This window comes from Mus musculus, chromosome 2 (genome assembly GCF_000001635.26).
Source record: "Mus musculus strain C57BL/6J chromosome 2, GRCm38.p6 C57BL/6J".
Classification (NCBI taxonomy): Eukaryota; Metazoa; Chordata; class Mammalia; order Rodentia; family Muridae; genus Mus; species Mus musculus.
Window position 1 is genome coordinate 74824775 of NC_000068.7, and position 72089 is coordinate 74896863.

The 72089-nt window shown below is 37.7% G+C and overlaps 1 protein-coding gene and 2 pseudogenes across 1 annotated transcript; 2 read left to right on the top strand and 1 right to left on the bottom strand.

Annotated features, from left to right (window-relative positions):
- Positions 1–1037: 1037 nt before the first annotated feature.
- On the top strand, positions 1038–51974 carry Mtx2 (metaxin 2). The gene is made up of 10 exons (NM_016804.4): positions 1038–1269; positions 22464–22511; positions 23525–23571; positions 34631–34703; positions 42097–42173; positions 43546–43638; positions 44109–44147; positions 44530–44655; positions 45634–45710; positions 51529–51974. The coding sequence occupies exons 1-10, from the start codon at positions 1230–1232 to the stop codon at positions 51698–51700; spliced, it is 792 nt and encodes a 263-aa protein (NP_058084.3). The 5' UTR covers positions 1038–1229; the 3' UTR covers positions 51701–51974.
- Gm14425 (predicted gene 14425) lies at positions 30932–31531 on the top strand (annotated as a pseudogene).
- Positions 61551–62303, bottom strand: Gm14427 (predicted gene 14427; annotated as a pseudogene).

Here is a 72089-nt window from a genome sequence, read left to right on the forward strand (position 1 = left end):
TATATGAACAGAAATTTAGACAATAAACTGTAATGGAGGGTCAGAGATCTGTGGACAAGAAACAAAATCGCCAGGCGTGGTGGTGCACACCTTTAATCCCAGCACTCGGGAGGCAGAGGCAGGCCAGGTACAGTAGTTTACTCTAGGGTTGGGTGGGAGGTGGGCAGGGACAGACCAAGTTCCGAGTGTTGTTGGCCAGCCTAATCCTTGTGCTCCAGATTCTCAGTGAGAGACCCTATCTCAAAATAGAGGATGGAGAGCAACTGAAGAGGTACTGAGACACTGACCACTGTACAAGCTGATGCATGTGTGTGTATGGGCTATGCTACCGAGCCTGAAGACTTGAGTTGGATCCCTGGAACCCACATGGTTGGAGAGAACTAAGTACCAAAAGTTGTCTTGGGTCTATACACTGACACACACACACAACAACATCGTCTCACCTCTCCGAGCCATGTTCTCATCAGCGAAAGGGGGCTTTGGCTCACCAAATGATTTCTGAAATCAAGTGTAACTTTATGCTTCTAATTTTCTAATTCTGTAATATTTATGATTTTTGGTCAATTGTAACCTATAGTTAAAAAAAAAAAAGATTAGACTAAGAGGAAAGATTCAAGGGATCTAGCGCCCTTCCTTTTACTCTTGTTCCTTCTACACTCAGAAACAAGTAATTGAAGTGCTTTATTCTCCAAGCTTCATTTTGGGTGCTTGGAGTTGAAAGATTAAATTATGTCTCAGCTCACAAGCTGTGTAAGCCTCCTTCTGGCTAGCGCATTTGAACAAATAACCAACACTAATATCAGTCTATGGACCCCGAATCCTACAGTTAGTGGAATTGAGAGAATTCCTGAGTTTCTGGGCTCCAGTAGAACCAGACCAGGCACTTGAACCTCTTGAAGCTGTTTCTGTCTTGTTGAACTGCTGAAAGGTTGCAATCAAATCCAAAAGACTCTAGCCAGAGAGCCTGCTCTCTTAGGGCTCTCGCAGGTCCGGAGCGCGCGGGGCGGAGCAGCCGGAAGTGCCGGCGCGCGTTGTCAGCGACGCCGGAAGTGCTTGGTCGGCCTGGCGGTAACCTTGCGGGCCGAGCCACCGCTGCCGAGGTGAGCTCTGCTCGTCTTAGCGTTGGCCCAGCGAAGCTCGTCAGCTGCCGGGGGAAGGCCGCCGAGGTCGCGCGGGAGGGCGCCGAGCGCCGCGGAGCTCAGGCGCGCGCGCAGGACCTCGCAGCCGACATGTCTCTGGTGGCGGAAGCGTTCGTCTCCCAGATCGCAGGTAGCCCGTGTGGGCGCCGACGGGGCGGCGTGGGTGGCGGCGGGGATCCGCGTGGGGAGGCGGAGGGCTGGAGTTTCCCTGTAGCCGTGGGTCGAGGGTGCTGAGTCTACAGCCCGGGTGGAGGCGGCAGCGGCCATGGAGGCTTGGCCTCACTTTCTGGATGAGGAAACTGAGGACACATGGCCAAGGTCACCCTGCAGGGACAGAGTCCTGACCTCACTCCCTCCGCGGCGCTTTGTTCCCCGACTCCGCGGTTTAGGTGGCGGAGGCCCGGGGCTGGGGATCGAGGTGGGGGCGTGGCCACGGGTTGGGTCCTCGCCTCCCCCAAGGTTTCCGTGGGAATAGGGCAGCCTCTCTGCTCTTGGGTTCTCAAGTTTAAGGTGACTGTCACTCTTGAGCTGCCCTTCTTTACCTGTTGTTGATGGGTCACCCGAGTTGTTCTCCAAGCCATTTGCAAAGTCTGTGGGATTCTTTGAATTATTCTTAATGGGCATGAAGTTTAAAGAAAGTAAACATCTTTTGACACACACACACACACACACACACACACATTCGTATTGAAGTTTTTATTTTGGCGAAAGTGGCTATGATAGAAAAAAAGAGTCAAGTTAATGGGATGAATGTTAATTCCAGCAGTGTTTTCAACGTTCGAATGAGGAGATAGTCACTAAGATAAACAGTCGTATTTGGGGTAAAGTAGTACATTGGAAATGAAAGTATAATGTGTTATCAACTTTTCGAAACGCTTTCCATTGTATTGAATTTGTGTGAACTTAGATTTCCTTTAAAATAGCATTTTATAGGAGAGAGGATAGAAGAGAGATTGTAAGCTTCATGAAAGCAGGGAATTTTGTTTCCCATTGTATCCTAGGACCTGTCTGTCAGTTCTCTTTAAATACCCATGACTTGAGTAAATAACACAGATTTCAAGTAATGTTTCTCTCTGACTTTATCAGTGAGGTTGAAAAAGTCAGGCCTCTGACTTGAGGTCAGTGGTTTATTTTAGACTGATACTATGTCATAAATCATTTCACAGTATATGTTTGTATTCTGAATGTATATATCCAATGTGTGATTTCTTTTCAACAAGAAAACAAGAAATGGTATTTGATAAACTTTTGATAAGTTCAGAATTCTACCTCAGTTAGTGAAGTTTACAAATCCCCAGGAAGTTTGTATTTGTCTTAAGGTGCTTGTAGTGGTCTGTTATGGTAGTAGGACATATTTAAAGCTAGATAGTTCAGTAAATAGAAAGTAGTATAGGAACAGCTCCTAAGTCAAAATATAGCATGAATTAATTCTCGATGTATTAAAGATTTAAATGTAGCACAAACGAACTTACAATAAAATAATAGGGAAAAAAACAAGGGCAAATACAGGGTATTATTTTTGTAAGATTGGATAGCAGGAGTTTCTAAGCAAAACATGGAGTATACATTCCATAATCGAAATGGTTGTATAAGAATATAGAAAGTTTTTGATGTTAAAAGACACCATGGGACCTGGAGGGCATCATCCTGAGTGAGGTAACACAATCACAAAAGAACTCAAATGATATGTACTCACTGATAAGTGGATATTAGCCCAGAAACTTAGTATACCGGAGATATAAGATACAATTTGCAAAACACATGAAACTGAAGAAGAACAAAGACCAAAGTGTGGATACTTTGCCCCTTCTCAGAATTGGAAACAATCACCCATGGAAGGAGTTACAGAGACAAAATTTGGAGCTGAGACAAAAGGATGGACCAGCTAGAGACTGCCATATCCAGGGATCCATCCCATAATTAGCCTCCAAACGATGACACCATTGCATACACTAGCAAGCGTTTGCTAAAAGGACCCTGATATAGCTGTCTCTTGTGAGACTAGGCCGGGGCCTAGCAAACACATAAGTGGATGCTCACAGTCAGCTATTGGATGGATCACAGGGCCCCCAATGGAGGAGCTAGAGAAAGTATCCAAGGAGCTAAAGAGATCTGCAACCCTGTAGGTGCAACAACATTATGAACTAACCAGTACCCCGGAGCTCTTGACTCTAGCTGCATATGTATCAAAAGATGGCCTAGTCGGCCATCACTGGAAAGAGAGGCCCATTGGACTTGCAAACTTTATATGCCCCAGTACAGGGGAACGCCAGGGCCAAAAAGTGGGAATGGGTGGGTAGGGGAGTTGGGGGTGGGGAGGGTATGGGGGACTTTTGGGATAGCATTGGAAATGTAATTGAGGAAAATATGTAATAAAAAAATATTAAAAAAAAAGACACCATGAAGAGCTGGGTGTGGGGCTCTTGCTTGTAGTCACAAGCACTTGGGAGGCTGAGACAAGAGACTATTACAGGCTTGAGGGTAGCCAGCCTGGCTGGGCTTTATAGGGAGAACATGTTTGAAGCAAAACAAACAACAACAATAAAATCTCCACCATAAATATAAATAAATCTCCACTATATATATGTATATATATAATAAGAAAAACATTTAATTATAACAAAAACTCCCAAAAGAAAGGCAAAAAATTCTGAATAAGTATTTCATAAAAGGAGAAATACAACTAGAGAATGACCAGGTGAAAAGTTGCCCTCCACGAGTAACTGATAATTTTTCAATTTAGGCAAAAGTGAATATGATAATCTCTAGTATTGTCAGGGGCATATAGAGTAGAGAAATCTTACTTTCTCACTTTTAGTGAGTGTAAATTAGGCTCCCTTTAGGAGCCTAACCTAGCAATATTTCCAAAGATATTATATTCTAATCCAGAAATCATCTGTATGTGGATTTATTTGATAGACATTTGAGGACCAATTCCTCAAAGAACTATACAATAATCTTCATTATAGCATTATTTCTACTAGTAAAAAACATAAGGATGTCTCAGATGTATATCAGATTATGATATACCAATCAAACAGTTTCAACAGTACCTAAAATAAATGAGTTGTTAGAGAGTATTCCATTGTTAGCACTAATCATAATAGCCAAGATATGGAAGCAAACCAGGTGTCTGTCAGCAGACGAATGGATCAAAGAGATGGGCATATATACAAAAGAATACTAGATATTCTTAACAGGAAGGTAATTATTTCATTCATGGTGACATGAATCATTTAAACTCAAGGAATGAATGAGTGTGTGTGTGTGTGTGTGTGTGTGTGTGTGTTTTCTGTTTGTTTCCTCTCACGGTGACTACAAGTGGTAGTAATGTTGTCTTTCTTAGATTTCTATTGCTGTGACCAAAAGAAGGAAGGGTGTATTTCAGTTTATAGTTGAATCATAGTCTATCATGAAGGGAAGCCTGGGCAGGCAACTATGGAGGAGGAGGACCACTGTTTACTGACTTGTTCCCTGTAGCTTTCTTATCCTGCTTTCTTATACAACCAACCCAGGACCACCTGCCTAGGGGTAGGCACACCACCCACAGTGAACTGGACTCTCAGGTATCAGTCATTAATAAAGGAAGTGCCCCACAGACTTGCCCACAGACCAGTCTGATGGAAGAATTTTTTCAATGACTTCACACTTCCAAAATATGTCTACGTTTGTGAAAACTTGACAGAAACCTACCAGCACAAATGTATATTTCAAAATAGCCAAAAGGAAAGATTTCTAATGTTACTACAAGAAAGTTGATGCATTGATTATGGATATGTTAAGTAGCTTGATTTAATCCTTATATACTCTGTACCTGTGTTAAAAATATTATGTTTGTCATTTGAAAAGGCAAATTTATTTCTGACATGCTGATGAACACTTGTAATAGTAGCAGTAGGGAGGCAGAGGCAGGAGGATTGCCAGTTCAGGTATAGTCTGGGCCATATAGAGAGATCCTGGCTTGGTGGTGGGAAGAATAATAATAAAATAGAATGATAAAAGCAATGTGTATACTTGGGTGTTTAAAGGTATTGACGGTAAAGAGATGTGATATGTGTTAGCTTTCAAGCTAGAATTATATTAAGTAAAAAGTTGTAGTATTATATATGTCGTGTATGAACTTATTAAATAAGTTCTGTTCGGACAGAACATATATGCTTACCTAAGCAAAGAAAAACTTTCAGAACAATTCAACTAATTCTCCTTAGGAGTTTCAAGAAAATAGGAGAGGATGACAGATGACGATAGAAAATGGAGGAGTCATGTTTCCGGTTTATCTGGATTACTATAGTGAGCCTGTTTTACTTTTGTAATTTAAGTGACTAAATTTTCAAATTAAAAGATTGTACTTAGTCAAGAACTGAAGAGAAGGTATTCTGGGTTTAACCTTGACCTTCAAGTGATTTATAAATGTAACTTAGATCCAACAGCTATCCACAGTATTTTGTTTCTGGTCATAATTTAGTATTCTTAGAAGGAAGAGGTTAACTTGTAAGATAGAGATACATGTTTACATAGTTCTGTTTTAATAATAATTATGAATTTTTCTTTTTTTATAATTGAGGACTCTGAGTTTTAATATATATGATAGTTTGGCTATTCTCCCTTCCAGTGGTCATGAGCTAGCATACATTTTGATATTTCTTTTGGAAATATTTAAGGCATCTTACTGTTTATCTGGTACCTGTGATATTTCTTTGTGCGTGTGCGTGTGTGTGTGTGATATTTCTGCAGTCCCTTCCCTGGGAGTCTGATTTGTAAAGGACATGTTCATGTAAGCTGCTTTAGTGTGGGTCTGCAATGCTCCCCAAAGACCCATGTTATTCAAAGTTTTGATCCCCTCTGTGGCATTGGGAACTTGTGGCATTGGTAGAAACTTTAAGAGGTGCTGATTGTGAGACCTTTGTCTCTTTTGCTGAGTCTTCACCATGAAGTGAACAGTTTGTTCTGATATACCTGCTTCACCACAGGTCCAAGGCAGTTCCCTCCTGTGAACCAAAACCTCCCAAACTGAGGCATAAACATACTTTTCTTCTTTGTAAGTTGATTATGTCAGGTGTTTTGTTAGAGTAATGGTAAGCTAACTACTAACGCTTTCTTTGAATTGCTCAGTATAAGTGATCCCCTATTGTCTCTTTACTAGCAGTGTATCTTCTACTCACAGTTTCCCATTCTGATTCCTTAGTGTAACCAACTTTCTGTGTCCACAACTCTTAACTTTTTAAAAGTATGTTTTTTTTAATGCTTACTTGGCTTATCCATCTGTGAACTAGCTAATTTTGGGGCTTCCAGTCTCTCTTGCTCTCTTCTAAAATAATCTTTATACTACAGGTCTCAGTGGGATTGTTGTCTTTGTAAATGTTTATTTTCTTAAAATATTTGGTGTGACTTCTCTAGTTTCAACATCTTCCTTGGTCTCCCAAAGTCAATAGGGCTAAGTGACTTAAAAGCCTCTCTGTAAGTCCAAGTCTGTTACGTTAGTTTCCTCTCGTCACTCCCTTCCCTGAACCTCTAGACTTTCTGTTTGTAGTGTCCATCTTTGGTACATGCTGTTGTCTACGTGAAGTGGCCACGCCAATAACTCCTGTTTCTTCTTAAGACTCAACACCATTTAAATGTGTGTGTCTAGGACATTTTTTCCTTGTCAAATGAGATTTTTTTAAAATAATAATAATAGTAATGATTCATGGTCATTATAGAAAAATGAAAATAATACAGAGAACTATAAGGAGTAAAGTGAAAAATCACCTGACAGCCTGCTGCCAAAATTAAGACTTTAAAATCCCATCTTATATTCAAAACTTTGCTGAGCAAATCTATCATTTCTTTCTCCTAAATTAAAAATACAGGCATAGATAATACAAGAGGGTGCATTTCTTTTGTCATATGATATAATGGGATCTCTTCTCATGTCTATGATGAAATTATTTGCTGTCATATTTGAATGGCTATGTAGTATTTCATTGTAATAAAGAAACCATAATTTACTTGTGAAAAACTAAAAACCGATGGATTTTTAGGATTTTTTTGTTTGTTTGTTTTGTTTGGCTTTTTAGAGACAGGGTCTCAATAAAGGCCATTTGGCCTGAATCTTGCAGTGTAGGCCAGTTTTATCTGTTTCTGTCTCCAAGTGCTGTGGTTTTAAGGATATTTTATCAATCAGTATAAATGAAAGATTGGAGACAGTAGGTGCTCTGTACACCAGAATAGCCACACCAGCTCCTACTCTCATTATAAGCAGATAGAAGCTTTGAGAAGCAGGCTGTTAGGAGCAAGGGATCTAGGAGGGAGAGGAAGCATGTTGGACTAGGTTCTCTTTGTAATGTGTGACCTCAGGGAGGACTTGGTCCCTCTTTTAAAAAGCTTTTACATTTTTAAGCCACGCTATCCTTTTAAAAGTCATGTAGTTATGAATGTTAACTGTATCAATTTTCCTTCACAGCAGCACCCACATTAGTTTTAGAGTAACCAGAGGAGTTGTTTTTGCTGCATCACAATGGCTCTTGATCTTGTTTTGCTTTTCTATACTTATTGTGTAATATTTCTGGCAGCCTATATTAGCTAGAGAGTAAAAAGAGAATTTGGCAAGTCAGTTTGCTCACGTTGATGTGTGCCAAAGCCATTGAAGGTATATATGATTTTTCTCTTTGCATTTGTGGGATAAATTTCCTAAAGTAGAAGAGGAATTTGAATTACTCTTTTACCCAAGTAACATGGAAAGAATAATAAATTAGGACTTTGAATGAACAATTTGGTTTTCTAGATTATTACAGGCTAGATTTGGAATTTTAAAAGGATAAAACATGGTCTTGGATATTGATTCACCTAAAAACTTTTTAAAAATGTATTTTATTTTATTAAGGGCATTGTTTTACTTGCATGTATATCTGGGTGATGGTGTTGGATCCCGTGGGACTGGAGTTACAGATGGTTATGAGCTGTCATTTAAGTGCTGGGAATTGAACCCATGTTTTCTGGAAAAATTCCTAACCAGTGAGCCAGTGCTCCTAACTGCTGAGCCATCTCTCCAGCCCTTTAAACATTTTATAAACAATCTCTGAATTTTAAATTTTCATTTTTTTTTCAATTGACGAGTGTTCCTAACACATAAGTTTCTGGTTTGTTTATTTATATTTGAGCATGAATATTTCCCTAAATGTAAGTATCTTGAAAATAAGTGGATTAAAACAAGCATGTTTTAGCTCACCAGTGATGCTAGCTTGACTAGCCAGCTTGCTCTGGGGGTCCCTTTCTGTGCTTCCTATGTGATGGGAGCCAGGATACTTAATGTCCTAACTTTACTTTTTCAACAGTCCTAGAAGACATTTACTGTTTCCCCTTCACTGTTAGATGAAGTGTAGCACAGGGGTAAGCCTTTTACCTGTCACGTGGGTGACCCTGGGTTTGATCCCAAACATCAGACATGGACATGAATACACACACAAAATCAGGCATATTTTAAAAACGTTTTTATATTATAAGAAAGTATGCTTTGTTCTGTTTCCCCTCATCTTAGTACAGAACATTACAACAAGAAAGGTTCTAGAGCCTGAGATAAATGGAAAAATAGAGGCTAAAATAATCTTACAATATTGGTGGGAGTGTAATGTGGCACAGTGGAAGAACATTTTCATGTACAAGGCCTGAGTTTGATGTTCAGTACCACCAGAAAGTGTTTTTATTTTTTAAATTGTTTAAAAGTTTGGTATGAAGGGGCAGTGATACTACTGTTGACAAGACCATATTGAGCTCTTAAAGTATTTAATGATGAAAACCACAACAGATAATTGAAGAAATGCATTAATGTTTTAAATGTGCTGAGAACAATACATTCAGTTGTTTTGCTTTTTAAAATAAAATATTTTCTTAGTTGTTTTTATTCAGTGTTCTGAGGATTTCCCAGTAACATTGAGGAAGGCACCAAAGAATTACTGTGAAGTTATTGAACTAGCCATCATATTTCAGATAATCTTTTTTTTCATTATCAGTCATATGGATAGTATTATATTATGGAACTTACCATGTTGGTAGATGTGAAGTTGATATTGAAGGGGCAGGTGGTGAAGGCAAACAGACAAAATAAGGTTATACTTTAGATGAGAGACAATGTATTGTTGATTGACAGAAGCATGGCCTTTTATTTGATCCTACTGTATTCATGAATATATTGCAAACCAGATTCTTAAAGGCAATGCTTTACTCCTTTTGAAAACTTTAATATGCTGCTAAGAGTCTTTGAAGGACATGTTTATTGAAAATTGTCTGCAGTTGAGGTAATGTCAATTTTAATTTTCTTGTAAGTTCTATTACAGTTTGATACTCTTAAATAACTCCTCTTTCTAAGATGTGTTTGGAATGGGACCCAGTGCCTTGTGTATGTTAGACAAATACAATACCACTATTCCAGCTATACTCACAGCTCATAATTTTGAATGATTTAGCTTAAAAGGCTGTGATGATGGGCACCCTCTTAAATTTGTCAGTATTATCTCTGTGGATGCTTTTGAGTTATTAATGTTAACTTAAGCTTTCCATATTTGAGTGAAAATTGAAAGAAAATATCATCAAACTTCTTAACATTTCTCAAACATTTAAAAAATATCTTGAGAAGTAGTTATTAGATAGAAGATACGAAATAGATAAGAGATTGAAAATTCAGACTTTTCATTTTTTTTAAAGACAGAAGTTATAATGTTCAGTAAATTTAGCTAAACTCATTTATATGGGGAAGAGACGTGTTCGCCTTGCCAGTAAGAAAAATTCATGCTTTAATTTTTAATTGCTTTGTAAATGACCCTCTATTCTTGAACTCTTTTCTTATTTTTGTATAGTCTATAAATGAATCATGGTTTTGAACTTTTTTACATCAGTAATAAAAATGAAATTTGATGGGTTAGTAATGAAGGCTCTTTTCATAAAAAGTCATTTTATCATGACAATTTGCATTAACAGTAACTATGTTAGCAAAATAGAAGCCATAAAAAGCATTTCATTGTGTGTTTTTGTGCTAATTGTATATTTTTATCACTAAGAACTTTTCTAAGCCACAGAAACTTCTTTATAACTCAATCTGCCCTTGAATTAAAAAAAGAAAGGTTTTGGTGTGTATTTATCCTATTGAATACAACATTCTTAGATATAATAGAATATCTTTTCACATATATTTTATTATCTGGTCAACCTAAGCATTGGCAAAACTTCATATAAATAAATTTTATCATCTGTTTATCATTAAAAGGCCGTTGTTACTGACTGCTGAGTAATAATTTGGCCATTTGTTAGCTACCTTTGCTTATTAGTCTTTATGTTAAATGAAAATGTTTTGAGGCTGGGAACATAGCCCAGTAGAATACTTATCTAGCATGCTTTTGTGGCATGCCTGAGGCCCAGGGTTCAGTCCTCAGAACCCCAAAACCCCAAAATAAGCAAACATCTTGACATATAAGTAATGCTTCTGATTTGCATGTTTCATTAAAGAGCTATTATGTTGTCATTGTTCTTACTATTACTATTATCAGTTAGAGACACTAATTTGGCTAGTGATGAGAACTAGTTATAATATGTTAGCTATTTAACTGGTATTTAGGTGTTTTTGTTCTTCAGTTGGAATAATGAGTTATTCTTTATAGAGTTCCCTCTGTATTAGTGTTCCTACAGAGAAGGAAAGTCAGTAGGGCACAGGTATAGATAGACATGAATATGTGAGAGGAAATTTATTTGGGCAATTAGCTTATTTGATTATGAAGGATGAGATGTTTCACACAGGCCCTCTATAACTTGGAGACAGTGGGATGACTGTAGTGGGCTCAGTCCAAATCTGAAGTTCTGAAAACCAGAGAAGCTGATGTTTCAGCCCAAAACTGAAGGGCTTAGAGAACCCACAAAATGACTGATATGAAGTCTCAAGAGTCCAAGGATTGTAGTTCCAATGTCCCGGGGTGGAAGTTGGGGAGGGAAGGGAAGGAAGCAAGCAGAAGGTGGAAGAGGGAGGAAGGGACCATGAATCTTTTCCAGTTTTTTCCTTGTGGTAGGGCGAATGCTTATTTCATCTTATATTTTATAGTCCACCATCAGAGGAAGTCAAGGAAAAAATTCAAGGTAGGCAGTAACTAATCATGGAGGAATGTTCTTATCAGCTTGTGATCTCAACCCACAGGAATAAGGGTCCTTCACGTTCAGGTGTTGAAAGGGAGGACTAGAGATGAGAAGATAGAGAAGACAAGAAGCTGGAATAAGGAGGTCTTGCTAAGCTGGTAGCTTATGCTTATGCAAGTTTATTAAGTGCAGTGTCTTAGATACCTTTTATAGGGGAGAAATGGGCTGAAGTCAGCAGAAAGCTAAATAAACAGTGTTGGCAAAGAGAACAGGGTACTCAGGCACAGCTCTGCCTTAGGACTGATAACCACAGCCCTTCAGTAGGGAAAGCTAGATTCTTGCCTTTGTCAAGTCTGCCAGTGGGCAAGGACATAGAGCTGAAGTTCCATTTGTACTTTCATCAGAGCCTCTAAGAAAGCCTTGGAATGATCTGGCTCCCAACAGGGTTGTTTCCCATGGCTTTCATGCTCAGAGATTGTACTACCCACAGTGGGCTTGGCCTTTCTGTGAAATTTTTATTTCCTTTGGTCCCTTAGCTGTTTGCGGGGGCCGGGGGGGGGGGCACGGCAGCGAAATACTTAATTACCAGTCTCTTTTGAAAACAAACTCGCAGACACACTCACAAATCACACCTTAATAGTTCTCTCAGTAGCCCTTGATCCAAACAAGTTGACACCTAAAATGAAATCATTATACTCCCCAAAAAGATGTCTCCATCTTGCCATGTGCTTGTGTTTTAGAAATCATGGACTACAGATTAAAGACAAATCTTTGTATTTCAATTTACTGTTTTAGATTATCTTTTGTGGCATAGCTAATTGACTTTATTGATCTGTAGATAAAATGTTAAATGAAATGAATCAATTGGATTTTGTTTTTCTTTTTGAATAATGTAGCAACTGCTGTGCAGATCAGCTCTGTCTCTATCTCCCTCTCCCTCTCTTTCTCCCTCTCCGTGTGTGTGTGTGTGTGTGTGTGTGTGTGTGTGTGTGTGTTCTAGACCTCTGTTGTCTTTACTGATGTTCACCTTATTAAGTGAGTCAGGGCTTCTCTCAGTGCAAACAGAAGCTCACTAATAGTGGCTATGGCTAATCTGGACTTGCTCCAGGGATCCCTGTCTCTGCTTTCCATGTGATGGGAATGAGGATACTTAATATCCTAACGTTATTCTTTCAACCATCTTAGAAGACTTAGAGACTATTTCCTCTTTTACAGTAAGATAATGAGGCAAGAGAAGGTTAAGCAACTTGTCCAAGGTTATTCAGATGATAAATTGTAGAATTGGGAGAATCTAAGTGACTTTGAGACCTAAACTTTTCCTCTATACCACCTGTTTTCACTTACTGTGCTGTAAATGGTTGGTATCCCTTGTTTCCTTTCCTTCCACCCTACCCAGTTAATAAAATTAGATTCTGGAGTACAATGACAATTTTATATTCATTTTATATTCATCTTTGCCTTATTAAAGCCATTTAGGTTTTTAATAACTTCTTTGTTCATTTAAATGGGGGGAGGAATCTGAGAATTACCACACATCACTAAAGCATCTTCTAATACATAGCCATATCCACAAGTACATGCTTGAGTAGGTAGAGTAAGGTGGTCAAAAATCTCAATTAATCTACATAGGTCCTTAATATAATATTACCTTATCAGAGCTAAATGAATGAAAGAGATGAAAAGAGTTTAATCTTAAGTGTCACCTGTGTCTCTTGGACATTCTTTATATATATATATATATATATACATACATACATACACACACACACACACACACACACACACACACACACACACATACACACATACATACCCTGGTAAATTTACTTTCTGAAATGCTATGTGCGGTTTATGTATTTACACATTCACACATCATACATCACAAGCAACAAAGGCTCTGATACCAATCAATAAGTTTCTTCCTAAGGACTTAAGATAAGTTGTAACCAACACTGTAACTCTAAGAAACTTTCAGAGTCACAAATCAATCTGTCTGTCTGTCTGTCTGTCTGTCTCTCTCTCTCTCTCTCTCTCTCTCTCTCTCTCAATCCTGACTGACCTTGAACTTGTTATGTAGCCATGGGTGAATTTGAACTTCTGATTCCACTGCTTTTACCTTCTGAGTGCTGGGATTATAGGCATGTGCCATAGCACCTGGCTTATAGGGTACTCCCAGTTTTTTGTGCATGCCTGGCAAGCTCTATAATAATTGAGGTACATTCCAAGCCTCACAGAACCCTTATTTGAATCTGTTAGTCTTTAATCTTTGTATATGCACTTCCTTGCAGTGCATTCTAAATTGCCTTATCCTATGCTACACAATGTACCTACTTGTGTTTTAGGTGTATGAAAATGACAACATGGCTCCTGCATTTCTCCTTTTTAAAAATACGAGTCATTTTCTGGCATGAAATGATCTCTCAAACTGTTGAGGTGGGAGGTTTTTAAAAATTATTTTTATTTTAATTATGTTTCTATGGGGGTATATGCATGTAAGTGCAAGTGCCTTTGGAGGCCAGAAGAGGTCATTGGATTCCCTGGAGCTGGAGTTATAGGTGAATGTATGCTGCTCAACGTGGGTGAGTGCTGGAATCTGAACTTGGGTCCTCTACAAGAGCAGTCTGTGCTTTTAACCGCCGAACCATCTCATCTCCCCATCCCTGGAAGACTGATTTTAATCTCCTGTTTTGGGAAGAGTCACTTCTTAACACATTTGCTGTAAAGGCTTTAAAACACCCTGTCTTCAACTGTACTTTGGGGACATTATTTAGTCATCTTGTGATTTTTAGCTGGGATGTGTTGTTGGCTTTTTCTATAGTTTGCAGGTTGAATTAATGTTGAATTTAATACCTAGTACAGCATTTTAAAAATTCTCATTTTGATAGTCATATATTTTAAGTCTAATTATCCTAAAAACCTATTTAACTATATTTGCTTAAAAGATGATGGGTTTTAAACTTAGTGTATTTGTTGACATCATTGAGATAATCAGTTCTGTGTCTAATTTATTTCTTGTTTTCTTTGTGTTAAGTAGTAACTTGATTGTTTAAGATCAGCCAATTACTTGTTTGAACATTTTATTATATTGCTAGTATTTGCATTTACAACTTTGGCAGAAAGTCATTCGATTTTGGGGGTAGACTGACTGCACTCCTGTCTTTTTCCTTTTCTCTAACACTGCCTCAGTAGTGTTGCTAGGCTGGAGAAATCACATCTGTGAGCTTTTAGAATAGTTGCCTAAGGATACTGAGTTTGACTTCATTAGTGCACAAATGATAGGTTTGTGTAGAGTTTATTATAGCATTAATCAATTTGATGGATTGGAAAAATGACAGAATTGAAGTGGCATGTAATATTAGTGCCTATTATTCTACAAATTATGTCTTCACCTATGTTCATATGCCAGAGGAGTCATGTTGTACATTAGAAATGCAGAATTTTAAAACATGAGAAACCAACAACAGAGGGGACCTTTTTTCATGGCCTGTCTCTTGTCGTCTTCTATTAGATCAAGAAATGGGCATTGGAATCTAAACTTTTTTTATTAGAGCATCACTTTCGTCGTGTGAAATACCCTGAGTGAATGGGATGGAAGGATCATCTGCCACCAGAATGACTTAGCACTTAGCTTGACATTGAAGACACTACAAGTAATGTGTAAATAAGAGACCTAATAATACTTCTGGGGATTTATCTGCTACCAGTCATTTCAATAGTGTTCTAATGGACAACTTATAAAGAATATTGATTTCTTTTTAGGATTATATTTATTTATAAAGCTTAAGGATAGCTTAAATACAATTAAAATAATGTTGAGCAAATATTTATATTTTGATTGTTACCTTATCATGTATAATGTTGGCTTTTAATCACTGTTAGAGCCGTTGTTGTATGGCTCTAACAAACTTAAGAGTTGTTTATTTAACTTAATTTTTTAAACTTAACAATTTTGGTTTATTAAGACAGTGTCTATATGCCACCTTTGCTTGCCTGGTACTTTTGATCCCCTTCTGCTTTAGCCTAACAAGTGATGTAATAATAGGATATGCCACCTGTCTTGTTCCTTTTTAATTTTGTTTTGTCTTCCTCAACATAAATATACATAAAATGGTAGAGAAGATCTATTTTAAAAGTTTAAGAAATACCCACTTGCATAAAAATAACCCTTCTTTATTCCCTAAAGACTAAAACCTAGAGACATCCTTTTTTGCTCTTGGTAAAGGAAGACACTAAGTAAGAAATAATCAGGGCATTGACTAGGGCACAATAGAAAGTTGGTAAAGGACTGGCTAACTTTTCAGTAGCACTAATTGGGATATGCTCATAGAGTGCTCTGAGACTTAGTCTAGTTCTTTTCTCTCCTTCTCTCTCCTTCCTTGTGGTTTCTGCCTCAGACCCCAAGCCCAGGAACCGAAACTTTGCTTCTCTCTCTTCTGCTCAGTTATAGGCTGTAGGCATCTTTATTCTCTAATCAGGGATAACTTGGGGTAAGGTTACATAGACTTGGGTCCTGTGTAAATTCTCTTGTCCCTGGGGGTAATTAGGACTTGGGGGCCAGTATTTAGCATTACAATATATAGCAAAACAACAAACTTCAACATAGATTAGTTTGATATGGTAATTAGACAACAAATTAAAACTTGATAAATTCAAATGTAATATTCTGGTGTGTATTATTAAAACTTCTGTGATTTATTTGAAGCAATTGAGTGTCCAAGATTTAACAAATAACTTTTCAGGACTATAGGAATAAAATTCTATCGAAGAATTTATTCCTTCGGAAATTAGAGATAGAATATTGACATAACAGTATGATAGTGTAGAAAATAATGTATGACATAAGGCGAATACAAACTATGTGGACAGTACATATAAAAGAGAAATTGTATTAATTATAAGAGCCTTCTTGATGGAAGTGACATTGTTTCTGAAGATGTCTGATTGAATATTTGCCAGTAAAAAGAATATTGCAGGGAAACAATTTGAGCAAATTCATAAAAGTAAGAGAGTCTGAAGTATTCAGGAAAAAGTTGACATATTCTCGTTGGCCAGAAAGAAAGGTCTTAGTCTTAGTGTTATGTGGTTAGGGACCCAGAGACCCTATTACTCTACTAATTTATGTTTGTTTTTCCCTCAGCCTTTTTTTTTGTCAAAAACTGATTTTATCCAAGAAAGAAAAGGATTCTTTCTTGTTTAGGAGCACATGAATACCTGGGTTCCATGGTGAACTTGCAATAAGTAACTAATTAGAATAACATTCTGCCATGTGGGCTAGAGCGTATATCTTGTACTATACAAGATAATCCTTTGACGTACAGAAGAAAGTACCTGTAAATTAGCCATGCATTTCTTATGCAACTATAAACCCTAAAACTTAACATTTCTATTTGATATTTTACATTTAACTATATAGTTTTCATCAGTGTCCTTGTTACTGAGATGAATTCCTATGAAAAAGACAAAGCAGAAAGTATTTGTTTGTGGCTTCAGAGGTTCCCACGCCTGGTAAGCCATCCCGACTGCTGTGGGACTGAAAAGGAAGGCAGTCATTATGGAGAACTCAAGGCAGAGTGAGGTCACTTGCTGGTGGCCACATAGTAGGGTAACATGGCCTTCAAAGGTATATCCCCAGTGATGTACTACCTCTAATCAGGTCCTACCTCCTAAAGTTTATAGGTTTTCCCATAGTAGTTTCTGCTGGCCACCAAACCTTTTAACACAGGAGCTTATGCGGGGCATTTAATGTTCAAATCATAACAATCAGATATTAATGCTAAGGCCTAAACTCTATTCATGCTGTCTCACTGTTAATGCTTTCTGCATCCTGTGACTTTAACCCAGGGTTCATCATTTACAATCTACATCCTCATTAATGCAGTATTTCAGTATGCAGGCCCAAATAGAGTTAGCAGTCATGGTTGTTGATTCCTTTATTAGATAAATCAGACACACAAAAAGTTTACACTACGAGTGAAAGTAGGAAGAGTTAAACAAGTTCAAGTTGAAGATGTCAATAGGTTTCTTTCTTTTTAAATGTTTCTCCACCTGGTGTAGTTGCCTTATCTTCTTTGCAGCACTCAGCATAAAGTGATGCAGGGTAATAATAAAACCCAACATTTACCTAGCCAGCATTTTCTGTGTGCTAGGTTCTAACAATGATATGAATTCTGGACTCACAGTTTATTTTCTGCTTGGAGACATAACTAAACACTCAGATTATAAAAATATTGACTGTGATAAGTGGTATAATGGGTGTCTGTGAAAGAAAGTGTTTGAGTAATTTAGAGGGATCAATAAAGACTTCCTAGGGATAGCGCAACAGTACCATTTGTAGGATACAGTGCAAAATGGAAATTTGAAGCTCTTGCCTACAACTGTAAAGATTCTAGGACTCGGGCAGGGCGGCAGAACACTTTCATAGGTCTCTAGGCCTAGATTTTTCAAAACCTGCTTTAATTAGGGTTCTTGTTTTGTTTTGTTTTGTTTTGTTTGTTTTGTTTTTTCGAGACAGGTTTTCTCTGTGTAGCCCTGGCTGTCCTGGAGCTCACTTTGTAGACCAGGCTGGCCTCGAACTCAGAAATCCGCCTGCCTCTGCCTCCCGAGTGCTGGGATTACCTCCCTTTTAGCCCACTGACCAGAGGTAGCAGAGAAAGAAGGTTAATAGGAAAAGGGGGTTGTGGACCTGTTTAGAAGTAGTTCTTTGGGGCGATTCCATCTTCATTGTCAGGATATCAGCAGTCCAGTCCAATAGCAAACACCAAACATGAATCAATCCAGCAGAAACTGCAAGTTCCACTGAATTGGTAGGAGTCAGTAGAAGTGGCAAGAATCAATCTGAATATTATGAGAAATTCTTTAATGTGTTCTGTCAACGAAGTGAAGATCAGTGAAGACCAGTGAAGTGTTACAAGGTGTAGCAGTGCAAGAGCATCCCCTCACTGTCTGTAGGGTTGTATTTATATTCTTTCTAAACATCACATGCCCTCTTAAACATCCGCTCCAGCAAAATATCATTTACCCTCACATATGTCTGCTTCAGCAAAACATCCTCTCACAAGACAGCTTCCAGAAAAACATCATGGGACACAACTGAGTTTCCTAAGAAATCAGAAATTTCCTCTTCACAGGTCCTTCCTGATTGCTGGCTCTGTTCAGCTGCACAGATTATATGTCTATAAACCAGAGTCTACTTGAGCAAGTGACATTTGAGCTGAGATGTGATGACACAAGATGGGGAAAAGGTCATTCTAAGTAGAGGAAACGAGTTTTGGGGCAGGAGAAATTGTGGTGCATTCAGAAACTGGATGGAGGGTCGTTATGGATGGAACTCAGAGTGGGAAGGAGGCATGTGTGATGGGTAGAGAGTGTGATTTTCCTAAGAGCAAGAAGGAGCTGAGACATGATCTGGGACATGGATTTTTATTGCAAGAACTGCATGTAGGCTTAGATTTTTAAAAAATGTATTATATATATATATGAGTATGCTGTTGCTATTTTCAGACACACCTGGAGAGGAATCAGATTCCATTACAGATAGCTGTGAGCCTATGTGTGATTGCTGGGCACTAAACTCAGGACCGCTGGGAGACCAGCTAGTGCTCTTAACCGCTGAGACATCTCTACAGTCCCTATGGCATAGATTTTTTAAAATCTATTTTTAATAAATGTTTTTAAATGTTTTAACATTTCTTTTACCCCACCGCCCACCAGAGGTAGTGAAAAGGGAAGGTTAATAGAGCAAAGAAGGATGTTTGTTTAGAAATATTTCTTTGGAGTAAATCTAATCTGTGTTGTCAGGATAGTAGTAGTTTAGTTCACATGAATCATCAGCACAGCAACTCAGTCTATTCACAAACACCATCTATGAATCAACAATGGCAGATTGAGCTAGAAGAAACCTTAAGGCTCTTCCAATTAGTCCGAGTCCGAAGAAGCATTAAGAATCTGCTGGAACACTGCCCGAGTTTATTGGTGTTTTCTTCTCGGTGAAGTCTCGACAAACAGTAGTATACGAATACCTCCAGGTGTCAGCAACGAAAACCAGTGTTAGCAAAGCCCAAGGACGACCAACAAAGAATGACAGGCATACCAGTACCATCCCACATTGTCCACTGACGGTTGAGCCATTAAACAGTACGAGTTCTCAAGCATCATGCTATCCAAACACCACATGCATGCCCTTTCCACAGGCTGCCTTCAGAAAAACATCACGTCTGTTCTTAGCAAAACATCCTTTCGGGTGTCTGTTATAGCAGAAACATCCTCTCATAAGACAGTTTCCAGAAAAATATCACATGATATAAGTGAGTCTACAAGGAAACCAGAAATTTCTACTTCAGCCACATGTAACTCTTGGTATGGTTTAGGCATAAGTAACTTGCGCCTTAGCAGTATTGGACAACCCTTTTGCCTAACTTCCACTTTTTTACTCCCCTCCCTTATTTTTGGTTTTTCAAGATAGAGTTTTACCAATTCCCTTTTAAGAAACTATTTTAGTGTTACCTTTAGTAGATGAGGCTGCTCTTTCTCTTAAGGATATTTAAAATGGCCTTTCATATTAGTGAGTTGCTTTAGTAGTAGAAGTTGAAAGTACATAGGGGTAAGTGATATGAAGTATTATTTATTATTGGAAGTTTTGTGGTCTAAACATTTCCAGACAACTGAAGGACAGCTAAAAATTGAAAAATATTTTATCGTCTCAAAATTAATTTTAAAAATGCTACAGGTATTATAAGTCTCTATTATCATCACAGTGCTTTAAAAATGTCTACCTCTCTTTATTTGACACGTAACTCTGGGGCAAATGATGGCATGGGGATTGACTTGCTTGACATTGGCAAAGAGAAAAACAGAAAAACTTAACTTTTTGGACTGAATCTTTTGTCAGGTGTTGCAATAAAAGGGTTTAATTAATGTCTGTGCAAGAAGTAGCCTTTATATTTTGTCATATGTGGGTGATAATTTTAATGATCCTTAGATCTACTTGTGTCAGTGGTTCTCAGTCTTCCTGTTGCTGTGACTCTTTAATACAGATCCTCATGTTGTGAACCCCAACCATATAGTTATTCCGTTGCTACATCATAAGTGTAATTTTGTTGTTATAAATCATAATTGTAAATATTTGATATATGACCCCTATGAAAGAGTTTGCTCGAGCCCCCAGGGATTGTGGCCCACATGTTGAGAACCACTGACTTAGTTAAGAGCTTGTTTCCTAGAATGCCAATTCCATGGATCATTTATAAAGCTATCAACATCAACATGCCACCCAACATGGGATTTTTACTTTTGGGATACTTATAGAATAGCACTAGTGATTTTTTCCCCCACATTATACTTCAAATACAATTATTTACTCTAGGTCACATAGACTGGGCTCATATTAATGTTTGTGTGCTCCAAGATGCTCAGGGGTGAGTTAGATAACTTGTCGTTTTCAGTAGACAGTTTCTCATCTTTTGATCCAGAATACTAGAATTTCCAGCTGTTAAAATGGCTACATAGGTCTCATCATTATACTTGCCTTTTAAAAACTGGTATGTTTTAAGTGTGAAGAAAATATCAAATGTTTTAATAGAATTTCTTCCTGGGAATTTATTTTCAGTAACATGAGTTGAAATGCATTTTATATATTCTACCAAGCAAAACATTAACCCCCTCTACCCTAGTTTCCAACTGTAGGTCTTTCATACCAGAGCTTTTGTTATTTCTGGGCAACTTTGCAGTTAGATAGTATGTTGCAAAATTTCTATTGCTTTCATATAGGTATATACTCTATTGGATTAGATCTGGAGAATCTTTCATACTAGAGGTGATAAATAACTATCTCTCTCTCTCTCTCTCTCTCTCTCTCTCTGTGGGTTGAGTTTGAACTCAGTACTTTACATATGCAAGGTGAGCACTCTGCTCCTGAGCTACTAGAATTGAAACTTGAATTAATGTTTACATTGTAGCTCATATTGTAAACTAATAGAGTAGCAAGTATGTTATGCAAGACATGGTACATTGTGGCTCACACAGAGGTATAGAACACAACTACTTCCTCAGGGACTGAGTTTGAATATAGTTATCCTTTGGGAATTTTATAAATATTATTTCTGTGCCTCATTATAAACAAGGTTAATAGGTCTCTTTTACCTATTACCTCTTAAATGACCCATCTTAAAATGCTTTATGTATGGAGATATCTTTTAAAATCAACTATTATACTATATTAAAAATGACTTGTTGCTGTGTCAGAGACTGACTCAGCATAACAGTTAGAAAACCATCAATTATTAACTACTACAACCCACTTTCTTGCTAAGAACAGTCATAGTTGCTGTATTAGGGTTAGTTATTTTGGTGTTTTATGTCCTTTACAAAGACTAACTTGGTGAAGGAGATCCTGATAATTCCATGTATTCTGTTAATGGAACTCTTGCTTCCTTAAGCACAGTTGAGCGGACACTATTTAAAATGTTTTTCCTCAGCCCTGGGAGATTGTTATTCTCTCTGTGGGTTCTCTATAGATGGAGTCTTCTGTAGATGAGAGTCGGGGTCAGGGACAGCATCATGAGAATTACACTGAGCTTTACCCACGTTGTTTCACACTGTAACGCTGCTTACTGCTAGTCAGTTAGCTTTTGTAGGGTGACAGTCCTGCAGTCACGACAGTAGATCCTTTCCTAGTCATTGGGATCCCTACGGTTTTAAAACACTACTTTAAAAAAAAAAGGAAAAAAAGAAAAAAGAAAGGTGGTAAGACTGTTGACAGGAGAGAAAGGTGGTAAGGCTGTTGACAGGCGTGCTTGGTTCTTTCATCTAGTGCATGACATTTTTACTTTTTTGAAAAGCCTCTGATAAAATGTTTTGGACATTGTTTTACTATCTGTTTTGTACTGGATAAAATACTAGGGTTTTTTTTTTTTTGTATGTATGAACAATATTTTGGACATAGCTGCTTTTAAGGAAGCTAAGTTTATTTTTTAATTATCTTTTAATTTGTCAAGATAGTTTCCTTTTTTTCTATGAAAAACATTACCACACAATAAAGAAAACATTAAAAAGAGCCCAGCCTGTGTATGCAGTTATCATACAGTGCATCCAGTCTAAGATAGTGTGATTCAGTGCTGTCGTGTCACCTTAAAGTAGACTTTACGTGCTTGCTAACGTACATATTGTGAGCCTGGCTGATTAGTGATATGCCTTTGCACCACGTGCCTACTTACCATTGCCTTGTTTTTGCAGCTACAGAACCTTGGCCTGAAAATGCGACCTTGTATCAGCAACTGAGAGGTAGGTTCTTATTCATAATTAAAAATGGTTTTGTATCAGAATACACTTACAACCAACAACAAACTCCCAAATTAAACCAAGCCAGGTGACCAACCAAGTAAATAAACGAAACTCTTCAGCCCCTAACTGTACTAATATAATTTCCTGCAATGAGAATATAAAACACAAAGAAGGGATTCCCTTGTATAATTTGTCTATGAGGTTTTGCCTAAACTTGTACCTGCCAGTTAAACCAACTCTTCATAGCCTATAGGGTCCTTAGTTTATTATTGACTCATTATATTGGCTGCTGTAGGCAGTGTAAAATGATGTGGGCGCAGGAGCACTTGGCAGATTTACTGCACCAATAGCTGAGACAGCAGATTTTTGAAGTCCTGTGGTAAAGTGGGCTCTCAGTAAAAAGGAACTGTTAAAATGTATAGGCTAGGATGGTTCAGGCTCCCTTTAGCAGCTCTTCATATATCATCAGATCACATTATGGACCCCATTTGGGGCTCAGCAGCCTGCTACAGTTGTCAGAAGACTGCAAAGTAATGAAGACTAATAGGCAGCAGCCCCCGTCTTCTAAGCATGGAATTTTTATTGCAGTGAACTTGTCATCTTTCTTTTGTGTGACAGACCTAGACACACTGTGCAATATTAACTGTTAGCTGGTTTATATGGTTGTGAATGCTTTTACTTTTAACTAGAAAGATTTGAACAGATACTATTTTACTTCATTTTAATTAAAAGAAAAGATTTTTTAAAACTTACAAAATAAGTGGTTTTTAAATAAACAATTTTAATTGTTGATAAAATGAGATAAATGATCAAATAAATTTTAGAACAGTCTTAATTTATCATTATTTATACATAGTAATGTAACCGAAATTATTGCATAACAACATTGATACACATCTTCATAATTTCATTAGTGTAGGATTTTTTAAAAAATAAAAATCACTTTAAAATATTATAAGTATATTTTGCTTATTTAGAAGTTAAACTTTGAACCTTTCATTATGTTTCCACAGGGGAGCAAATTTTGCTTTCTGACAATGCAGCATCTCTTGCTGTGCAGGTAAATATGTAAATAATGTAATTTTGTTCTTAGTGCTAAAGGATTTATATCATTTGGAGTTGCAGTTCACCCCCACTGAGTGTCTGATACTGTATGTTTAGAGTCTTTCTGTGAGACTTAGCATTATCAGTATAATCTCACTCTTCTGTGCAGTATAATTCTATATAGGAGTTTCAGCTTTCACTATGCAAAATAAATTTCATTATTTGTTCCTTTAAGCAAAATTGCATGTTCTGTCTTAGCAATTGTTTTACTTTTGGTTAGATATAATAGTATTTGATTTGGAGTGATAATTTCACTTACAGACTTAAAATTATTTTCTAACTTATTTGTAAAGAGTTACTACATATTTTTAATCATTCTGTTCATTGCACACATGCTGACCTTAATTCCATCTGTTACTCTTCAAGCAGATTCTTTCTAGCTACTCCTTATATATTTACTGATTACATGTGTGTTTATTATTCCCAGTCCCCTTATTGACTGCAGTGGTTTTTTTAAGTTGGATAATCCAAAAAATAACTTTTAGCAGTGTAAACTTTAAATTGTATTATGGAATACATGGAGAATTGTTTATTTGGAAAAAGTATATGTTTTTGTAAGTTGTAAAATTACAGTTTATATAAGCATTTTACATGTTTAGCTGCTTAGGTACGTAGTTTATATAGTTTGAATCACAAAGAAGATTTACTGTGCTGCATATAAAAGGAATCTGTAGATCTGTAACATTTATTGTAGATAAGACTGAGAGCTGCTGGTGGACAAAGAAATGGGAGGAGAGAAAGTATTTATCAAGCTTTTGTTGCTTTGGAGGCATAATGCTAAGCATTTAATTTTAGGTCATCTCATTTATTTTATTTAATTTGATAACCTCCAGGTTTAATACAAGCATCTAGTATGACAGAAGATAGTATGGCATTCAGCTTATCTTTGCTTTAAGGCAGAAACGATGGGAAAAAATGTGCTTGGACAATAATTTATTAGTTGTTTACATTTGTTTTATATCTTTTACCAAGAATATACATTGTAATTTTTGCCTTTATTTTGTTTTTAAATGTTATTTAACTAATTTTTCTTTTCTTTTTATCTTAACTTTGATAAACAAATTTCCAGTTATGTGCAATCTCTCTCTCCCTCTCCCTCTCTCTCTCTCTCTCTCTCTATATATATATATATGTATATATATATATACACATACATACATACATACACAAAAACACTTTATACAGCTTTTCTTAATCTTTTTTTTAGTGAGATAAATAGCATTTTAGTGTCATATATAAATATATGACATAGTATATATGTATGTATGTATATGTATATATGTATATATGTATGTATAAAACATAGTTGCCTGAAATAAAGAATGTACTCAGATATATATTGTATAAATGGTTTGTTAGTGTGGTGAAGTGGTCTTGCCTGATAAACAACAGTGCAAATACATTATTTGCTGTGTGTAAGATAATATTTTCAATTTTTTATCTTTGAAAAGACATCTTTAGGGCATAGTGACTATTTTAGATGATGCAGTGTTTCTTGACCACTTTTAACTGTCATTTGGGAGATAGCACTTTAAGAATTTAACAAGGTTAATTAACATTTTTTTCCAGAAAATTTTCCAGTGCATGTAGTGAAAGAAAAATGGTACCCAGGCTATTTTGTATGTGATTTCAGCAGGTTTACTCCTTATTGAAGTCATCTAAGGGTCCTTTATGAAGAAGGGCCCTTAAGTGAAATAGTATTATTGTAGGGAGTACTGCAGTTATTAATTTTGAACAAACAGGACAATATAACTCAGCTAGGGAGTGTTTGGCTCCTTGAGGACATGACAGTGGTTAAGCACGTTGGGTTGTCAGAAATGTTGGAGGAGTGCCATTGGATATCCCTACTGGGCAGACACCAGGGACACTGCTCACTGTTCCACAGTGTATATAGGTCAGCTCTCAGCAATGAGCTCTCCAGCTCCAAGTAGAAATGTTGTCAAGTTTGATCAGCCAGAGTCTAGATGGTTTAATCAGTTGTTGTACAAAGCAAAATGTCAGACTACCACTATTTTAAAAGTTGATATTTAAGTTTTTCCTGGAAGGGAAGGAAAAACCCAACGTGGTATATATTATTGTTCTTATGGTTCCTATTAATTTGTTTTTTTCACTATAGTTTCTCAATCACAGTTGCAACTGAAATAACACCAAAAAAGTTCTTTTAAAAATAATGGAATTTTGCTTAACCATTTCAATTTTTTATCCTACATATGTCACTTAGATGATAAATTAACCAGCATATATTAAAAATTCCTGGTTTTCCTCAATATTCTTTGGCTTGACAGCTGATAGTAGCCATGACTATAAATGTGACTTTTCCACATATCTGATATAAACTTTATAGAGTAATTTTCTTCTGTATAGAGAGGAGCAGCATCTGTTTAGAAGAATCAGCTAAAGGCGTCATGTGTGATGTATAAAATTGGTCAAAACAATGTGACAAGTATCCATAAACTGTATATTTTCTAGAAGATACCAGATATCAAACAGTGGACATTTTAATAGCCAATTACGCCATCAGAAAATTCAAATTTTACTTATCACACTGGGTAGTGTTTAGTATATTCTGGAAGCTAAGTGCTTGGTTATTTTTAATGAAAGATACCTTTATGACTTCGGTTCAAAAGAAAATAATTTTCCTTTTGGTGATTATTTTCCCTGTGATTTTCTTTCTTTGTATCATTTCTCTCCCAGTACAGGCTTGCCTGAGTGCTGCTTAGTCATGATGGAATCGTCATTGCTGACTGGAGCAAAAAGTCAGCCTGATAGATTTTCATGAGTTTAGTGTTTATGTAACATTGTATGCACACACATGCATAGAGACATTTCCCGTCGTAAAGTGCTATTTTGAGAGACGTAGGCTTATGTTAATTAGTAAGACAAACCTGATAGTTCTCTGTTACTGTGTTTCTTATCCCCTAAATTTAACCAACTGTACAGTAAATAAGTCAGTGCTAGCCACTAAGCAATTCAAAAAGTTCTAGTAGCCTCATTAATAATGTAGTTAAGTTTTAGTTATGTTTTACTTAGCTCAGTATATGAAAATATTATCATGTAATCAATAGTTTCCTTTTTTCATATTAAATTCAAAGTCTTATATGTACAATTAGAGTAGACCTCAGTCTGTGCTAGCTGTAATGAATAAGAATTTTTTTGAAAAATATTAAGGCTATAGAAATAGAAGTTGTTGATGGAGAATTAATACCTATTTTGACTTCAAGGATTTATACACTTGTTTCGTGAACGTGTGTGTGTGTGTGTATGTATGTGTGTGTGTGTGTGTATGTGTATGTGTATGTGTATATATATATATACTACTACTACCTTCTAGTGAAGTTTAGAAATAATGTCATTAAATATATGAAGCCAATTTAAACAACCTGGCTTTTCTTTTTTGTGTGTCTGAATATGGAGTCTATAAAAATGGGATTTTTTTTTTTTTTAGTGTCACAAATTGATGATCATTATTAGATGACTGCATGAAAAATTAACGTTTTTGTACATTAAGAATCATATTTAAGGGGACTGGAGAGATGACTGAGTCGTTAAGAGCACTGAGTGCTCCCCCAGAGAACCGGGGTTTGATTCCCAGCATCCACATAGTAGCTCGCAACTGTCTAACTCCAAGATCTGACACCCTCACATAGACACACATGCAGCAAAAGCACCAGTGCACATAAAAATTAAATAAATAAAATTATATAAAAGCAAAGAATGAGATTTAAGCTCAGACTAAAAAGAATATCTGTGTTTTATTTAATCTTTTTATTTTTCTTGTTTTTTTTTTTTTTTTTTTTTTGGTGAGTAAATAACTCTAAAATTGAAAAAAATAAAGATAGTAAAAGCTGTTTTCTTTCTGTTACTTTGTCAAAAACTGCAACGTCTTCTATAGGCTTCATTAATGGTGTGCACAGTAACATACTAACCTATCAGATGGGCTCATACAGACTTACGCTGATGGCCCTTGCTTTTGTTTTTGTTTTTGTTTTTTTTTAATAGCAAATGAGGCTCTGTAGGTGGAGGTATTTCTTAGTGGTTAAATGGTAATATTCTAGTGTAGTCTTGAGGTGAGCAGTGAGGAATACCTTTCTCCTTTGGACTGCAAATTAGTTGTTAGATTGGAAAATGTGAGAAAACAGCTCCTTGTCAAGTCAGTAGATGGCCACAGTAGATGGCTTACCTCAAGAATTTTAGGTAAAATGATCTTGTTTTCAACAAGTTGTTCTTCGCAGATGAAGTGCCAGCTTAACCATGATATGAATACTGGTAGGATGCTGTTAGTTGACTTGTTAATAGAGAATGAATGGGGTATTATTTTGTAGAAATATTTAATAATTAAAGCTGCTTTATAGTTTCATAAAATATAAATTTAAAGATTCTAAAGTCTATCCTTCTCAGTTTGATTTTTTACTCTGCAAAATGAGGTTTTTGTCTTTACTTCAGTGTTAGGAGAAGGCAGCAATAACTACGGAAAGGAATGTAGTGACAGCCGCCCTTCTCAGTAATCTAAAATGAGCAAGATGGAGGCTGCAGATGTTTCCTTGATATTGTTGAATTTAAATGTAAATTCTTGAGATTTATTGTTTTATATCACATTAATTAGATCATGATGCTAAGTTACACTTACAACACCTGGCATGAGTTATGAAGTATAAATATAAAGTATGAATAAGTATAAAATAATGATGTTTCTAAAGTAAAACTGAACTTAGATTGTAAGCAGAGCTTAACAGAGTAAAACAATCTCAATATTCCTATTAGTTCTTTAGCACATAAGTGGTGTGCGGTGCATAAAGCATCTGAGCTAGTCTTGTACTCATGAAGTAGTCATATTCAAAATGCAGTAGGTGGCTAATGGTCATTTTAAGTCACTTGTGAAATAGTTTGTACTGACTGATATTTTCTAATGTAAATATTTATCTTATTAAAAAATCCATGTTTCAGGCTGGAGAGATGGCTCAGTGGTTAAGAGCACTGACTGCTCTTCCAGAGGTCCTGAGTTCGATTCCCAGCAACCACATGGCTCAGATGATTCCATCTGGAGTGTCTGAAGACAGCTACTGTGTACTCATATACATAAAATAAATAATTCTTTTTTAAAAAATCTGTATTTCTATAGGCCCCCGTGAAATTAAAAGTCGAGTATCATCACTTTTTTGTTTGTTTCTTTAAAAGGTAAATATCAAGCTGTATACTAAATTTTGTTGCAGTAAATAGAGTAATGACAGTGATAAGAAGAAGACAATATATTTTTTTTAGTAGAAAAATGCTAGCATTCTTCATTATTAGATGTGTAGTATCAGCATAATCGATCTAGCAGTATTATATTTGAGCTGAAAACACACTTAAATTTGAGACCATACACTATCCTGTGTGAGTGAAACATCTTTCATATAGTTCTGAGATGAAATTACCCTTGAATGAATAGCATCTTCATTTATCTTCAAACCTCTTCTGTGCTTTTAGTGAATCTACACTTTCACCATTCCACAAGAATTACATTATACTGTTATAGCAGAGAACCTCTGCAGTGGGAAATAGATTGGTTTGGAAAATGAACTTGGCTTTGCTATAAATTATATTCACAGGTACAAAGGAATTTGTTATTTTGTTTAAAATAGTCACAAACATAATTATAGTCTTAATTTATGTTAAACTACAAATAGAGCTATTACTGTAACTGTATTAGCAACTTAATATGTCTCTTTAAGAATGATACCTAACACTTCTCATTTGTAACCTTAGATACATTATTTCAATTACGGGATCTGCAGCTGTTTGATATAAAATGAATTATTTTGTGGATAGATTTGTTCATAGTTTTTAATTTTAAAACATCTCTCTTCTGTAAGGTGGAAAATAATTCTTCAGTTGTCACCACAGATTTTCCTTTGTGTTCTAGTGAAACAGGATAGGAATTACAATTCAGAATCATTTTCATTTTGTGCCCTGAAACTGGCATTGCATGCTTGAGAATAAGCCTTATCAAATTTTCACGCAAAGTGTTTCAGATGTAATTAGGACCCGAATAGAATCTTTGTCCTAAGGTGGAAGCCTGAGCCGTGTAGACTGTGTACCTATCTAGACGTCAAGTAGCTTTGTTAATGTGCTTTATGTGACACAAGAAGCTGTATTAAGCTTTCAGCAGTTTTACTTTTCATTAATGAAAATTCTTTAAAATTTTGAATTATTTTAACATTTACTGGCCTATTTACTGGTGATATGTAATTAATGAGAGTATTGTGTGTTTAACTTTTAAGACAAATGTTAATGTATCTTCAAATAAAGGAGAGGAAAGGAGCTAACTAGTACTGCCTGCTGGTAACTAGTACTGCCTGCTGGTAACTAGTACTGCCTGTTGGTAACTAGTGCTGCCTGCTGGTAAGCACCAGTGTTGTTTTGTAATCACTTAGCTCAAATGAAGTGAGTATATTATGTGTCCCTACCCTCTGCTTAGCTTATAAAAATTAGATTTTGTTACTTTTTTTTTTTAAGGTGGAACTATAACAGAACTTCATAACATGCTTCATAGAGCTTAGGAAAATCTTGGTTTTCTCTTTGCTCCCAGTCTTCAGGGAGTGCGAGCTGTATGGCTGGTGTTATTAGGCTCTTGGTGTGCAAGAATTGTTCTTTTCCTGCATTTGACTGCTTTATACTTCTACTGCTTAATTTCCCCTTAAAGGTTTATTTTCATTTATGTGTAATTCTAATAGGCAAAGCTTATATCTTTTTTTATTCTGATTTTGGTTGCTTTTATAAAGAATCTAATGTTTTCCCAAGCTGTCAGATATTGATGTATCTAAAGTTGAGTCAAACATTCCTGGAATAGTATTCAGGGGAGTGTGTACTAAGGAAGATTCTATTTTCTGTTGTAATCTATCTTATGTACTCTCAAATGTCATTTTCATGCTTTGGTAGCAAATTTGACTTATGTAAAGCAGTTTTTGTTTATTGAGTTATGATTTCTGATTACTAAAGAGGAAAATTGAATTCCTGTTAGTTTTTTAAACTAATGTCTGCTTACTGATATGTGTTTCTTAAAATACTACTTAATAGGAGGTGAGTTTACTTTAAAGCACTGCGTTTTAGATTCATAGAACTAAAAGATGCCAGTCATTTTATGTGAAGGATGGGTAGTAAAGACAGTCATGGTCTGCAGGTACTGACAGAACTTACATTCTAAAGGGACAGGCCTTTTAGCTGCATGATTTTGACAAATTAAGCTTTATGTCAGTACTATGTGTTTATTTGCTTCCTTTTGCTTTGTTAGAAAAGATTATATAGTTAAGTGTGTTGAAAATAAATCACTCCCTTTTCCCCCGGTGTGTTACTGATATTTTAAGAACAAGCCATACCCCAAATCGTTTCTGCTGAGGCATTCCTGGTGCCTCCTGATTTGGTAGGGTACGGGAGAGCACTGAAAAGGCCCTCTGCTGACTTGAGACAGAAGGCAAAAGTTGATGAATTCCAGCTTTGTGGCCACGTGGTGTCAGATGAATATGAAGGCCTGGAGGTAAAGAGTTGTGGCAAGAATCACTTTCATATTCAAGTGAGGCTCTGCCCTTTCCATGCCATCTGAGCCAACAAGATGTCCTGTGCTGGGGCTGACAGGCTTCAGACAGGTATGAGTGAGTGGTGCCTTTGGGAATCCCAGGTCCAGTGGCCAGGGTTTATGTTGGCCAGGTCATCATGTCCATCCATACCAAGCTGCAGAGTAAGGAACATGTGATTGAGACTACATAGAGCCAAGTTCAAGTTCTCTGACTACCAGAAGATCCACGTCTGAGAGAAGTAGGGTATCACCAGGTTTAATGCAGATGAATTTTGAAGACATGGTCTCTGAAAAGCAGCTCATTTCTGATAGCATCACAAAAATCCCCAGGAGCAGTCCCCTAGACAAGTGGCAGGCCCTGCATTTTTGAGGGTCTCTGTAGTGCTCTCCTGTACCCTACAAAGTCATGTTTAGTAAACATTCAGTAAAAAAGAAATTCAGTACTTATATTGTTCTTTCAAAAAAACAATTCATGTTTTTCATTTATCCCTTTAATATCTAACTAAAGATACCTGTTTTAGCCTAGAAATTTGTTTGTTGTTTTATATAAAAATGTGATTACAGTATATAATACTTTTTTCCTAAGTAAGTACCTAAAGTAATAACATATATGAGGTCAGCTTTCTTTTGAAGTCATCAAAATTAAAGTCCCCCTTTCTCAGGTGGATAAACAAGTTACTATCACCACCACCAATAGAATATCGTATATTTATTGAACTACTCTGTGCCAGATGGTATATAGAGTAATCCACCTTGCTAATTGTTTTATTCTAGAACTTAGAAAGTTTGTGGACTTAAGAAACTTTGAAGCTGATATAATTCTAAGATTCATCTAAGTATTCATCCCCTCACTGAGAGCTGTCTGCTCGGTTAAACCCTTACTGTTTTACTGGCTTTTTGGTGTATGCGCATGATAGTCTCCTTCTTAGGCAGCTTGCTTTGAGATCCATTCTTCTGAGGTACTTAACCCAATGATGGTAAGGAATGGGAGAGGCTTGTCAGGACAGGGATGGCTGGAGGACTCATAAAGAAAGTAAAATTACTGTAAATGGTGCTGGGAACAGCAGTCACAGCAGCACTACCTTATGCAAAGGTCGTGGCTGGAGAAGGCTCACTTTGGCCTACTGTTTCCACCGTGACCCTTTCTTACCATTTCCTGAACATAGTAATGCTCTTTAAAAAGGCTGCAGTTGAATAAAAGGCTATTTGATGTCTGAAGGTTTTTAATGTTGTAAATTTTACATCTTTTTTGTATATCTACATAGATATCTATATTAACTTCTATTAAAATCATTAAACTGTTTTCTGGAAATGGATGACTTTTGGGTTTTAAATTTAATTCAAGTAATTTTTTTCCTCATAGTTTCTTCTAGAATGTTATTAGTATGTTTGGTAATAAAGATTTGAAATGTGATGTGCATATTATTTGGGATACTGCTGAGCTATCTCTGCAGCTCATGCAGGCTGTCTTTATAATTTTTAGTGTAGTGTAGTCACTTTCAGATGATCTCAGCCTGCCATTGGTGTAAATCCATGGTATCCAGCAGACCCCAGCAGACATCATCTATCCACACAAGTCTAGACCTTAGGCACATGTGCCTCTTGAACATGGAAAAATGACTAGGTTGTCTGAGAAAATGATTTTGAATTTTTGTACAATTTTATTAAACTTATATTTGACCTAAATAGCAACCTGTTACTAATAATTACCATATTGGACAGCCTGGTTATAAAACATTGGGCACATTGGGATAGGATATGCCATGAAAATTGTTTGATGTGGTTATTTCTTTGAATTGCTTTGGAATTAAGTGTCTAACTGAAGGTTTAGTTAGCATAAATATATTGTTATAGCCAAGACTACATTTTCCCCATCTCAGAATAAAATTAAATGGTTCTACCTCACATTAAAATCAAATCCTGGCCACTTTGGTTGGTGCACTCAAATAACATGGCAAGTAAGCAACTCCGAATGCTTAGCATCAAATCTATAGTATTATAAATGGTTGTAGGAAAATTGAAGGAGATTGTGAGGAGTAGAAATACAATAATGTAAAAATACTCTGATTTTTAGAGACCTTTCTTTTGCTTTAGGAGATCATGTGTCCATAAGTTACAAAGCTGTGGTAGTCAGGCTGTGAGTAAAGGGGGTTTCTTTTTAGGGGGAATCATTTCTAGAGGACTAGAATTTTAATTGATAGACTTTTAAAATTAGAAAGCTTTATTTATCCAAACAGGGTCTTGTAATGTAGCCCAGGCTGGCTGGCACTTAGTTTTAATTAGTCTTACCCTAGTGTTCAAAGTGGGTAGATTTTTTTTTTCTATAGGATGCTGTTCTTGTTCAGTACTGTTACCAGTTAGTGAGACTAAAGACTGATTTTTCAATCCAGAGTAGAAAAGGAGTCACAGGAAACAACTCTTATGAGAAATTTGTGTTGGGTATGAGCAGGGTCTTCTGTTTATAATCTTAGTAAATAATAGCCTTGTTAAATAAGTAATTCATAGTAATTCACATTTGACTATTTTTGTTATAGTTTTATCAATTTGTGAAAAAAGGAAAAAAAAGCGCCCCCCCCCCATTTCTAAATTGTGTGTGGATATTAGAACTGTAGTAACTTAGGGCTTCCCAAGCGAATGAACTGTTTTGTAGAAAGTTGGAAGAGTATGTAAGAGGAAAGATGAAGTCAGAAAGTCATGAAAGAGAACAAGGGGAGCAAACTTGGAGTACAAGTTTGTACAAGAAATAGTAGGTCTGGTAGAGTTCACTGGTGTCCTAAAACCTTTTATAAAAAAACCAGTGTATATGTAATACTGTGTGTGTGTGAGACAGAGAGAGAGACAGACAGAGAGAGAGAGACAGAGAGACAGAGATAGAGAGAGAGAGAAATAGAGACAGAGGGGGGGGGAGAATATATCATTTTGTGTGTATAGATGTCAGAGAACAGCTTTCGCGATTCAGCTCTTCTGTTGGATCAAACTCAGGTTGTTGGCTTGGCTGCATGCCTTTCCTCGCTGGACTATCTCACTGGCTCCCAATTTAAATGAAGCCACATATCAAGATTTTGAGTATTACTGGAAAGAACATTGAGGTAGCAGAAATAACATTGTGAGTTTTCCATTAAAATGAGGAAGATGGTGATCCTGCAATGAATAAAAAATTAAACCATCTTTAAAAATTTGATATTATTCATTTAAGAAAGTAAAGCAATATGTAATATTGCTTACATACACAAATAGAAAATGTAAAATTTTCCTTAAATTTTAAAATTTTATATATTTACTAATGACTTAAGTCTTTTTTTAAGTAAAATATTTTTGTTTGGAAACTTTAAACTTGCTTATCATTTTTAAGGGGAGTACTACTGTATGAACTTTTAAGTTTAGGAAAAGAATGAAGGAAGAGTTCTCTTTAAATATGCACAAGTTTTTAATAACCTTATTTTATTTCTCTTTTTCTTCACAGGCATTTTTGCAGATGTGTAATCTGCCTGTCAAAGTGGTGTGTAGGGCAAATGCGGAATATATGTCTCCATCTGGTAAGTGGGTGTGTTTTCTATTAATACTTTTGTTTGTTATTTGACATTGAGGATTGAACCTAAGACCTTAGCTGTGATAGCAGGTGCATTACCACTGGCCTTATTTCTAGCACCCAACGTTAAAGTCCTTAGTTTGTTTGTTTGCTTGATTTTTTTTCTGCTTTGAAGGATTATTTTTCTATTGTTTTTTTAAAGTAGCAGTTATGAACTTAATCATAAAGACCTATGTGTACTTACTTGAGCTCTGGTCCGAGGTGTTTTACTGGATTGCTAAGAACATAAGTGATGTCAGAATTCCTTAGTTTTATTTATAGGGCTTTCCTTACCAGGAAACAAATTTTAATGCTGATGAATCTGGTTTTTGTATGGTTTTGTTTGTTTGTTTTTTTATTTACATTCCAGCCATTGCACCCCTCCCCCCTTCCCTGTCGCCCCTCCCACAGTTCCCCATCCCATTTCTCCTCCACTTGTCTCTGAGAGGGTGCTCCGCTCCCACCAAACCAGCTTCCCTGAGGCTTTGTAGTACAGCTTGAGGTCTGGGATGGTGATTCCCTGGGAAGTTCTTTTATTTTTGAGAATTGTTTTAGCTATCTGGGTTTTTTGGTTTTCCATATGAAGATGAGAATTGCTCTTTTCCATGCCTATGAAGAATTGAGTTAGAATTTTGATGGGGATTTCATTGAATCTGTAGATTGCTTTTGCTAAGATGACCATTTTCACTATTTAATCCTACCAATCCATGAGCATGGGAGGGAGATCTTTCAATCTTCTGAGGTCTTCTTCAGTTTCTTTCTTGAGGGATTTGAAGGCCTTGTCATGAAGATCTTTCACTTGCTTGGTAAGAGTTATACCAAGATACTTTATACTATTTGTGGCTGTTGTGAAGGGTGTTGTTTCCCTAATGTTTTTTCTCAACCTGTTTAATCATTTGTATAAAAGAAGGCTACTGATTTGTTTGAGTTAATTTTCTTTTTTTTTTTTAATTAGGTATTTTCCTCATTTACATTTCCAATGCTATCCCAAAAGTACCCCATACCCTCCCCCCCACCCCCCTTTGAGTTAATTTTCTATCCAGTCACTTTGCTGAAGTTGTTTATCAGCTGTAGGAGTTCTCTGAAGGAATTTTGTTGAGGAATTTTGGGGGTCGTTTATGTATATTACCATATCATCTGCAAATGATACTTTGACTTCTTCCTTTCCAATTTGTATCCCCTTGGTCTTTAGCTTTCTAATTGCTCTAGCTAGAACTTCAACTTTATATTGAATAGCTAGGGAGAGAGTGGGCAACCTTGTCCTTGATTTTAGTGGAATTGCTTCTAGTTTCTCTCCATTTAATTTGATGTTGGATGTTGGTTTGCCCTATGTGCTTTTAGGTATGTGCCATGAATTCCTGATCTCTCCAAGACTATTGAAGGCTTTTTTAGCAACTAATGAGATGATTATGTGACTTTTTTCCTTAAGTTTGTTTATATGTTTATATGTTAATGGATTTTCACATATTGAACCATCTCTGAATTGCTGGGATGAAGCCTACTTGATCATAGTGTATGATGATTTTGATGTGTTCTTGAATTTGGTTTGCGAGAAATTTATCGAGTATTTTTGCATCCATATTCATAAGTGAAAATGTTGGGTCTTTGTTTGGACACTGTCTCTGTGCCCTTTAGTTAGTTTGGCTAAAAGTTTATCTAACTTGATTTTCTCAAAGAACTGGCTCTTGGTTTTGCTGATTCTTTGTATCTTTCTCTTTGTTTCTAACTGGTTGATTTTAGCCCTGAGTTTGACTATTTCCTGCTGTCTGCTTGTCTTGTGTGCCTTTGCTTCTTGTTTTAGAGCTTTTCAGTGTGTCATTAAGTTGCTTGTATGGGATCTCTCCAATTTCTTTATGAAAACACTTGAGTGCTATGAATTTTTCTCTTAAGACTGCTTTCACTGAGTCCCATAAGTTTGTATATGTTCATCGAATTCTATGAAGTCTTTGATTTCTTTATTTTTTCCCTGACCAAGTTATCATTGAGCCAGATAGTTGTCCACTTTCCATGTGTATGTGGGCTTTCTGTTGTTTTTGTTGTTATTGAAGTATTACCCTTGGTCCCTGGTGATCTGATAGAATGAATGGGATTATTTCAGTTTTTATGTATCTGTTAGGTCTTGATTTGTGCCCAAGTAGATGGTTAGTTTTGGAGAAGGTTCCCTGAGGTGTTGTTGAGAAAGTATATTCTTTTGTTTTGAGGTGAAATGTTTTGTATATATCTGTTAGACCCATTTGGTTTATAACTTCTGTTAGTTTTACTGTGTCTCTGTTTAGTTTCTGTTTCAATGACTTGTCCATTGGTGAGAGTGGGGTGTTAACGTCTCCCACTATTAATGTGTAAGGTTCAATGCATGTTTTGAGCTTTAGTAGTTTCTTTTACGAATGAGAATACCCTTGTGTTTGGGGCATAGATGTTCAGAATTGAGAGTTCATCTTGGTGGGTTTTTTCCTTTGATGAATATGACATGTCCTTCCCCATCTTTTTTGATAAGTTTTGGTTGAAAGTCTGTTTTATCAGATATTAGAATGACAACTCCAGCTTGCTTTTCAGGCCTGTTAGAGTATCCAGGGCTTGCTACAGTGGGAGAATAGGGTTGTGGTGGTACCAAATTGCATTGGGTTCTGTCACTTATCTTGTGCTTGCCTCTTGCCATCTGGTTATCTCTGGTGTTAACTGGCCTGGGTGTCTCTGACTGGAGCTGGCCTCCTTGGAGGCAGGTGGAGCTCTGTGCCTTGGGTTAGAACTGGTCTTCTGGGAGTCATAGGCAGGGCTGTCTCTGGTTAGGGTGGACCTCCTATGTCTCTGGTTAGAACAGGCCTCTAGTGCCTCTAGTTATTGCAGACCTCCTGGGAGGCAGACAGGCTGTAGCGGGTGGGAGGATATCAGGCCTCCTGATCTAATGTGGGTGGAGGAGCAGACTGGAAGGAAGGTAGAGCTAAGGAGGGTTGGGTAGGTGTCTCATCCGCTGGGCTATGTGGGTGTCTGAGCTGGAGTGGGATTTTGGGTGAGATTCTCACCTGTGTCCCTGGTTACTGTTACCTCTGGGAGGCATGCCGTCTATTGAGTGTGGGATGTTATTGGGCTTGCTGATTTGGCCCCAGTGGAGAAGCAGACCAGAAGGCTGAATCTGTTTATTATTCAACATACCTCAGTTATCTTTCCTACAGAACAGGTAGAAGAAGAAAGCTCATGAAATTGTCACTGGGTCTTAGTCACTGAAATGGCTCCTTTTCAATTTTCTTTTTTCTAGTGTTTTAAAATACTTTTATTAAAGCTTCACTTTTTTTAAATGATAAGGGTGATCTATATGTTATATGCTAGTATATTTAAGCAGTCAGGATGATCTTATGTGTTATATGCCAGTTGATTTAACTAGTGTTAAATAAGTGGGATTCAAATAATTTTGGTATAAAAACATAATGCCGCAAAGCTAATTGAATGTTAAATATATACAGATTATTTTAGTTATGGTTTTGCTGGAGCAATACTAACACAGAATCACTCCTTCATGAATAAGAGATTCTGTATAATTGATTAGTGTAAGTATGCTATATTGCTTTTTTTCCTTGGTTGAATTTTGTTTATTTGTTTGTTTGCTTTGGCCCTGTGCAACAGCTTTGGCTGTCCTGGAACTTGCTTTGTGGACCAGAATGATCTGGAACTCAGAGATCCCAAGTGGTGGATTCAAGGCATGTGCCACCATGCCTGGCTGCTAGATTGCTATTTATACATATAAAGTTTGCCAATCTCTGCACTTATTTAGGAATCACTTGTGTTTAGTATTTTCTTTCTACCCTGCCCTTTTCTACTACGATAGCTATACTTCATCTTGTTTCAAATTAGTATTTCCTTTATCATGATTTGGAGTTATGAGTCCAAAATTTCCTTTAAAAATCTGCTTGCTTGATATTTATTTATTTTTAGATGTAAATAGAATAGTGTTCACTGTCTTAGTGGCGATGTTCTGTTGCTGTGAGGAGACCATGACCATGGCAACTCTTATAAAAGAAAATATTTAGTTGGTGTGGCTTGCAGCTCAGAGGTTTAGTCCATTATCATCATGGCAGGAAGCTAGGTGGCATGCAGGCAGACATGGTGCTTTTTTCCCTTGGTTGCATTTTGTTTATTTGTTTGTTTGCTTTGGCCCAGTTCTACACCTGGATCTGTAGGCAGCAGGAAGTGTGAGTGAGCCACTAGAAGAGTGAGCTTCTGAAACTCCAAAGCCTACCCCCAGCAACACACTTCGTCCATCAAGGCCACACCTCCTAAAAGTACCATGCCCTCTGAACCTATGAGTGCCATTTTCATTCAAACCACCACACACAGTATTTATTTCTGGTTCTCTTGGCATCCTCTCTGTAGACCAGGCTAGCCATGAACTCATAGAAATCCATCTGTCTCTGCCTCCTGAGTGCTGGAATTAAAGGCATGCATCACCAACTAAACTTCTAATGGACTTTTAAAACAGAGAACATAGAAAGCTTTTTGGCTAAAAGTTAGGAAGTCATTAATCCTGTAACTTTGTCCAGTTATTAACTATTTCCTTGGGGAGTTTTACTTCTCTTTGAACTTGAGTGACCTCAGGTGTTACATGAGATTATTCAGATAGAGGACATCTAAGTTTCTAGCTAACGTTCTCTGACTATACAAACTTACTTGACAATATGTTATTGCTTTCTTTAGGGGGAAAAAAAGAGAAGTAATTAGAGTAGGAGAGATGGCTCAATACTTAATGTACATGTATGAGGCTCGGAATTCAGATTCCCCTACAAAAAGATGGGCCTTATAGCACCTGTCAGCAATCCCAGTGTTAGGAAACAGAGGCAAGGCAATCTAGCTAATCCTTGAGCTCTAAATCCACTGAGAGACTGTTTCAAAAATCAAAATAAGGTGGAGACTGATAGAAGAATGTTAAAGGACAGTGATGTCAACCTTTGGCCTCCGCACACTCATGGTTGCATGGGTGAATGGACCAGTGTGAGTACACACACACACACACACACACACACACACACGAGAGTAGAGAAATTTTAATCTGGTTACTTGAGTGCTCTGGCAAGGGATCACATCCAAAGACTAACTAGGTCTGTATAATGATACACTTGTAATCCCTGTAGCTGGAATATAGACATGCCTTTAGTACATATCTCTAATACAGTGACATCTAATTGGGGGGCAGACAAAGTGACTAGTCAGAGAAAGATTTGACAGAATGAATCAGATAAGATACACCCAACTCTTATGAGAACACACAAGAAAGAGGCTACTTAAAAGCAGTGCAGGGAGAGGATAATGGTGAGTTCAGTTGAGGTCCTGCAGTTCCAGTCAGTTTGTGCATTCAGTTCAGTTCTTGGAGTTCAGAGGCAGGGCAATTCAATCAGAAGCCAAGAGAAGTCAGTTTGAATAGGTTAGTTTGGAAAGGAGTTTGAACCAGAACAGCTGAGTTGAACCAGCCAGCCAGAGTTCAGAAAGAGATAGAAAGGGTGATTTTATTCAGCAGTAAGTCTTGGAGGCTGGAACATTCTAGGCCTAAGTTAGCAGGCAGAGACTGGAAGCTGAAGCCTTCAAGGTCCAGGCTTGCAGAAGATTAGATTGTACAGAGGCTAGAAGCTTCCAGGCCTAGTAGGCCTGGGGATAGTTACCTTAAAAACAACACTCTGGGTTCAGCCCAAGCCATGTATTCATTTAGCTTGGGTACGGCTCGCATCTTATCCTATCATAGAAGGAAATAAAAGGGACGTTTACATCACAACACATACACATACACACACACACACCATGTCAAATAATAAAAATCTTAAGCCTCATACTTTGTAATACCTATTAATTAGTCTTGGCATGAAACAGTTTTTTTTTTCCAAAATCTCAGATCACCTGTATTTACACTAATAAAGATCTTTTCTAAGTCAAAATCAAGCAACAATATAGCCTAATGTTTATCCAATGTTTATCCAGTTTAAATTATTTCTCTCCTGATTTATAAAGCACTAGAAAGAATTCACTGTTGATAATAGGGACATACCTTCCATATCTGTCTGTTGAGTGTTGTGCTCCCAAAGGCTTGCCCTTTCTTTGTAGTGTTATCACATAGATGCAGATGAAGCTTTTATTGGTGCCAGGCACCTCATCCATTACCCTCAGGCTGACTAAGCCAGAGAGAAGTGAATATACTGAAAAGTAGCAGGAAGAAGCCTGCTGTTAGTATGAACTCTAGTTGAACTAAGTCTGACAGCAGGTTCTATCATTTCATATTTGGAGTAGAGTAGCTTGCTATTTAGAAAAGGTTTTCTTTTATCTCTAATAATTGTATTAAGCAGTAATGTTTATTAAAGTGGAATATTACTGTCTAATGCGGCATTTACTTAAAGACACCAGTCCCACACCCCCCCCCAGCATTTACTTAAAGACACCAGTCCCGCCCCCCCCCCCCTTCTCTCCTTCACTTCCTCTACTCAGATGTGAATCTAAAGCCTCATGTATGTTGGTCAAACACTAGTCCTAAGCTGAGCTATGTCCCTTAGTGTTACCATCTTCATAAGCTTACTGTTTTGTTCTTTTTTCTCTTGTGTATTGGGAACATAACTCAACCAGCATACCCTCTAAGATAGTAAATTCTTTGAGTCAAAGACATGAGTGCATTGTTATGAGCTTAAAATACTGACTTCAATGGGTATCAGATTTAAAAATTAGAAAGTATAAAAGAAATCTTTTGAAAATTACATTTCCCAGCATCCAGGAGGCAGAAGCCAATATGGTCTACATAGTGGGTTATAGGTCAGCCAAGACTACATAGTGAGACTCTGTTTCAAACAAAATAAAACTGTACTTTTTAGTGTAGATTGAAGTTTTGCACTGTACCATGATGAGAAATCCCACTTAAAATTCTTTGGAAGTTTTTAGTGATCTTGAACTAGTGTCCTAGCCTTGTCCACATAACATGAGTAATTGAGTAATTATAGTGTTAGCTCTGAATCAAGAACATGGGCATTTCTTTATATATCCCGCCAAGAGCTCTAGAAATGAATCTATTTGTTTGCCCACTTTTTAGTTTTTGAATTTTAAGAAAGAATGTTACTGTCAAGGCTGTCCTAGACCTTAGAATCCCCCTGCCTCAGCCTCTTGAGTCCTGGGATTACAGGCATGTGCTACTATGCTTGGTTCTTTTATTGGCAAGCATTGCTTAAAATTTGTAAACTTCAGCAGATGCTTCTGGCTTTAATTTGGAAAATATAATTTCATAATATTTCTTTATAAATAAAGCATTTCTGGGCTTTCTTGTTAAGTTTTCTTTATTTTTCTTACTAGCACAAACTTTAATTTTCTGAAGCTGTTTTCTCACATCTTTTTGCCCTCAACAGGAAAAGTTCCTTTTATTCATGTGGGAAATCAAGTAGTGTCAGAACTTGGCCCAATAGTCCAATTTGTTAAAGCCAAGGTAAGGAAAAAATACTGAATGCATTTGACCACAGACACTTTTAAGTGACTTTTTCATATTTAGTGTTTCTTAACATCTTCATTGAGTTTTAAACTAGCTTTATAAAATGCTGATGTAAATTATTAGAAAATATTCCTAAACTATAAGTTGAGTGCTTCTTCATACTATAAACCAATAGCAAGGATGTTGGCTGATTTTTAGAAAATGGCAGGTGTTTTCTAATAAAGAGTATGTGAATTTCTGTCAAATGGAGCTTTTAAGTTATTAAAGATCTGGTTGATCTTTGAGAAGGGAGATACAGGATCTGTTTTGAAGTTGAAGGTATTAAGTTACCTACTTGAGTGGTTCTGTTCATTGGCTTAATTTAGATTTTAACAGTTAAGAAGCACTTTCATTAATGTTTATAGAAACATTCTTCTGGACTTTTATATAGCTAGAAAACCAGATCATACTATTATGTGTTATTTTGTCCTTTAAAGTTGCCAATATATTTAAAACTGATTCTACATTAATGACTATACATAGATATACATCTTTAAAAATTGTTAAATTGTTTTCTGTTGTATTGCATGCATTATATAGTTTTCCAGTGGGCACTTGGATATAGACAATTTATTTTGTATTAAAATAAATTTTCTTTTACATAGACTTCTGTATACTTGTTTCATTAAGATAATTCCTTGATGGGCATGGTTCTCCATGCCTTTAATTCCAGGACTTAGAAGTCAGATCTCTGTGAATTTGAGGCCAGATTGTTCTACATAGTGAGTTCCAGACTAGCCAGGTCTATATATTAAGACCCTGACTCAAACATAGCAAACAAGAAGATGAATTCCTGAAAGTGTTACTGGGATAACTGGATAATGCTTTGGCATATACCTTTTAATAATATAGAGCAGATTGTCAGATTGAACTAAATAAAAGCTATACCATTTTATGTGTCTCTCCATTTCTATAGTGTCTTAGAGGAGTTTTGACATCTCTTTTCCCCTTTGATGTCTTTACTAACATTGGCTTTTTTTTTTTTCATCTTTGCCCATTTTATAAGTAGCACTTGTCTTGGTATTTCTTTTGTTTTTAAGCTTTATGCCTGAAAAATACAGGGCTCTCTACTGATCATTTTGTTTTCTCCTTTATGAAATAATTCATTCTATAATTTTATCTATTGAAATGCATTTATATAATGACAGTTAATACTACTTAGTAGCGAGTAAATATTAGGTATACTTTTATACACAATAATTTTGTTCAAAAAAGCTTTCTGGAAATGAATTCCCTGGACATTTAAATATAATATTATTATATTAGTAAGATAACTGAAAGATACTGTATATTTAATATGCTTTTTTTAATTTTTTTAAATTCCCTTTAGGGCCATTCTCTTAGTGATGGGTTGGATGAAGTCCAAAAAGCAGAAATGAAAGCCTACATGGAATTAGTCAACAATATGCTGCTGACTGCAGAGGTATAAGAGGATAAGGCTTGAGATCAGACATAATCTTGTATAATCTATATTCTCACGTATGGGGGTACCGTAAAGCCATTGAGAAGTGGGATGGACCCTCAGGCTGGGTGGTCATCTGAATTGTTTAATTATTATCTATAAACAAGCTTCTTGACATTTTCAGCTCTAGTTTTTCTGTTCATAAAGAGTGAGTCTTGCCTACTTACTATTTTACTTTAGCCATTTGGAGTTTACTTTAATAATCCCCATAAAATAATGATGTTTAGACATATATTCTGTAAGTAAGAAATGTTTTCTATAAAGTACTCCCAATGAATTTAATAATTCTGTGCAGTGAATTAGCCAAGAAGAAAAAACTCATATATTTGATTCACGAAGTTGACTTACTAGGAATTACTATGGAAAGAAATAACTTTGACCCTTTTCTTTTCAGTGTTGTAAAGTTTTCAGTGACTGTTCTTTGTTTCTAGCTGTATCTCCAGTGGTGTGATGAAGCTACAGTAGGGGAGGTGAGTGGTTCTGCAGCATTTATCTTAATTAAAATTTAATGAGAAAACACTTTTGCTCAGAATCGCAAGTCCCTGCTCATGAATGAAACATTGTGGTTTATACCATTAGTGAGACGGTTTTTCACTTACTTTAATTTTGCTTGCACATACATTTTAGGGAAGCTATGTGTCATTGTTTGATAGAACTGGTTGTAAAGTACATAAAGTTTATATATTTTTAAAGGGAATGGTTTAAAATTTTAATCTTTTATACTATAAGCTATATCTTTTTTTCCAGATTGCTTTATGTATGTTCTCTGCAAATACATACTTTTAAAATTTCTGTTTGTTAATATGCGTTATTTTCTGAAAGATTCTGCATTCAACAGTCTTTGTTCTTTAGATCACTATTGCTAGGTATGGATCTCCTTACCCTTGGCCTCTGAACCACATTTTGGCCTATCAGAAGCAGTGGGAAGTGAAACGTAAGATGAAAGCTATTGGATGGGGTAACAAGACTCTGGACCAGGTCAGTACATATTGGTGTTTTAAAAAGCTTCCATTCTTATGCATCAAAAGTGACATTACTTTACAAAAATAATTTCAATATAATATTGTAACATCAACAGCAAAATACTTGCTTTATCTCTCTCCTGTGATGTAGTTTTGTTTTTGTTTTGTTTTTTTTTTTATGAAAGTTGCACATGTTTATTTGCCTGTAGAGTATAGATGACAAAATCTTCTGAAATCCTGCCACTTCAGAATTGCCTCTCTTCATTTGGAGAATATTTTTCTAGATGTCTTAGTAATATTGTCCTCTGATGGGATCATATTATGCCTGCTATTCTGTAACTTGATTTTTTTCTTTCTAAACAGTATATTGTGGGATTCTTTTATGTCAATAAGTAGATCTGCAGCATCAGAGCTTAAAAAACCTTTATTAAGTTTATTAAGTACTTAATGTATCTTTTGGGGGGCTGCTTAAGTTTACTAAGGTATCAAAAAATGTAAATTTTCAAGGTGGAGGCTGAGCATCTTTACACTAACTGGTGTTCCTTTTGCCAGAACTACCCCTGATTTCTAGCCAGCTGCCTTCCTGCTGTGTGCTCCAAGGGGGCTTAGTGAGTAGCTGGGTAGAGTGAGGTCCGTCTCCTGCAGCTTTCACCTCGTCATTTTTATGGGTCCACCTTCCCCCTTTAAATGTGAGCAAAATCATTGAATATGTGGACTCAGGAAAACATTGTTGAGAGAGTAAAATTTTGAGAGAAGAACTTTCTTGTTAAATCATCATCCTTATCAGTAACTTATGGTCTTGTATTTAATGGTCTTTAATTCTTCAATTCCACTGATATCAAAAGCATAATTAATACCATGTATGTGGTTTATAGTCTTAAAAAGTTAAGCAGAGCCTGTTTTTGTCATAAGCTATGATACAAATACAAGTCTTACATACTTTAATTGTTTTGCTAATTTTGATATTTTTCTTTTTGGATCACTGCTTGTGTAGGTCTTAGAAGATGTAGACCAGTGCTGTCAAGCCCTTTCCCAGAGACTGGGAACACAACCATACTTCTTCAATAAGCAGTAAGATGTTTTATTGTTGTGACACGTCTTTGCTTCATATAGAGGTTACAAAGGAATTGTATCACAAAGATACTATTTTTCAGGAAGTACTTCTAACTCTGCTCTTCTTGGTAGGCACTTGTTATATAGGAAAGGGCTCCAGACTTCTTTTCCTGTCATTGATGTTGGGAGTTTTCTGTCCAGATTTTATTCTCAAGCAGCAGGACACATTACAGAGAAAATATATATAAAACACTTACTTTTGAATTTCATTTTTGTACTCATTAAATATTTATCCCCCCTTGGCTGTTAGACATAGTGCTGGCTCTGGGGAACTAGGAGTTCTGAAATTCAGCCCTTGTCATTTAGTTTTCTTAAGGTCAGTCTTATAAATCAATTCCATGATTGAACAAAGATTTTGATAGAGATAGTTCAAGGTGCTATGAGAAGTATAAAATTAAATATTTTATATTCAAATAAAAATAAAAAACCTTTCAAGTAAAAAGCATGACTATGCTAACACGGCCTCAGTCTGTAATGAATGATGCTTGAGGAGCAGGAGAGTCATTCAGAACAAGCAGAGTCTGTCAGATGCACAAGAGCTGTTATCCTTTAAAAGCTATGAAAATATCCTTAAATATAGACAATAAAGAGTACAGATAAAATATCTGTATGTATGTAAACTGAGTAATTAATGTTCTATTAACAAGATTAAAATAAATGCTAATGTAGACAGCTTTTCCTTCATTAAAAATTGTAATTTTAATATATTGAAAGTAGTCAATTTTATGATACAGTATAAGATTCAGCTTAAATTAATGTTTTCATCTCAGTGATTTTCTTAAAAGACTATCTTTTTATTTATTGGCTTATTACTGAAAAATAGATTCTTTAGGTTGATAGTTTTTCTTTTCATGTGTTTTTATGTGTGGTGTGCATACATGTGAGTACACATTTGTTTGGGTGTGCATGTGTGTATAGGTGTGAGCCTGTGGGAGCCTGAGATTGCTGTCAGAAACCTTGCTCTTCTGTTTTACTCTTTGAGACAGGCTCTGTAGAATCTCTTATAATCAAGCCTAGAACTTCTGATAGGTCTCATCTCGCTAGCTAGTTTGCTGGGATGTTCTCTCTGCCCTCTGAGGCTGCGATTACGGAGAACACCATGTCCACCTGACATTTATGTGTGCGCTGGGGGTCATTCTCTTATTTGTATAGGATGTGCTTTTGCTGTTGAGTAATCTCCTACTGCTAGGATGATTTTCTTTTTAATTAAAAATATATATATTTATTTTTATATGTGTGCATGTTTTGCCTGGTTTGTACCTGGTTCCTGCAGAGCCAGAAGAGAGCATAGGATCCCAGAATGCTGGAGTTACAGGCAGTTACCAGCTGTGATATGGGTGCTGGGAACCAAACCTAGGTCCTTTGGAAGAGCAACAAGTACTCTAAACTGCTGAGCCATCTCTCCAACTCCAGTAATTTTTAAAAAAGCTTATTTTGTTTTAAATTCTGTGCATATGATTGGGTATGTGCATTTGAGTGCAAGTGCTTGTGGAGGCCAGAACCCTGGATACCAGGTGATTGTGAGCTGTGACGTGGCTTCTGGGAGCCAGACACATCTTCACAAAAGCAGTTTGGCCCCCTAGTTGATACTTTTTAAGGATTTTATTTGCCCTGATTTCTATTCAAAATAAACATTCGTCTTCTGTAGCCATACCAAACATCTTTTATAGTAAAAATAAATATGACAGCAATTATATAATTTTTAAACATGTCATGCAAACTATATATATATATATGTGTGTGTGTGTGTGTATATACACATGTATACATATATATGTGTGTGTATATATGCAACTCAGGTATATAAAATAATCTTATGGTAAAAATTGGGACTTGTTATCTCTGAAGCAGGAAGCCTATAGAATTTATTAAATCCTGGAAGCTACAGCTTCTATAACTATGTTGTATTTTTACTGGTTAGTCCCCAACACAAAGAAATATACCCAAATGTCAGTAATATGTAGTTTTTTTCTCTTGATACTGAATTCATAATAGTTTGAAAGTTGAGAATGAGATACATATTTTATTGTTTGAAGTGTATTATTCTTGTTCATCAATGAGTTTTCTTGCACTTGCTATTTTTTGGAGAGAGTAGGAGAATAATTATTAGTTAAAGTCATTGTCAAAGTGTTGGCAACTTGGGTTTTTTGGCATGTGATTTAGAGGAAAGTAAAAGATATTTTGTTAATAGGTTATATTTAGACCTACAAAAGATTGAAATTTAAACAGTTGCAAAAGCAAGACATGTGTTTGATAATTGGTATATAAAAAGTAGGTATTTAAAAATTCTACATTATGTGATACTTAGCCAGATGTTTTTTATTAACCAATAATTAGGACTAGCCAGATGTTTTTTATTAACCAATAATTAGGAGTGAGGACTATATTTAATTTTTATTTGTACCTAATCCTTTTATTTAGGTTTTGGAGATAAGGCTACTACTGTGCAGCTCTAGAACCTGCTTTGTAGCCCAGGCTGACCTCAGACTCATGCTTGTTCTCGCTTAGCCCACCATGCGCATCCCATGCCTGACTGCCCATCATTTGATCAATATTAGATGAAAGGAAACTACATTTAGGAAAAGGGAACTTGTAATTTTATTTTGTTATGGTAAAACTTTTTCTCATTTCTTTATCTGTGGTGGGAGTCATTTCTTTGTGAGACACAGTATCGTAAGTAGGAAGACATTCACTTGAGAAAAATAAATTAGATTCTAAATTGGAGGCCTTGAAATCTATCTACCCTTGGCTCTCACATATACTGAATGGTGACAGATTCTTTTTCTTTGTACCCTACTTTTACTTTCTAATTTTGACTTACCTACTGAAGATGTTGAGAAAAGTCTTGTAAACGAAACCAAATTATTTTTGCTTGTTTTTAAGAGAAGAAAAAGAAGTTGAGATCTTGCAGCAAGAACAGAAATTGAGAAAGAAGACAGCAAGTACTTTGATTTTACAAGCCTTAGTGACAAGTTTGAAGCTCACTGTTTTTGCATGTGTGGTATTATTTCTAGGAATATGAAGAGATGGCAAAATAAATAACATTTGAAAAAACATTAGGAGACACCTAGACAAAATTAATAGTGTTGGAATAGTTTTAGATGATACTATAAAGGATATCAGAGAAAAAAACAAAATAATAATAAATAAAGAAAAAAAGAATGGGCAGGAGAAATATTTTAAATGGAAAGGGTTAGGAAAATGTTCACGTTTTATAGCACTGTTTTCATTTTGATATTCAAATGAAAGACTAAATATCTAACTGAAATGATAATGATGATTCAAGATAAGGTAGCAGTAAGACTTTAAGAATATATCATCCTAGAATATTTTTCTAATAAAAAGTCTGCAAAGATAAAAGCAATAATACATTTGAAATATCTTAAAGATCATAGGAAGAGAATTTGCGCATGGGTGCACACACACTCATCCAAACCCACGCATACCCTTATCACAGTCCACAAAGACCCCTTCAGGCACAAGAATGGAAAGTGGCTTTTCTCCTTCATTTTATAACAAAGAAATTTAAGAGCAGGTACATGATGGTCGTGGCATGATCCAACAATATTATAGATGTGATAAGTAAAGTCAATTTGTGAAAATTTTTTACATTTATGTGTGTGTGTGCAGGGATCATGCGTTGTGCTATGACGTGTGACATTCAGAGTATAGCTTTTGGGAGTTGGTTCTCTCGTTTTACAGTGTGAGGCCCAGGGCTTGGGTTTGGATTATCAGGCGCGGCAGCCGTTGCCTTTGCTTGCTGAGCCATCTCTCTCGCATAAGTGTGGTGCTGTTGCTTTGCACTTGTATTTCATAAGAGCTGCAGGTTTTTCTGAATTTTTGCCTCTTTTGGGGGTGGTTGCATAATTCGCTTTTAATAAAATTGGCATTTTTATGGCTATGAGTTTTATGAGTTTTAGGAAATACATATAGTTACATAGTCACTAAAATAAAGTATACTTTATTTCAGAAAAATTAAATTGTATTTATTTGTGTGTCACAGGGGTGGGTAGGGGGCATGACCGTGTGCCAGGGGGCAGGTGTGGAGGTCAGGGGACAACCTGGAGAAGTTGATTTTTTTACGTGGGTTCCTGGGATAGAACTCAAGTCATCAGGCTGGGCAGACAGCAAGTATCTTAACCCTGTGAACCATCTTGCCAGTCTCACAAGGGTACTTCTTTTTTTAAAAAAGGAATTGTAGGAATTGGTAATTTATAAAAATCAGAATCATTTTATATGAGTCACTGAAATTTGTAGGGCTTGTTGGGCATGAGAGTGAATGCCTTTAATCTCAACACTTGGAAGGCAGAGGCAGGTGAATTTGTGCGTTTGGGGTTAGGCTGGTTTACATAGAAAGTTCCAGGCCAGCCAGGAGACATTTTCTTAAATTTTAAGGATTATAAAAAGTGTGCTTTGATAACGTGTTTGCTTCAGTTTGTATAACCTATTTACTCATAGATTTTAAAAGCAACTGTAAAGTAGCTATCTATCTAACACCATCAGTTCTGTATGTTCATGTCCATTTGGCACCTGTGGAGTTTACAAGTAGGTACTTACAGCATGTGGCATGTTGATCACTTAAGGGTCCTTCTGACCACAGTTGACCTCATGCAAGAAGTGCAGGGCGAGTGACACTGAACTGAGATTGAGAAAAGTAGCTCCCACTTGCAAGAGCTCTGTTTATGAAATGTGTCAGCGATGTAGGAAAGTTAGTGTTTGTATAACTTCTAGTGAAGTGCCTTAACCATACATTTATCCGCTTGTGTCCTTGGTTCATTATAAGGATCTACTTGTTATTGATTCTCTGGTTATGATGAAAAAATTATGGTGCTATTAAGTCCAAGGACATTTGTGATTTTTAAAGAATATGTTACCCTTTTGACTGCCTTCTTAAACATGCCCATGGATTGCACATTTTCACTTTATTTTGTTTTTAGATATGAATTTGTTGTATAGCCCAAGATCACCTTGAATTTACAGTATTACTGAGTTGGGCCTGAGTCTGGCAGTTTCAGGCATGTGCCAGGTTGAACGTCTCACTTTATATAGTACTCCATCATTGCATCAAAGAGGGAAGAGTGTAAAAAGATGTGAATAGCTGTTGTTATAGGAAAAGATTCCACATTCTGCAGGGTACTTACTTTTCTCTCCTCCATGTATTCAGCAAATCCTGGAGACCACAGATACTGTAGTAGGAACTGGGGATATAAAGATACAGGCAGTGCTGTTTTTAGAACTTACAGGTCCTGGAGAGGGAAGCAGTGAAGGCAGCAGGGTTAGAGTGGTGTAAGAAGCACACCACCTTTTTATTCCTGCGATGAGCACATGGAAACCCTGCACTGTGTGTGTGTGTGTGTGTGTGTGTGTGTGTGTGTGTGTATGTTGTGTGTGCACATGTGAGAGAGTGAGTGTGTGCGTGTGTGTGTGAGTGTGTGTGCGTATGTATTCTTTATTTTCCCTTTTTTTCTAGCATATTTTCTGGCACACTGGAAACCTATATTTATTTGATTATTAAAATAATGAGTGTACTAATATACATGTGTATATATATATATATACTTTGACACAATTAATACATATCAAATCATAGTTTTCTTTTTTCATGTTCTAAAATGAAAAAAATGCTGTCAAGTTCTGAGAAGATTTATTTTTATGACTTTTTTTCTTTAAATTGGTGAATAAAAAAATTGATGAATAAAATGTTTTTTAAAATAGGATGCTTTCCACCATTAAAATGAGGTACGTCTCATGTTTCTCATCTTTACTTTTATTTTAGACCTACTGAACTTGACGCTCTGGTTTTTGGCCATTTGTATACCATTCTTACCACACAATTGACCAGCGATGAACTTTCTGAGAAGGTGAAAAACTATAGCAACCTCCTGGCTTTCTGTAGAAGAATTGAACAGCACTACTTTGAAGACTGGGGTAAAGGCAGGTTGTCTTAGAGCCATATACCAATTAGATATTTTAAAAAAAACCTAACTTTTGAAATATGTATTACTTGAACAATATGGTAGTAGTTGCAGGATCTCAAAACCAAAACCACTGTTTTTTGAAACCTCAAAAAATTTGCATAATGTCATATACATGTCCTTTGTACTGTTATTTGTGTACACTTTGCTTTTGAATTGTTTGATTTGTTACATTAAATTCTATATCTTGACATTTTCTTTCTTTATGAGCATATAAAAATAAACCTTAAGCAACTGAGTTTGTTTCATTTACTTTGATCTTTCTGGCTACTCACTGACCTTAGTGCATGTGGAACAAAGAGTTCTCTAAGGGAAGCAGTTGACATGTGTACGCTGCGACTACTAACACTAAGTTCATGGTGACCCTGAGCACAGGAGAGTTATGTAGAAAGGGACACTGAGGAAGTGTGCCAGTGGGTCACCCAGTGAGCCTCAGACTGTCTTAATCTAAACTGCGTTAACCAGCGTTGCTTTAGGGCTGGGCTGGGATGAAAGAACTGTTTCATGGAGATGAACACTTCTCGATAGAACTTTTTATTTTGTTTTTCTTTTTGGTAAAGAACAGGTAGTTTTCAAAGGAGTATTGATGGGAATTCATATGCAAACACTAAGGATTATAGATTGTCTCAGATTTTCCAGTGTTTTCTGTTCAGTTACACGTGATGATGCTGTGAGGAATCAGATCTGTTACCAATATGTTGAGAGTTACAGTATTTTGATACTGCCTTCTTAGCCTTTTCGAAGCATTTCTAACACACTTAATCTTCACAGAACACTTAATGGTGGTAGTTATCTCCAGTTTACAAAAGGAAATGGAGACAAGCAATTTTTAAACTTTTTCATTCAGTATACAAATATTTTAGTCATCTATCCTCCACTCCTCCCAGTACCTCCCTCCCTCTCCCCCACATATCTCATCTCCTCCCAACTTCCTGTCTTTAAAAAGTTACAAGGTTTTTACAACCTATGTCAAATTGCTCATGTGTGTGAGGTCATCCACTGTAGGTTGTGGGGCAGCATACCATCTGCTTCCCTCTTCCCAAAGAAAAGTGACTCCCTTCCCAGCAGCCAGTAATTGCCATTGGCTTCTCTTCGAGGAGTGACACATGGGGAGGAACCCTTCGCCCCTCCATGCTGACAGAGTCTTTCTTATCATTTGTATTTCAACTCCAAATTAACACTTCTCTCTCCATTGAGACAGGGCTTCTCTCCATAGACCAGGTTGGCCTCAAACTCAGAGATCCACCTGCCTCTGCCTCTTTGTGTTTGGTTTAAAGATGTGCGCCACCACTGCCAGACTTCAAGCTAAAACTTGTAAGGGGTAATTTTCATCTTTCCATCCCATGGTTGGGGGGGTGGGGGGAGGGACAATACCTTACTGTGTAGCTTTGGCCTGGAGCTCACAGAGACTAGTCTGCCTCTGTCCCTAGAGTACTGGGGTTATAGGCCTTTGCCACCACTTCAGTTTTTGTTGTTGTTGTTTTGTGTGAGTCCTTGTCTGCATGTTTGTATGTATACCAAGTCACTGTAACTGAAGTTTCAGGTAATTGTGAGCTGCAGTACAGGTGCTGGGTCTGGACCTGAGAATGGCAGCTACTTTTAACTACTGAGTCCAGTCCCTAGAGTGCTTATTTTAGTCCATTCAACAAACAGCCAGGGTTGGGTTGTGTAAAGTAAGTACTCTGGAGAGAGCAAACAGCGTGTGAAATTTAAATCAGAATTAATCCACAGTAGTAGCTCTGGTTGCCTGGGGCCACGGTTCTGGTTCTTATCGGGTTAAATGCAGAGGGGCGTGGTTTTGGAGGGTAATGAAAATTTATTCTGATTTAATGTTTATAAGGTATATACATTTATCAAACTGCATTTTACTGTATATAAATTATAGCCCAATAAGGTTTAATTAAATAAATAATAATTCTCTTTTGTTCTCTGAATCGTAGAAAATAGAGACTTCCTTTTTAAAGCTTTAGGGGTAGCCCAGGCTAGTGCTGAGCCTTAAGGATTCTTGAGGCCTAGTTACACTTGGCTGTTCATCTAGGTCTCTGTCCTCCTAGTGCAAGGAAACATTCCGGGAAATGAGCTCCAGCCTTAGGCTAGTCACTTCAGATTCTGGTTAAGCCAGACACCCAGCCCGGTTGTTAGTCTCCTGTACCTCCTTCCTTGTCTCTTATACCACTGTACAGTTCTCAAGTGATTTGGTGCTATACCACACATCGCTTTAGATAAAGTAAAACAGGTTTTGGTTGAAGAATTCAGTACCTAGTGTGTGATTTTTGAGAATGTCAGCTTGTGGCCATGTCATTTTATCCACATGACTGTATGCCTTGTTGTCATTGCTCCCTGCCTCTCCATTTAAGCAGCCGTCACACACTCAATCAGAAAGGCAGACAGGTGTTATTAGTGGGAGCTCTGCCATGTTAGGACCCATCCATCTATGTAACGGCATTAAAATTTTTAAAAAGTTAAAATAAAACTACTTGTCTGTCAAACATATCTTGGGCTACATTCATCTGATTGACTCCCTTCACAAACCCGTTGACTTGGGACTAAAACTGTGATGTACCAGTGGGCATGGTGGTTTAATTCCAACACACAAGAGTCAGACAGATCTCTGAGTGCAAGGCCACCTTTTCCTACACAGTGTGTGTCAGGGCCTCCAGGGTTAGTCAGTGAAATCCCATCTCAAAAAAAAAAAAAAAAAAAAAAAAAAGCAATGTAAAGGCATTTGCTGAGGAGGCAAGGAGCTTTCTCTGTAGTACATCTTACCCTCTGCCTGACTAAGGACCGCTGGCGCTTAAGTTGTGTCTAGTGCTAAACAATAGTAATAAAGTTGATGGCATCATGTGGCTTTAGTTATTGGCCATTGTGAAGAGCTTTCCTTTTTACTAGTAGCAAATGTTAACTTTGCTGTGGCTTTGAGCAAAGCTACATTTGTACACGATTGCAGTGTTTCAGAAGTAATGAGAGAACGTGTGTAGCTCCCAAATGACCCGTTACAGTGTCTAATACTTGGGTAAGAATTCCATTTTCTCATTTATTATTTGGTCACTCACCCATTTAATATATATTTAAATGTAGGCAGAAGCACATTGGTGGTTTCTCTTCTCTAAAGGTACTTAGAACCTTTAGAGTGTTAGGAACAAGCAAACCCAGCACTGGGACCGCACAGGCGAGTATTGCTGAGATGGGCTTAATGAAACCTCAGAGGATCAGCTGGACTGTGGGCAAACGCCTCATTTCCTGTGGATGTTCCCCTCACAAGTGGAGCAGAGCTTCCTCGGGCCTCACAATTATCACCCACTTGTTCTCTAGGTCTCAAGTTGGGTTTTTCTTTTTTTTTCCCTTGCATTAGTCAGGTTGAAGGATTCATGGTATTAATCACGAGTGAAGTTGTTATTTATCACCTGCTGGGTGAGAAATAATAATTTTGGCAGGAGTGGGGCAGCAGGCCAGAGGTACCAAATTAAGTAAAACATCTAAACACCAGCAAGGATCATTTCTCTGATTAATGAATTGTTACAAAGGAAAAGCACTACTCATTATCTGCTCTCACCAATACAGAATGGGGCATGTAAGAGGAAACAGGACCAGCTTGCTCAGGCCAGCTTTTGTTTGTTTCATTATTTTTCCCTTCTATAGAACTGTGCTGCAGTCACACCAGCTTTTGGTTTTCTTTGTTACCAAAGTACAGAAATGGAAAAATAACTTGTTTAAATATTACATTAGAAAATATTAAAATGATTATTGAAACAATGATTTTTTTTTTTGAGACAATGTCTTAGTGTATCCTTGGGTGGCCTAGACTAGGTTGGCCTTGAACTCCAAGAATCCAGGAGGCAGCTTTGTCACTCTTCTTTTTTTTTTTTTATTATTATTATTAGGTATTTATTTCATTTACATTTCCAATGCTATCCCAAAAATTCCCCACACCCTCCCACTCCCACTTCTTGGCCCTGGCGTTCCCCTGTACTGGGGCATATAAAGTCTTCACGACCAATGGGCCTCTCTTTCCACTGATGGCTGACCAGGCCATCTTCTGATACATATGTAGCTAGAGACAGGAGCTCTAGGGGGGTACTGGTTAGTTCATATTGTTGTTCCACCTATAGGGTTGCAGATCCCCCCAGCTCCCTGGGTATTTCCTCCAGCTCCTCCATTGGGGGCCCTGTGATCCATCCAATAGCTGACTGTGAGCATCCACTTCTGTGTTTGCTAGGCCCCAGCATAGCCTCACAAGAGACAGCTACATCTGGGTCCTTTCAGCAAAATCTTGCTAGTGTATGCAATGGTGTCAGTGTTTGGAGGCTGATTATGGGATGGATCCCCGGGTATGGCAGTCTCTAGATGTGTCTAGAATCCAATGAGGAAAAATAAAAGGCAAAATGTACAAGGAAACAGGAGAAACATCAGTTGGTAGGCCTAGAAATGGCACATGTAAAGAGTTAGACAAGGGCATGCAGTGATCATACGTTGGGGAAGGTAAACGTGTGCTAAGGATTGAATACAAAGAAATCAGGATTACATAGTTTGCTTTTCAGAAAGTGTATTTTAATAAGTATTGAAAGTCTTGAAAAATTGTATTTTCAAACAAGAGGAGAAAATATTCCTGAATGACAGATTCAATTGCTAAACTTTGTTGTTGCACTAGAAATTACCTTGTGATTTTTATATCATGTATATCTGTGTGTTTATAGTTAAATACTAGAATAAACTGTTTCCTTTTTTATTTTGTTAAAGCTTTATGCATATGATAATTACTGTAGATTAATAACATATTTCTTCTTCCAGTGGTCTTCAATAGTAGTTAAAGAACACTATTTCCATGCACACCGAATCAGAATACAATGTATCAAATGAGACCTTTACTTCTGAAATAGTCCATGAAAAAGGGTGGCTTTATTTTAAGCTCCTTTGACAATGACTTTTAAAAGAACGTATCAAGTCAAAAGCATCTTTAATAGAAGGATCATCAAGGGTTCTGTATTTGGTCTCCTCCTATAGTGCCAGGATTGAAACCACAAATATGAAAACTGTCGACTAACAAAACTCAGCTAGTGCTTCTAAAAACTGAAAATTGAACTGCCATATGACCCATTTATACTTCTCCGGGCTATATTCCTGAAGGAATCCAAGTCAGGATATAAATAAAGATACTGCAAATCTGTGGCAAAAAGTGGCAGTAAATGTCATGGATAGCTAAAGCAATGTGGTTGACACAAACTATCTGAAATGGCCATGGAAGATGAATTTAGAAGTAAATTTGAACTAGATTAAGTAATTTATACATTTTGGCAGCACGTGTTTGTTTTAGATAAACCTGTGCATGGAAATTGCACTGGACTTGGAATCAGAACTTGAGTTCTGGACTTGAGTCAGACTCGTGGCTCCACATGGTAGCAGCATCCGCATATCAGACAGCTCAGTCCCTCTCTGAGTCTGAGCCTTCTCCTTTACAGAGTGGAAATCTTAATGCTGATTCCATCTGCCTCACTATCTTGGTGTAAAGAAAAAATGGAGATTGTGGAGGATGAAGTGCTCCAGAAACTTGTGTTATTTTTATTGGAGAAAATAATATGATGACTTGATTGGCCATTATGCCACCTGTAACCAAGAAACAGACAGACGGGTCATTTATTAAGCTTATGTAGCAAGTGCTACATAATCAGGAAGATACAAAGAAAAAAGAACACAGAGGGGCCAGTTCTGAGAAAAGTTTGGAAGGAAAGGCTAACAACAGAAATGAAAGATCATTGGATGTGATATGAAGATGGGATCCAGAGTGTTAGAAAAACAAAGGACATTTTTGAGAGATTTGGAGATCGGTTTTGGGTGTGTCGAGTTGGACATGCAACAGGAAGTCTCCACGAGAGTTTTAGTCAGCACTGATCTGTCATAGTCCATTAAAGCTGCCCAGGATCTCCCGCAGTGTAACAGATATTCAGTACCATGTACTTGGTACTTTAAGGGCGTAAGAGAACAAAGGGCCTGGAAAGGGGGAAGCCTTGACAATGCTCATTTTATAACATGTAAATTGAGCTTGTCACAGTAGACTCCTAGGGGCTTGCTGGCTGCATCATACAAACTCCCTAAGTCTCATTTCACAAAACCCACCATGCTCATTTTCCTTCTAATTTTATTGTTAACATATGTATGCCCCCTTTTTTTCCCATTTTGCCATTAATTGAAAGAGTAACAGGTAATCACAAATGGCAAATATGGATGGGAATTTTGTTAACTGCCTTTTAAAAAAAGTGTTATTAATTAAACTTAGTGCTTCCATGTGTGCCAGACAGACATTCTACCATCTAGCTCCGGGCCTGTCCGTCGCCTGTTATTTTCAGTTGTGTGTGTTTAATTTCTGGAAATGGTGTTGAAACACCACCAAGACACCTTTGATGGCTCTGGATCCCAAAGCAAACCTGATCTGATGTGTGGTGTTTGCTTTTTAGAATACTTAAGGTGTTTTGTTTTGTTTTTGACAGTTTTGTGCATATAAAATGCAGTGTTTATTTTTATCTTCTACCTTCTTTTCTATCCTTGTTCTCTCCACCTTCTCCCTATAGATCCCCCTCCCCCCCTTTTTTTTTTACATTTGGGCCTTTTGTTTTGTTTTATGACCCTCTGATTTTTAAATAGGAAGCTCTGTGTGACTGAAACCATCCTTTGGAGCCTGGTGGGCCCACTATATAATGAAAGCCTCTCCCTATTCACAATTGGCTGTTGAGAGACCTAGACTTGAGCAGGCGCAGTGCAGGCAGCTGAAGCTGCTGGAGGAATCTACCTGCCATGGCTGTACTGGGTTCTGAAGATAGTATTTTGAATCTCTTTTCCCTCTCTGTTGGCTCTTAAAGTCTTTCCGCTCTCTTCCCCAGCGTCCCCCGAGCAGTCCCGCAGAGGGAGTGGTAGGGATGTCTTGTTGAGGGCTGGGCACTACGCCATCATTTATTCTAAGCGTGTTGAACACCCATAAAGCACCTGCATTTGCCACCTTTCATTGTCTGCGCCCAGAGCTGGAGGTGCTAGTTTTGGTTTAGAACTTACTTTTGAATTAAAATTAGAGACTTGGACCAATCTTCAAAAGCCATATTGGGAAACTGTTTTAAAGTCTGAATATGTTCAGTGGCAGAGGATGAGAATTAAATACCACACATCTTCATCTAGGGAGTTTGTGTCCATGTGAATTTCATAGTAAAACAAACCCATCTGCTTCTGATTCATTTATACTCCACACCCAGGAAAATGATTCTGTGGACGTTATTTGGTGTCCAAACAGATTCCATTGGGACTGTCTTCGAAATTCTTAGTTATCCCTCTCTCTTGTTTCCTCTCCCACCCAGATAAAGATGGAGAATAGGAAGGTGGGAGGAAAATGCTGTGTTCTATTCAGACACAAGGTCTGGATTTAAAAGAGAAAGAAAATGTTCCTTAAATGCAAAAGTAAAACTTGCAATCTCATGATCGTGTGCAGATGTGACACATGTACGGAAGAACACTCTGTTGACGTGTTCCTGAAGCTACCGTGATCTACAGAGGTGCTGGCTTGTCATGGCACTTTGTAGGAAGGAGCCCAGGTCTATAGCAATAGCATATCCTCAAAATGAATTGCATCTGCTAGTTGCAGCAGTAACCTGCTCTGTTTACAACTGGGGATAACAAATAGGCCCTGTACATTCTTTTCCAAAAGAACAAAATACAGGTCATTTCTAAGGCATTTGGCACAGCAGTCAAGCAGGGCCAACAAGCTTCCCCCTTTATCAAAATATATTCATTCCTGTGTTCAAATTGCTGTTTTTGAGTCCTAAATCTCTACCCACACTAATTTCTATGGGTCAGACTTTGACCCTGATTGGAAGGAAATCAGGAGTCAGATATTCACAGCGGAGCGCTTCCACCTTCCTGTGTGTCAGAAGCCATATTGCTGCAAATGCCTCACACACCTAGGAGTGCGGCTTGTGGAACTGATGAGGTGAGAGCGTTGCACAGCGGCGCGGGCCTGGTAATCACAGGACTGAGGCAACACATACATCATCTGCCACACAGGTTGGCATTTCAAGTAAAAAACCTTCACACTGTGTAAGGTGTTGGACAAATGATGGCCATATGCATGTTTGTCTGGGTGCAGATGGCTCAGTGTTCTCAGAGAGGAGAAAGCTGAGCTCGGCTCTTTTTTGCAGACAGTTTAATATTGGTGACACAGTTTATGTCCTCTGCAAAAACAATAATGGAACGGAAGGTGACATAAATTATTTGCAAATCGTTTGACATATGCAGGGCACTGTCCTCGCAATAATCACCATCAGTCTGTCAGTTTAAGATATGAACCATGCCACAGCCATTTTATATCACTGTGTTAAAGCTTTCACATGCTGTAATTTTACAGATTTGTTCTGTGGGGATCCACGGCAACACAAATCATATTGGATTGTGTTTAGTCATGTACTGTATCATGCACATTTCTTAGATAAAAACAGAAGCACACATTCCATAGGATGGAGGTTTGGAGGTAGTCTCTTCCATTTCCAATCTTTGTAAGTTGGTGCCCGAATAAAATTCCCCATCAATATGATCACTCAACTTGAGTTCATTTCTCAAGGTAAGTGAGGTTATTTATGGGAGTGTTAGCTTTCTAACTATCAAGCTATCTGGACTATACAGAATTAAAAATGGTTCATCACAAGTATATTTCTTAACTATGTTTTCTAATAAATTCGCAAGTTAGCACGCAAGTGCCCAATGATATGTCATAACCTCCTATTAATTTTGTATATGGCATTATTGCATATATTTTCAGCCCAAGAATATAGCTGCAAATGGCGATTAACTAGCAGTCTGTGTTGTCCTTGCTTCTATTGTGTGGCCTAATGCCATGTGTCATGTTTTACTTACTGAGCCCTTGATGCCAATCAGTGTTGAGAACTGCATTTTACAGTGTAACCATATGGAGTAAATGTTTGAAATGTGTCTGAGTCACTGCTGCATCGCACATATTTGGAGCAATTGATAAATGACCTTTAGAGAGAGTTTCTCAATTTTCCCAGAGTTTATAAGAAAACTATAAATTCTACAACATGGCACTCACAATTCAAGTACGAAATTTTCAAGAGAAATATGATTTGTTTTATTTGGCAAGGTTACTTCCACTCTGTTATATCAACAAAGCTGCATCTGCTGTCTCTCATTACATGGCTCCTTAAAAAAGATTTATTGCATTTCCATCTTTGAAATAATATTTATTTCTATGGCAGGTAGCCACGATCGGTATGCTCTCATAATTATCACTATACTGATAAGTGCACCGAGACGGCATATACAGACAAATTGTTTTAACCTGTCTTAAATGGTGCACTTAAACGGTACATCAGGGGACTTGACATTAAGTTTAGATGATTTCAGAAAATCTCTATAGTAGCATTAAATCAGAATATACTTGGCACTTAGGGGAAAAAAATTAAACGAAAAATTTAAGCTTGATGAGGATGCCAATACAATCAAACGTTATATTTAAAGGACTAAATGCGAAGACAGAATTGTTTTTATTGTCTTCCAACAAACTTAACTAACCCATTATCTTGTGAGTTGCTGCCAGTTTGCTGAACGGAGAGCTGTATTCCTGTGTTTATCCTTCTGTGGAGCCTGTCCAGCCGGATGTCCGGATGCCTGGTCGCCGGGTCTCCCGGTTGCCCAGTTGCCCGGTTGCCCGGTGTATACCTCCTACTCTCCATGCTATCTATCTATCTACCTATCTATCTACCTATCTATCTACCTATCTACCTATCTATCTATCTATCTATCTATCTATCTATCTATCTATCTATCTATCTAACATATAGAACAGCAAACACCTTTATTACAGGAGCTGTGAAGGATGGATTATTTGCCTTTCCGGGCTTTGATTTTCCACAGACAGAACTCCAGCTCTTTGCCTTTGAGCACATAACCATCTCTGCCACACTGGCCTGGTCTTGAGGCGATACAGGCAAAAGCTTACCCTGCTGGAACTGCGCCTCCAGAAGACTGCTGATTTTGGCATTTTTTTTTTCCTTTCGTCATATTTCTTTTGAATTTTTTTTTATCTTTTTTTTTCTTTTTTGTTTAAAATTTCTTCCTCCTCAGGAGTCAGCTTGGCCCCCTTTCTTGCCACCCAGGGGCAGTGCATAGTGGGACTCGTCCCATTGCCCTACGGCGTGCTGTCCATAAGCACAATGCAGTTCTTCACCAGGGTCTTGATGTGGACAAGCTCGTTGTTGGATGCACTGTAGACACAGCATCGATGATCCTTGTTTTGCAAGTACAACACTCAGAGCCCCAGGAAAAGTTCCCCACATCCCATCTCAGGGCATGGTGCTTCTGATTGCCTCCTGGAACTCGGGCTGTGTGTATGCGGGAGGGCCAGTCTTAGTGTTGGCAGCAGGCCGTCCCAGCTCATACTTCCGCTTTGTGTGGTATGTTTTTCTCTTACCTTCGGTCTTGTGGAACTTGTGCCAGTTGTCCGGAGAGATGCCCATCGCTTGGCGTTGGCTGGGAAGAGGAAGCACCAAGTTTCAAGGTCCGGTTTCTAAAACGCAGGCCCGCCTTCTTTCCTCCAGGCGCTTTATAAACACGTCCTTACATTACCTGCCCCAACTCGGTGATCTCACCACCCACCCGATGCTCCATTCTCCCCTGGAACTTTCCGTTGTGAAACACGTCTATGATCTAGTCAATTCTTTCATCTTCATTAGCCTGCCAGGTCTTTGAGACCACGGTGGCTACAAGAGGCTCGGTAAATATTGGTTGAATTGGAACATTTCTCACTACCTGTTCTTCATCGCAGTATTGTCGCGGTACTGTCAGTACCATGATCCACGCCATCCCTCTGCTAGTGCTCACAAGGAGTCTTTTCAGCTTCCGCCCCTGCTTTAGTAGAGTGCACGCCTCCTCAGCCCTGGGTACAGCTTTGTTCTCTGCTCTGGGAGACTCCTTGTCCTCTCGCTTGTTTTGACTTACTTCTCACCAGCAGGACTTTACACATGTTATTTATTGTCTTAATGCTAATGTTTGTAGGTGTTTTCATTTTAGTTGTGATTTGTTTATTTGTTTGCTTGTTTGTTTGACACAAGATCTCTTTCTGCAGCCCTGACTGTCCTGGAACTTGGTATGTAGTCCAGGCTAGCATCAGACTCACAGAAATCTATTTGCTTTCGCCTCCCAAGTGCTGTGCAACACTATCCTCTACTGTTAGTTGTAATTCTTTTTCTTTTCTTTTCTCTTCTTTCCTTTTCTTTTTGTTTGTTTTGAGGCAGGGTTTCTCTGTCCCTGGCTGTCCTGGAACTTGCTCTGTAGACTAGGTTGACCTTGAATTTATAGAGCCACCTTGCCTCTGCTTCCCAAGTGCTGGGATTAAAGGCATGAACTACCACCCCCTTGGTGCTATATTGCTAAGGGTAGTGAGAACATGAAGAGAGAACAGACAGACAGACGCACATATAAAAAAGCTGGGGTCAGGTGGGTTGTGTGCACTCTGAGGGGGTGAAGGCCAACCTGGAACCTCAGCACATTTGTTCCGTACAGCACCAGGGGAGGGGGCAGCCAGCCAGTCTAGGTAGAAGGTGTCTGTAGAAGGCGGGGAGACAAACTCTGTAAACATCCAGGGAGAGAAAGCAGCAATTACTCATCTTTGCACATACTGGTCTGTTATTCAAAACACTGGAACGTGGTTACACACAGACAGCATTCATACTTGGAGCAGAAGAAGGCTTGACCATGCTGAGCCTAACCTGTATTGTGAAGGCTTTGCCATTTCCACAGGTCTGAGGAACTCTACTTTTTAAAAAACAGATTTGTAGTACAATATGGTAGAAGTATGTTTGGGGCCATTTCAGAAGCTGTGGGAAATTCGTCCCCAATCCCAAGCCAATGTTGTCTATTTTTAATAACTGAAACTTGTCAGCAACTCTAACAGCATTGTTAAAATCTAAGCTTTCTAACACAATACGACCCCCAAATAGTTTGACTTGTCACAGTGGGAAGATATTAGAAGGCCTCTCCATAGTTAAATAGAATGATTTTGTAAGAAGATAAAACTGTATATGCAGTCAGAACACTGGGATTCTCAATGCGCTGTGACCTTGAATCCGAGCTTATGGGTCATGTACAGTAGAGTCCCCATGCTGTGTGTTCACAATGCTGCATAGATGTCTCATGGTGTGGTCCAGCGGTGCCCAGCACCCTGGCCGCCTGGTGCTTTGGAGTTTGTATTAATCCTTTGGTTATTGCACCTTCAGAAACCCTTTACTGTTCCCACAAATTTTTGAGATTATCACATTCAGCTATGTGACCTATGTGGGCATTTTAGAAGCCTAGTGCTAAGGGTTGATTTATATTTCTCTCATAGATTAGTTCCTCAGTTTAGTTTTAGAAATAAACTTTATTGTCATGTATTGTACACTTAACAATCTTTGGGGTTTATAGAAATATATACTGTGTGACTGCCGTCCAAATCAACACATACAGCATGTCCCTCACCCCACTGTGTCTTTACAAAACACATGGAATTAGTGGATAAGCCTATGAAAGACGCCCAGTGTCACTGCCTGTGTGAAGACGTGAAGAAAGTCACAGTGAAACATGGGTACTCACACATGGATGATGGGAATGCCACATGTGTTGATCTGGGCGACTTGAATCTCATAGCTCCTTGGATGCTCTGGGTGTTGTCTAACTGAAAAAAAAAAGTTTTCTCTTTTTGTTACACTGTCTAAGGAAGGTGGGAAGACAAGTCCGGTTGTCTGAAGTCTCCTCTCTCACTACACACTTGCAAGTGTTACTTCCTTTAGTATGGTTAAGGACAGCTTGTCTTTCTCTTGTTAGCTTGTTTTCTGTGATCTTATTGAATACCCTCTCTCTCTCTCTCTCTCTCTCTCTCTCCGTCTTTCTGTATATGTGCATGTATAGATAGACACATACTATGTGTACATATAATTTATAAACACATGCATCTATGTATATAAAAACAAAGATATGAAACAAGTTACTGGTTTCCTACTGTCTGTATTTTCAGACAACATTGTTTGCCGTAGAGAAGCTAGATCCCATATGTGTAATATAAAACTTACTAATTAAAACCACCCAGAGAGTGGAGGAAGCCATCCATTTCTATCTAGTTCTTGTGTAGTTTCATTTAAAAAACATAAAGTTCTTTACCTGGCATGCATTCTGGTATGTGGATATGGCAAATGCACTCAGTTTTGCCTTTCTGACATATAACTTGCCAGGTAACTCAATGCTTTTCATTAAAAAGTCAATTTTCCCTCTCTGATTAAAATATTTATTAAATCCCAAATTTGAAACATTTACTAAATACAAAATTCCTTCCATGCAATTGTGTCTAACTCAGACTTTCTTAATAGTTTTATGGTTCTGCTCATTAGTGTACTGAAACAATGCTGTTTGCTGTTTGAAATTCGGTATTTGTTGGTTAGCTCTTGGCTTTCCTGGCTATTATTGATTTGTTTGTTCTCTCAAATTAACTTTCCTAACCTACTTGTTTAACTGAAGGCAGGAGTGGAGAAATGAGTGGGAGGCACTTGTTATTTGACAGCTAGAGATCTCTAGGAAAAAAAAAAGTCCCATTTGAGGAGCATTTTGAAGGTTAATTTCTCTGAAGCAGGTGTTACACGGAGGGGTGACTGGAATAAAGGTCATTTGGGAAGCTGGAACCCGACTGAGCCATTAACCTTGGTGCTTCACCTAACAAGCAAGAAAAACCTGGAGAATGGAAATCAGAACACAGCAATGAAAGAAGTACCGATGTATCTATCCTCTTGCTTCTATGCTAGCTTAACTTTGTCTGTGTAGCTGCTAAAGGAGTTGGCTTGTCCTGATTTTGGCATTCCCCATCACCTAAAAGGACAGGATTGTCTGCTGTACTTCATATCATGTGGTCCAGTCTTAGATGTGTGCTCTGAATGGCTAGTCACTGACAGCCATGGCCTGCTGTAAGCCATCTGCTCTTGGCTTCGTTGGGAGAAAATGCTGGGAGAATCACTTTGTTAGTGAAGTCTGAGCCTTTCGAATGCATCAGGTCTGGATTCAAATCGTAGCATATCCGCATTTTGTAATCATGGAAGTCGCTTTCCTCTGTTGTAGTGAGCACCGTCTTGCTTACCCCGTAGATGTTGGGTTCTTTAACTATTATTATGTACTTGTGTCTCTTTATCGACTTTGTCTCTTGTTAAGGTATCCGTATCCTTCTCTGTAGAAAAGCAACACTATATCCAGGAATGGCGAGTGTGATCTTGTCTTTCTCATAACTCTATTTGTGAAGTAACTTACATTGAATTTATGTCTTTCTATCTAGAGTTGGGATGTTACACAGAAGGGAGTGTGTTTATTTCTTTGAAAGAGTGGTATTACAAACAAAACTGGAGAAGGGAGAAGCTGGGACCCTTGCTTCTTCTGTGGGAAAGTCGTCTGGAAAAGTTGATTCGATCCTGAAATATCTGTGGTTTCCAGAAGATGCACCGCGTTCCTTCCTGGGTGCAGACAAAATTCTGCCAGGTGGAGACCTCAGATCTAGCTGGAGTCTCTAGCTTTGTCAGGGACTGATCTTGGTTTTCTGAGATTCAAATGATATAAACCCTTTAATGTATAAACCTGATATGGTAAAACACAGCTAAAATGTTAAGATGTTTTCTTATACAACATGTGCATCTTTGCCAAGGAGGATCCTGTTGGCTCATTGGCACCTGCTGTGTGTCAGCATCGCCAGGCCACGAGTAATCCAGCTCAGGTGAAGGCCTCTTGCTTTTGGAAAAACACAGGGGGCTAATGTCTATATTAAAGGATTTAAGTTTCAGGTTTTCTTCCAAGTAGTCTCTGAGGGCCTGATGATAAAAGGCATCATAAAAAGTAGGATTCTGTGAATAATAATAATAATAGTAAACAATCTCATGATACACAAAAATGTAAAAGGTATGAATAGATAATTTCCTCAAAGATATCCCATGCATTTGGAAATAAAGTATGTGAATGTGATCTTGACTTACATTAGACTTACACTGTAAACTAACTTTGTAATGTAAATAAATGCCTAGTCAGAAGTGTTCTATGACCTATCTATGAAAATATCTATATTGTACATTAGGCCTAAATATCAGTAGTTTTATTGTTACCTTCAAAATATGAGTTCTGGTCAGTGTACTGGTCAGGGTGTTTCTGAGATATACCCTTTTGTGAGGAGTGAGACCCTAAAACACATTTATGCCAACGTATCAAACCCCGCATGACAAGTGAGACCACCCCCAAACTGCGGCTTCTCAGTCTAAGGGTCTCAACTGCAATTGTTTTTTCCCTTTGTTGAACAAACAGATGTGTGTATTTAATTCCTGTCAGTGCAGTCCCATTAGAAACGCACATAAAATCCCACAGAGGTTTTGCTCACCATGAACTGAGGGGAATCTAACAAAGCTAAATGCATAACCACAAGTGTAGGGCCTACTACAGCAGAGCTACTGAAGCGTCCCCTCTGGGTGGGACCAACTGCTGCTTTAAGCTCTCACTGTCTTCAGGTGACAGCGAGCAGATAAATTAGCTCAAGTTCAGTTCCTTATCTATGAAGTCAAGCATAGACAGCGGGTGATGAGCTAACCACATTGCTGGATTACGAGATGTCCAGTTTGATCTGAATTTCAGATAAAGAAGGAATATATATTTAATATAAGCATAGCCCAGGTATAACACAGAATGTAGTAACTCAAAATTATGTAACTTTACACAAAATTAAATTTAACTGATATTCTTTACATTTCTCTTTATAATTGTTTTCCTATTGAAAGAAATTTCTATTCTGAAAAATGAAGTCTTTGAGAATTTCATAGAATGTATTTTGACTGTATTCCTCTCAAATTTTCCTAACCCCCAAAGTAAAATAGAAATTTTATTATAAACAGAAATTTTTATGTGTGTGTAGTAAAAGTGACATCATGTTATATAAAGTAATTAGCATATTCCTTAATCTAAATAATTTTAAGTAAAATGAGCTTTTAAAGAAAACTAAGCTTTTAAAATTTTGAGCGATAGCCAGGCAGTGGTAGCTCCCAATTTTAATTCCAGTACCAGGGAGGTACAAACAAGCAGATTTCTTTGAGTTAGAGATCTACACAGTGAATTTCAGGACAGCCAGGACTACACAGAGAAACCCTGTCTGGAAAAATACCAATCAACCAACCAAACCAAAAATTGACGTACATATTATTAAAAACCGGAGCAATCCATTGTAGAAAGACAGAGCTCTACAACCATCATACCTGTTAGTCTGAAGATGTTCCTCTGTTCTTTGCTAAATTTGGCAGTCCTAGTTAGAAGGTCTTTGAAGGATAACTTTTTAACATTGCTCATATTTAATTACCTGTGAGGGTCAGCACGAAAATGTGTCTAAGGTAAGTCCAACCCTGTATATCCACTTTGTCTTTTTGTAGACACTGGTCTGCAGATTAGAAGCTTTGGCGGGGCTTACTTACCTCTGCATCTTAAGATCTCTAGGACAATTAAATGGGATAAATTGTTCTGAGACGGAAAATACCCCTGGGCTCTTCACCCTTTCTCTCAAGAACAGTCCAAAAGAAGCCAGTCTTACCTCCACCTTGTTTTCTGGCTCAGCTAAAGACCTGGCATTCCACCTCCCTTTCCAACAGGTCACAGTAGGAGCAGAATTCCAAGGCCAAATTCAGTATTTGGCTTTTGTTAAATCTTTCACAACTACTGAGTTTTTATGCCCAGAGGTTTCTTTTATTGAATTTTGATGTCCGATTCTGTCTCCTTCAAAGGAATTGAACCCACTCATACAAAGATTCAATTTGAAACTTGTTATAAAGAACTCTCCCCCTGATGTCTGGGTAGCCAGGGCCACCAGCAATGATATTGTTCCTCTGTGTCGCTCCCATTGTAATGCGCATACAAGCCAAGTCTTTAGATCTAGCACAAGGCTAATTGAAAGAAGCATTTCAGTTCTATTATTCAGTAGATGGAAGAGAAAATGGGGAATTAACATTTGATGTGCGTCTAGGGTCCACAAAATTGCCAGATGAACAAGTATTTTGGCTCATAATTTATTTTGAAAAAAGGACTTATAATACTAAATGTTAAATAAAGAAGAAGTTGCCAGCTATGCATTGGCTGACACTTTCTCTGGAGAGCTATCCTCTTTTCTAAATAAGGGTCTCTATCTCCAAGAGACCAGTCCTTGGTGAGCCCAGGAGAGCCGGAAGTGATGGAGCAAGCATATTCTATGCTTGGGCAAGCATCTGAATAAGAGAATTCTATTTTTAAAGGTCTAAACCCTGATCAAATGAGGTCTCTATGCATCCGTACAGGATCGCCTCTATTCAGGGATGGCTTCTTCCCTTATATGAACATAAAATTCAAAGAAGTCACTTGTTCATAGGAAGCTGATTCTGGTCTGCCCCAGATCACTGGTAACTTTTATTAAGTTGTAAACATGATCCCCACAGCTGATGTGTTTCTGTTTAGCCTGTGAATCGCCATCTGTCACTGAGGATTTGTGATCTTTTGTTGAAGGTTTCCATAGTGGCAAAATGACCAAAAAAGCAAGATATAAAATTTTATTCAGACTAATACAAATCATATCCTCGTTTTTTTAATCTTAGGAATTTTGCATGGGCTCAAGAGACAGTTGTGTTTCTAAGACAGTTAACTGAGCTCTTACTTGGCCCACATCCACTAATTATAAACTATTGAAATGTAAGTGCATTTTTGAAGCGTCTATGCACCATAGTCATTAAGCTGCATATGTTTTCCAGATGTTGGCTAACTTATGCAAATCCCAGGAAAAGCATTTTCCTTCTTTGGAACTTATAATGGTCCCTAGGATACTGAAATCCCATAATTTTATTGATTCTGACTTTAAGTATTTCAAATGCCACCACACAGAAATTTAGGAAGACAAAGTCTTCTCTCCAGATAGGGCTTTGAAAGCTCTCTGATGTTCTTGGAGATGAAATCGAAAATGATGGTCAAGAATGGGGAAATTGATTATTTGACAAGTAGGTGGGAACCATAGCTTGTAAGGGAGGCTGCCTCACAGCAGCAAAGTCCTGGTGTGTTAAAGATCAGACAGAAACATAAGTCTCAGGCCTTTCCTCTGGTTGTTTATGATGGAGAGAGCCTAGGGAGGAAGGACATTTGGAGAGGGGGAAGGAGGGCAGCAGATGGATGGCAGGGGCTAGAATTGTTGTGTGGTACCTCCCTTGATCTTTCACCAATTGGCAAATGAATTTTGAATCATTTTTCCTTTTCCTTTTTTTTTTGTTTTTGTTTTTGTTTTTTTTTTTAAACATTTGAGACAGACTCTGGCCTTGAACTGGTGATTCACCTACTTCAACCTTTTGAGTGCTGGCATTCTCGGTGCGGCCATGCCAACTCCCTATGGTGATTCTGGAGAGAACGAGCTCTTGAATGGCTTTCTTCCTTGGGGGTAGAAACAATAGTGAGTGATTTTGAAGAAGGTTAAAGTTCTACACAATTCCTTATAACACTGAGTGGGACACCAAAGATATTAAATGACATTTTTTTTTTTTTTTTTTTTTTTTTGGTTTCCATACCCTAGTGAGCCCTGGGGAGATTGATAGTGTCAGGGCTAGTCCTATCCACTGTGTGATAGTTTATATTATTGATCTCATGACTGTAAACAGGCAAGGGGTGCCAAGATGTCTTGGGGAAGGCAGGAGCTGACAGTCAGCTTGTGCCAGTGTGACTGGAGAGTGATACAACTGGGCAGTTAACACCACTGACCCTAGGAGCTGCCAGCTTATGCTGAGAACAGCATGTCACACACTTGTCAAAGACATTCCTTAAAAGTATGGATCCCTGGATTTCTCTTGCAAAGTGTGATGGAGGAAGCTGGCAAGAGAGAGAGGTGGAGTAGCATGAGGTCTGGGGATCTCTGCTTTTAATATATGTCATCGTTACTGCTGTGAGGAGACACCATGACCAAGGCAACTTACTAGAAAAAGCATTTAGCTGGGAGCCATTATGGCTGAGCTATGTAGAGGCAGGTGGGCAGGTAGGGTGCTAGAGGAATAGCTGAGAGTTCAGACACAATCTGCAAGGTCCAGAGGGAGAGAGAGAGACTGGGCCTTGCCCATCCCTAGTGACATGCCTCCTCGAACAATGCTCACCCACTCTAACAAGGCCACACCTCCTAATCCTTTCCAAACAGTTTCTCTAACTGGAGAGCAAACATTCAACTTCAAGAGCCTACAGGGACCATTCTCATTCAAACTATGACAGTAAACATGACAAGGAGTCTTCTGACCACCAACTTTAGAAGATATTTATTTTTGATGGGATTACTATCTAAAATGCCCTGCTTGACCTGGAACCACCTACTATTCAATCCCTGGGATTTGCTAAAGAAACACATCATGTTTCTCGATCTATCTCTTATCTGAATGTTGTAAATACTGATACAAATTTCCTCTTTGCACCATTATTAGGACATGATGATCCAAATCTCTTTGTTCATTTGTTTGGCTTTCTTTCTTGAAAACCATTTCAGTCATGGGCTTATTTTAGTTGCCTTTTATCTAAGCTTCTGGCACATGCAAACAATCAATTGCGGACCACAATTGCAAGCCATTTCCCAAACACAGATGCACTGCTGTGTCCAGGAGAGGTGAGATGATTTGAATTTGATGTCGCCGAAAAGTCTCAGGCATTTGAATACTTGGGTGGCTGTTTGGAGGTGGATCTGGAAGTGTGACCTTGTTGGAGGAGGTGTGTTACTGGGGACAGGATTATGGTAGCAAAAGTCCAGGCCATTCCCAATGCTCTCTCTGCTTCCTGTCTGTAGATCTGAGCTGTCAGCCGCTAACACCATGTTGGCCTGCCTGCTGCCTCCCTACCACGATTCGCTGCTATCCCTCCGGGACTCTAAGCCTTCCTCTATAAGTTATCTTGGTCATGGTGTTTTATGACAGCAATAGTAAAGTCTTAACCTCTCCCTCCTACTTCCAGATGCCACCTCTCTGTGTTTTACATTCTGATCACACAGAAAAAAGCTTTGTAATACCCATGGATTCCTGTAGGCCTAACTGTTCTTTCTGGGATGCCAAATCTAAGTCTACTCATGCCCAGAAAAATTGTCTCCACTTCTTTTAGCCAACACAAGCCCTTCAGTCAAGGGTAGGTACGCTTTCCCGTATAGCATCATGCAGCTACATCTAGGGGAGATTTCGTTAATTTCACCAATTTATATGTCACCTTGTTGAGCTATAAGCTTTGTGTTTCCAACAGTGTGCACAGCCTTTGGCACCTAGCCTGTGTCCAGTGCCTATTTATTGAGAGGAAACAATGTCTGTTATTA

Bases quoted from the DNA above. Each gene is read 5' to 3' on its own strand.
- Mtx2 (NM_016804.4), top strand. From the start codon at position 1,230: ATGTCTCTGGTGGCGGAAGCGTTCGTCTCCCAGATCGCAG. The intron at 22,512-23,524 runs GTAGGTTCTTAT...ATGTTTCCACAG, and splicing joins CTTGTATCAGCAACTGAGAG to GGGAGCAAATTTTGCTTTCT. The intron at 34,704-42,096 runs GTAAGTGGGTGT...TGCCCTCAACAG, and splicing joins GGAATATATGTCTCCATCTG to GAAAAGTTCCTTTTATTCAT.